The 72,089-nt window shown below is 32.3% G+C and overlaps 1 protein-coding gene across 3 annotated transcripts; it reads left to right on the top strand.

Annotated features, from left to right (window-relative positions):
• Positions 1 to 12,447: 12,447 nt before the first annotated feature.
• LOC123668939 (inhibitory POU protein) lies at positions 12,448 to 68,395 on the top strand. 3 transcript variants are annotated; one of them, XM_045602631.1, is made up of 4 exons: positions 12,448 to 12,552; positions 48,469 to 48,525; positions 57,843 to 58,025; positions 67,688 to 68,395. In XM_045602631.1, exons 1-4 carry the CDS (start codon positions 12,448 to 12,450, stop codon positions 68,393 to 68,395), a joined length of 1,053 nt encoding a protein of 350 aa, XP_045458587.1. The 3 variants fall into 3 exon arrangements, with proteins under 3 accessions (XP_045458587.1, XP_045458586.1, XP_045458588.1); XM_045602630.1 differs by having other exon boundaries at positions 67,673 to 68,395; XM_045602632.1 differs by lacking the exon at positions 48,469 to 48,525 and having other exon boundaries at positions 67,673 to 68,395.
• The last annotated feature ends 3,694 nt before the right edge of the window (positions 68,396 to 72,089 follow it).

Raw genomic sequence — 72,089 nt, 5'->3', positions numbered from 1 at the left:
ATATAAATAATTTAAAAAAAGTTTAATAGTAATATTTTAGTTTTACAAACGTCATATTATACAGTCGTGTGACTGATATTACGTCACTTCCGTTATATATTTTTCTACGGTTCTAGTATCACATTTTTTTCAGTTCGGTCGCCCAGCCAAATGTCAAGCCTGCCATAAGGAACTTTGTTCCAAAATATAGGATTTAAAATGCATCCTGTTAGAAAAAAAAGTGCACATACGTGTGCAGTTTAAGCATATTTTCTTCTCACTTGAGTCGCGTCGTAAAAGTGTACGATAGTTGCTAGCCACGTCTCTAAGCCATTTGTCAGGAGTCAGATGGACACTGCAATATATAAAGCTTAAGAGTGAAACTATCTTAAATTTGAATAAGGCTCTTAGAAAATTGGAGATACCAGTTATGAACTATACAAATATTTAAACGTGGTCAAATTTAATACGTCCTTTGAAATAAGAAACATCATTGTTTAAACAAGATGATATGTTTAAATAACTATCATTATTTTTAGGTAACTGCTATTTTAATTTTATTGAAGCGTGAAATATTTTTTATTGAATTTCAAAAAAGAATATTTGGAATAAACACCAATTAAAAAGGAACTTTTTTATTCTATTTTGTAATTCAGGTAATGTTGATAACGAGCCGCCCGACATATTTCGCGCATTACTTATTATTTATTATCAAACTTGTTGGACCCTTATTTGTAAAAAACAATTTCGCAACTTCTCGCGAACCGACGTGGGACTGTCAACAATTTTATTCGCCTGTGGAAGTTGCCGTGCGAAATAGTATCATAAAGTGGCGTAATGGACAAAAGAGGCTCTAACGATGCGCCGGCTGTGAGACCGGCTTAATCTCGTAAATAAAATATTAAGAAGAAATCACTGGAACCGAGAGAGGGGAAATGGAGCAAGTTTACGGCATGGAAATTTCACAATATCTTGCGATCTGTACTACTATTTTCAAGATTTCCCTGAGACGTTTTCATACTTTATTATTTGTTTCTTTAAATAAGTTCGTACCTAGTTCTTGCATTCGAATTATTTAATTAGAATATCTATTCATTTTCTTGATAACTTTGAACAAATAACTAGTTATAAAGTTATAAATTTTTCATTCATTTTGCTCAAATTTATGCGAAGGAAGGGTACCTACTGTTCTTAATACGCGTGATGCTTTCAACATCGCCTTATCAATTCTACGTAGTTCTTCCAAGGCCTCCCTTAGGTTTTTTCCATGAATAATTCTGTATCCTTCCTTTACAAAGACATAATTAAACCCTACGGATAACAATTCGGTTAAACTGGGCTCTTATACCGTATTCCCTTTGGACTCCATTCGGTTTGAATTTTAATGCGCACGAGTCGTTGGCGAGTATTCTGTCATATTAAGGTGATTACACTTGTTATGTGCTTCACTTAATTGGTACTTTAGCAAAAGGATAAAAGTGTAGTGGCTTTGTAACTTTTGATTAGTTAAGGGTAACTCTATAAATTAACTGAGGCTTCAGGCTGAGGATTTCCATCGCCTTAGGTTACCTCGAAAATTACAGCTTATGGGTCATTATAGGTAATTTCCACATTTTCTATAAACGGTAACTGTGTAAGGAAGACAAATGTAAGTCATAAGTTCAACCAAAGATCTTTTTTAATTCGTCTGATCTAGTTCATTAATCAAATGAAAATTAATTACAGGTATAACCGTTTATTTTTAAATAAAAACTTTCCGTTTTCTTAACTACATCAAAATAAGATTACACTTTTTAATATAGGTACTGATTTAATATAAATCAACTATTTTTTATTGCAAAAATTAAATTACGTATAAACCCAAAATATATTATGAACATAATTTTTTAGTAATTTTACTTTAGTTTAACTTAAATTGCAATACTACGTACACTTGTCGGCGCCAGATATATGTATGTATAAAAAACAAGAAAAAGTCATCCGTACAAATGTCACTGATAACTCTTAAGGAAATCAATAAAATAACGACTACTTCTGCTAACGAAAGTTATAGAGAATATTTTAAATGCAACAACATTAAAAAGTACCAAAACAATTCTGACCCAAGTAAAAATTTACGACCGTTGAAATATACTGCAGCAATGTTAATATCTGTATTTTGTTAATTACTACCACTCAATTTCATTCATGTATCTTTTATGATAAAAGCTCATCATAAAAAACAACGTTTAAAACAGTACCTATGACTCCGCACGAGTATTTGTTGTAATTAGATGATAATGCAGAGTCACTTGTGCATTTATGGAAATAGTCAATAGTGGAAACGAGAACGTGTAGACCGACATTGTAAGTCACCATAGTCTGTAACTTCAAAAAATAATTTCTTTACTAAACATGGAGTAAAAGTGTAATCTCAGTGTGTAGATATTAGTTGCTCGCTGTCTTAGCTTGGTTGATCAATTTCTTTCAGCCGCTTCGCTTTTTCATAAAACTCGCTCACAACCAAGAAACATTAGAGAGCTTTGGGTTAGCCACGAGTATATGAAGCCAGCATTTTAATTTTGGGTGTAGGTCTTTTCATAAATGACTGAATATGAAATTATTACAAACGCGTAAACTTTATATACTTACATATCTAAGTTTGACAACGCGTTAGCGCAGCAGTCACAGCACTAGCTTATGGCCGTTGCGCTGGCGGTTGCGGGTCCAATTGCCGCACACGGCTTACATTTGTATTGGCCGTACAGATGTTTGTCGTGGGCTGGGCGTTTGTGTCTGAGTATTGTTTGTGTTTCCGGACCTCCGACACAGAAGTAAATCCTAGTGCGGTCCGTCGAGTGTGAGGTGTTTATTATAAGTAGTGGTTGCCCAACGGTCGAAATTTGACCATTATTTATTTAAATTATAAGATTGAACACATATATGTATACTAGTTATTAGATATTATGTATTACATTTAGTAAAGACAATATTAATCTATAGTCTATAATCTATTTTCAATTTGATTGACGCGTGTGTATCAAATACATGGTAATGTGTGTAATTTTTTTATTGATTTATATTTTTATCATTTTTTGTAAAAAGGGTTACAAAGTTTTTGCTTAACGTATAAATATATAGATTACTATTATTATCTGCACAATTTTCTTCATTCTTGTTTCTGTTAAAATTTTCTACAATGTATTCGAAAACAAAATAGTTAGCTGAATTGATCCAATCATTCTCGAGTCTTACGCTTAGATGCAAATTTAGCAGTTCATTTTTATTTAAGTACATAGAAATGTTTTAAAGTATAAAAAATAAAAATAAGCAAAAAGAGTTATCTAGCATGCTACTAATGGTTTCTGAATTGCCTAATCAGTATAACAAAAACGAAAAGGTCAGTATTGAGTGAAACAGACTTAAAAGGGAAATGTCTAGTAACGTGAAATTCACGTTCCTTCGAATTGAGCCTATCAAGTGAAGAAAACCTGACATCTATGTATCAGGCCGTTAATTGTTGACAAAGGTATAGCGAGCCCTTCGGAGTTAAATGCAATTAAATATTATTCTCGAGGTTATATTGAGAAGTTATGTCGTGATAAGTTTGTCAAAACTTTCTTTTAATTATGTCAATGATTAATTTAGAATTTATCATAATACAATTTTCAGTTCATCTGTTCTAAAAACTGTAAAAAAAAAGCAGTAGCACTTACATCAGCTCTATAGAGATTAGGTGTCAATTTAAAACGTCTATTCTTTACATTTTGGCAATTATTCAGTTACATGTAATTAATAATTATAATAATTGCATATAGTAATAAGCGTATAGCAAGGGGCTTAGAGTTAATCGATACAATTTGTCTGTCTGAATAGAGTGCATAAACTAATCTATTTGCGATAGGTCCGACGTGCGACGTGCACGCGCCTGCTCTCTCGAGACCGGCTGACATTCATTTCACGTTTTATTTGATACATTCTAGACGTAAACCCGACGATCTTAGTAACCCTATAAAATTCTATTGCCTTATATTTATTTTTTTAGATTAAACATGTTTTGTATAAATAGGTACTCATAAAAAGCAACTTCAAAGACTTTAAAAGAATATTTAAACAATTAAAGATAATATAAAATATATTATGGTCTCTATTACTTTAAATTTATTTTAATATACAATCATTCATTAAGTAATATGAAGATAAATTTAAAAATCGATTTGAGTTTCTCTGTAATTCGCACGAACGGCCTTTCCGTTCGAAAGAAAGTTTGATATTGAAGATCCCTCCACATTCTATATCCTTTTATTCTAAATCTTTTACTGTGGAAGCTTGTCGTCTTTGGAACTCATTACCACTGTCTATTAAGAATGCTCAAACATTAGAGACATTTAAAAAACTCACAAAAGAAATGTATTTATCGTCTTAATGTATGTCAAGCAATTTTTATATCTGTACTTTATGCTATGATTTTTTGTCTTTCATTTAAAACTTATCAAGTTTTTTATGGATTTATATAATTATATATGTATATGTGTATGTATACGTATATGTGTATGTATACGTATATGTGTATGTGTATGTATATGGGTATATCTATATGTATGTGTATGTATATGAGTATAATATGTTCATGTGTATGTTACATAATATTTTTACGCTTCATCCCACAATCCTTATTTAGTCCTCTGCCAAAGGTTGCCTGGAAGAGATCGCTATCGTATATCGTATCGTATATATATATCGTATTAGCGATAAGGTCGCCAGTTGCAACTGATGCAAATTCTATTTTTATATATTGTAAAAACCTTGTATTAGTGTGCGAAAGTGTTAATAAATAAATAAATAACTTTAGTAAGTTTTATGTTTTTAATGTTTTTCTAAATTTATTCATTTATACTATATTTTTAGTAAATCTAACCAATTTATATCAACATTTTTGAGCACTCTTATTCTCATTCACCCCACTGACTGTGACACTCAAATTTCTTTAAGCTACAAGTAAATAAATACGTTACAAATGTCCCAATCGTGTAGTAAAATAATTTGAACCCCTTGTTCGTAGCAGACACGTGACCAGTAATCATACAAATTGAGACATGCTCGCTTGAACTCGATCCAGAGCAACATAATTAAAATATTACGTATGAAAGAAACTGACACAACGAAAATATATACAGTAAAATGTAGTTGTATAAATTAAACAAAATATAAAGGAGTTAAGTTAAGAATACTAATATATTTGATCAGATAAAAAATTAATATCATAATTTTAAATATTAAGGACCAACTGTTCAGATTGTTAGAATAAAGTCAAGTAGTAAATATTAGCAGAGATGTAACAGAATACCGTTATAGAAAATAAAAATTTCAGGCATTTTTTTAATTTTTTATTATCTCACTCTACATTTATACATTTGAAGTTATTTCGAACGTAAGTTATTGATAAGCTATAAAATACTTTATCAGCAACCGGTAAAACTGACCCTAAGAAAACGATTATAATTGAGATAGTAAAAAAATGACATTTGATTGCTTGATATGTTATAATTATAAATATTCTTATACGTGTATACTTATTGCACGATCGAAATGAATTAAATCACTGTTAATACGTAAAATAATTTATTATTAATTTGTTGCTCAAAATACGTCCGGTTGTAGTCAGTCGGCACGTGTCGACCGGTATCGCCGCCGATCGCATGTCCGCTCTTTACTCAACCTAAATGACACTACGGAAGCATTTTGTCCAAAAATAAGTTATCGGTCATTTAATAAATTACAATTGCGATGAACACTGAGATTTAAATATAGTCAAGAGGAGGTAAGGCCGAACTTACGTAAAGAATATAAATAATGTTTTTATTACAAACACAGCATGTATTGATTTAGATATAGTCTACAAGATAGAGCTAGAATCAGACATCTGTAGGTTCAGTTATTACCGGTGACCTAAGTGCAACTTTATTTTTTTACACAAAGCATGGAGAATGGTCACAAGACATCCTCGTACAAATTCATTAGCTTCATACACTAGTAAAAAAAAGATTTTAACAAAAAAAAAATAGATATACTCGTACCTATATAAAAGTCGATTCAAGTTTCATAAGGTATAAATTAGTAGTAAAATAGTTAAGAAAACGATTTCTTTTAAAAATATGTATAATAATCAGTTGAATAGTTTTTGAAATATTTATTTTTGTATATTACTTTTTTTTTGTTTTTATGATTACTAGGTATACTATACACATTTTAATTGTCATTATAAGAAGTTTTAACATTCATCTTAAAAATTCAACATTTAACTTAGATATCAAGCACCTAGCACTACATGCATATACATAAGTATAGCACTGGTTTTACTCAAAATAAATCCTTACATATGATAAAATTTTATTTATGAAATTAATAAAAAATTCTTTTGAATACTGACTGAATACTGCCATATCGTTCAATTTTCGGAGTTCACCTCTTAAGAAACGATATAAAAGCCATGTTATGAATAAACTCGTTTATATATACAATAAGTAAGTTTTTGTTTGGAAACGAAAAAAAAAACGACTTCAATTACGTCGACCAGCATTCAACGTTGGTAGACGAAAAAATACTCAAGTAAATACGCGTTAAAAGATTACTCAAAAAGTATTTATCAGATTTCGACTACATTTAAATTGAGAACCTCCTCCGTTTTTGGGAGTTGGTGAATGTACTGAGGCTGACACATAGTGACGCTGACGCTTATGATGCTGAGAGTGACGTTTAAAATAGCTTTTAGTCATTTTGTAAGATATTCGTATAATAGTATACCAGTATTTTCTGTACCAAAACGAATAGCAAGTGTCAATTTATATTTTGATTTTAAAGGTTTGTCTACTCGTCTGCTATCGTTATTTTTGACCATTAATAAAAAATAAAAAATAAATAATTAAAAAAGTTAATGTTATTTATCAATATATCCAAATTTCACACATTATCATCAAACATATATCTGTTTATCTAACTAACTAAATTACTGAGTAAACAAAGAGAAATACGGCAACACAATACGAAAGAGAGTTATAATTGAGATTAGCGCTCGCTTTTAATTCAACGTTAATTATGGTTTTAATTGAGGGTACGCGAATACATATTTTCCCGTTTTCACGAGCGTTCTCTGTAGCGACAGCAAGTAAAGTTACAATAAAATAGCGCAGTTGTTTTTATACACGTTACGTTACGAAAATTTTATTTATGGATATGTATTTTTAACACAATTGTTTTGTTTAATTCTTCGTTTACACAAATCACAAAAATTCTATTCAGGTACTTTGTTTGAGTAGACATTTTGATGCAGCAATATAAAATTATTTGATTTTGCTATTTGTTAGTAAAACATAATACGGCTGATTTTATTAAAACAATAACTCGTTGATTACAGTGTAGGTATGTGTCAATCAACCAGTTTATGTAACTTATTTTGTTATATGGTAAACAATTATCTACCTAATAATATAAACTTATGAATATTGGTATAAAATTAAACAATAGATTTTATTGCAGATTGTATCAATGCGTTGGAAAGGCTCGGGCGCTTCCGAGAGAAGGGCGGGGAGACCACATCCTCCGGAAGCTTTGGCCCTCTCTATGTACACATTCTACTATTACTCGTTATTCTCTATATATATTGGTATCGCGTTGGATTCTTTTATGTAGTATTCTTATCCTGAATTTTCTGCTTTTGTATGCGTTTGGATATGACAAACTTGTCTCACTTCACTTCAGCCTAATACAGTCCACTGCTGGATATAGGCTCCCACAAGTCCAAACTGATGTGTTTTGCCTATAGTAACCACGCTGGGCAGGTGGGTTAGTGACCGCAGGGCTGGCTTTGTCGCTCCGAAGAGGTTGCTGCCCGTCTTTGGCCTACGTGTATTTCAAAGCCAGCCGTTGGATGGTTATCCCGCCATCGATCGGATTTTTAAGTTACTAGGTGGTAGTGGAACTGTGTTATCCCTTAGTCACCTCTTACGACACACACGGGAAGAGAGGGGGTGGCTATATTCTTACTGCCCACACAGCGAAACACCACACACAAACTTGTACATTTTCTAAAAAATGTATTATCTCTTGTATTATTCATTTATTATTATTACTTTTAAAATTTAATTAGTTATAAATATTAAATAATCTTGGGTAAAGTTTATATTAGTGCTTTATAAATAAAGACTGTAAAGATAGTAATATTTTATTTTAAGTTTAAGTTACATTTGTGGTGACAATATTCTGTCAATGTGAAGCCTGCTTACTATGAAAGTTTTTATGGAATTGGACATTGATTCCTTAAAAAAGTGTAAAGTTCGTTAAATATGAATTGAATTAGGTATATATATTTAAATATAGAAAGATAACTGTTTGTAGTATGTTTTTCGATATTTTTGCAATCAATTTATAAATCAAACGTGATTCTTAGTCATTAGAAAAAGCTGCGGAAAGGTGTTTCTATGTTATTATATTCAATGATAGTTAAATGTTAACATAAAAACTGCAAATAATTATAATTAATTAGAATAAAAGGGTTGCACCTTGATCTATAGTGCCTACAGTAAGAGTTTCTAAACGAACAAATGCAGAGCAACAGCCTTTTCCTCACATAAACCACTACACTGATGCATTTCAAATTGACAGATGTTACAGATTGGCACATGACTCAGAATTTCTCTTGAAATATACAGGTTCCTTCACGATTTCTTTAATATCAAGCATATAACGGTGATGAGATATAGTACTAGACGATTTGTATTAAGTAAGTAAATGAGGGCTATTATAATGGCTCATTAAAAAAGTTATTTAGAAAGTTTGAGAGGCGTTTTCGATTTTCAAGCTTAGTTGTATTGTACATTTTGCACATAGTCCATAGCGCCGATATGCGAGACCCTAAAAACGGTACACGATTGTGATGTAGTTTATATTACAAGATTCGAGCGGATTTTACATTTGGAGTTAATAATATATTATTTAAAAAGGTGTGAACTCGTTATATTTAGAACTTCTACTATTTCCTTTTTTTTTGTTCTTACAAACATAGTTAACTCAGGTAAATTATTGAGAATGATTTCTATTAAAATTTATTTCAACATTAAACAAAAATTGAGAATTTAACACCATTACGTTGTCATAAATAGCAGTATTGTATGTAAGTTGTTTTTATATTTTTAAAAATATAAATACGCTTCTACGTGTAACTTAAATAACGAACAATAAACTCCCGAAGGAACCACAGCGAGCGATAAAAGCGTCATGCATAATGTACGGGCGTCCGAAATCGAAAAATTAAACTCCCGCCATCTGCCGGTCGGGCCTAGTAATTACGCGAAGGGTTGTTCTTGTTTTGACATGTATCCATCGGTTTGCCGGGTTATGATCTTCGCTAATAACGCATCGCGTATCATCACGACTCACGCTTCACCGCCCGTTCCCCGCGGAGTTGATGCTAAAAACCCTTTTAGACTCTACTTTTGTTTCGATCACTAATTGAGTGTATGAATAGTAATGGCCAGTAATTTGGTTCGTGATTTAGTTAACGCACAGTCGTAATATACATATATTGGAAGTTGGAAGCGGGTGTAAAAATTTCGGTTAGTTATAAAATAATATTTGACTTTCATGATAATAGAAACATAAAGATATTAGAAACATAAACATAAAATTTTCCACTTTAATGTTTAAATTAGTTTTTCTTCAAGTTTTATGATAGGGTAATACATGATGTTACCATGAGTGGATGCCGCATTGGCGCAACGGTTACAGCCATGGATTGTGCCTGTTGCACTGACGGTTGCGGGTTCGATCCCCGCACACGACAAACATTTGTATTGGCCATGCAGGTGTTTGCCGTGGTCTGGGTGTTTGTGCAGTCCTTGTGGGTCTCCCCACCGTGCCTCAGAGAGCACGTTAAGCCGTCGGTCCCGATTGTTATCATGTACACCTGATAGCGATCGTTACTCATAGTAGGGAATATATCCGCCAACCCGCATTGGAGCAGCGTGGTGGATTAAGCTCTGATCCTTCTCCTACATGGGGAAAGAGGCCTATGCCCAGTAGTGGGATATTACAGGCTGAAGCGAACGCATTAGTGTACCTAATGTTTTTGACGTTGACACTTATATTCATTTTAATATTGAACACTAGGTATAATTTTAAGACCTTAAAGTTTTATAATTTTCTGGTATATTAACATAAAACAGGTATTCCTCTATAGAATTCTTTCGCAAAATTATTATTGATTGATTCGATTGACTCAAGCGGTTGCATGCCACTGCTGGGCCTTTCTTTCCGTGTAGGAGTAGCGGAGCTTAATCCACAACTCAGTTGGTTGTAAAATATTACTCTTCGTATAAAAGCACCTTTGGCACAGTTAAGTTATAGGAAAAAAGACAAATATAGTCAAATTATTCATGTACTAGCTGGCCCCCACGGTTTCATCCGCGTGAAGAAAAAACTAGCCTGAAATTGAATAAAAAATTTACCGACCGTCAATCATATTGCCGTTGTTTAAAACTTAAAGCCGTCATATATATAATTTTAATAACTAATTAATTTACAAAAACAAAAGGAAAAATATTTTTTCTTATTGTGGTAGAGCAAGCGATTATTTATAAAATGATACCTATATAATTTATGTGGAGTAATTGTGAGGTTTTTTTTAAAAGGCAGGAAACATCTTAACCTTAGCGTATGTGATAGTAAGAAAAAATTTTTGGGTACAAATCTATATGGTCAATTTATTCTTTTTTCACATAGAATCTATGTGTACTTATGTATGTGTGTGTACTTATGTACGCACGTAAGAAGTTATACTTCTTTGGCTAGCTAACTTCACGTTGCTAACTTCTTCTTCGTTGACTGGCTAACTTCAAGGTGTCGGATTTTTTGTGACGGTGTGTGCGCGCATCGTAAAAATGTACTCTTATTATTTTTCCATAACGCGCCAAAAAAAGTATAACTTAAAAAAACCTTTTTCTTATAGTGAATGACAACCATTAATAAATATGAAGAAATAAATTAACTTTTTAAAGCACACTTCATAATAAGTAACAAAGATAATGCGCCTTTTACTTTCAGATCAAATCACTATAATATTTCAGTCAAAATTGTTCACTCATATTAGTGATTAAAAATATTCTTATGTATCAAAATCAACGTTTAATTATATTTGACCAATTTATATTGTCCCATTTTTATTTTTGCAGTAGGTAAAATTGAGTCTTCCTTCAAAATTGAGTCTTTCTTCTTTAAAGTAAGTGATATTTAAATAAATTTGGTCATTATTTTTCATTGTTATGGACAACTCACGCTCGGAAACAAAAATATCGATTATTTCATAAAATTCAACCCAAACATTGTTGAATCAATATCACTTTGTCCGTCTTTTCATAGTATATAAATCTACATACAAATACAAGTTTTTGTTCTATAATTTACCAGCAAAACTTTATTTACACTTTTATTTTTTACATAATTCTATTTCAGTCCACAGCTGGTCAGGGACTCTTTTATTATGAACAGGGATGAAGTTTTATTCGCCACATAACAGCCGTGCAAGTTGGCGATTAACTTTCACTAACAAGAGTACCTATTGATGACAACGATTGCTGTCATTTATCGTGTTAATGATAACAACCGGAAGGAATCACTATATCTTCGGAAATTTTTTTTCTATTGCTTGATAAAAAGTTACATAATTAAATACACCACCTGCTGGATCTTTTCTATAAGCTTCAGTTTCCCAAGAATTTTATTAGAATAACGTTTATTTCACATAATATGTTATAGGCAAATAATAAAATCCGCCAACCCGCATTGGAGCAGCATGGTGGATTAAGCTCTGATCCTTCTCCTACATGGGGAAAGAGGCCTATGCCCAGTAGTGGGATATTACAGGCTGAAACGACATAATAAAATATGTATTGAAAACTTGTATACAATTTCTGGAAGTTGCTACATTTTTCTATTATGAAACCTAATGATATTAGTTCTTTATAATCGTACTTTGTTAGAATTTGTAAAGACTTTGTTTTCGAAGTTGAATTTAGTAGAATTCAGCATAGATTGAGGGTTAATTAGGATTGTGCTAGTCGCTTCACGGGCAATCCGTCAACCTTTCCGAGTTAGAAGCGTGAAAAGGTAACAGACACGAGAAGTGAATGGACCAATTAAATAATTCAGTTAATCGTGGAGCCGCCGGCGGCGACGTAAACATGCGTGCGAGGGACGAGGTGTTGTCGTAGGAGGGATCAGTGGAGGGGAGAGGGCGTGGCCCATGACGTCACATAGCGCCCGCTTCAGTCGGTTATCATCCGGCGCACGGAGCGGTCGCGGCGACGCGTCGCCTTTTTAACCCCGAAGTACGATAAAGTCGCCAAAATTTTCGACCGGCAGTATCACTCACCCTCCAAGGTGTTGAAGTTGGAGGACGACCCGTGGGGGTCATGTGCCATGTACTCCCCGGACAAGATGAAGTCCGGTGGAGGACTGATGGCACCTCCCGGCTGTTTTCCCGGCCGATACAGTCCCACGTATCGCAGCACCGATCCGCGGCGCTGCGTGCCCAATCCATCAGTGAGTGTTTTGTTATCTATCATTACAAACGATATTTTTGGTGAACTTATTATTTACACGGAATAACAAGAAAATTTCGAAAATAGGGTTTTTTTTTACTTTTCGAATAGTTCGTAGTTTAAAAAAACACTAATCGTGATATTCGTAGAATTTTAACCAATCTGTTTTTCAGGATATTGTTTTGCTGTGCGTTACTTATGTTGTTTTCCTGCTAGCTTGCTATAGCGATTTACACATGGAGCTCCATTAACCTGTTATCTGTCACAGCGAATTCCATTTTTCCTAAAACTTTGCTCTCAATGTCGAAAAACTTCTCGTAAAAAAAAAAACAAAAATATGGCGTATTTTTTTAAATTCATAGAACGATAAAATTAACACAATTAACCTCGGACCGTAATAAAGGTTAGGTTGCAATTAATATGCCGACGGCGGCCTATCTTAAATTATTAAGTAAACCGTTTTATGATATTTAATTGTTTATACATTTTAAACGTCTTAAATTGTAGTAACATAACACATAACCATTTCAACATTAACCATTTTTAAATATTTAATCACAACAATATTATAAATACAGAACAATAAAAACAATAAATCATGGATATTAAATTTATAAATAATGTAATATTTTTGTTGAATTAGTAAAATTTAATATTTATGTGCGATTATGTGGGATTATATTATCATTATATTATATATTATACAATAAAATTACAATAAAGAAAATGATTAACATGCGGCCGTTGAAATCTTTTTCACGCTCGCTTACTACGCTGTAGACAAAATGCCGGCGGTGCGGTATGCGACGGCTACATGCGACGGCTACACGCCGCTACGTTCGGTAGCGTAGGTATTTGTAGGTCGTAAAGCATTTTGGTTGTTATTTTCATAAAAAAAACTAATTTTTAATCTTATTCAGCCATATTTTTATAAAACAATTCAAAACATTGAGAGCTCAGTTAACGGAGTGTGTTTTTAACTTTTATTACAGAAGTTTTTAGCGGCGACTGGGGAGGTTCGAGCTGATTACGGATTATTTTCGTTTTAATTTACTTATTTTCATTAAACAAATCAAATAAACTAGCCTAGACGGTATGGGTTCGTCGAATATTAATTTGAAGAATAGGTTGCAATGCTAACTCGTTATTATTTTGATGTGAGCATTTGTCATCGATTTAATCGTTAATCGATTTAATACATAGAAATTTATACATGAAAATTAAACAAAATTATAGATTACGTAAAGGTATGATTAGGTTATGTATGAATATAACAATCGTATTGACTATTATGGAAGACATCAGCTTAATGGGACGTTATCATCATGTTACACCTGTAACATGATGATAACGTTTAACTTTGAAATTATAATATAACAGAAAACTTAAGGATCGGTAAATTTTCTAATTTTTTATGCAATATGTTTTTCTAGTACAGTAATAACGTTATTTTGTAGGACTTTGTGTTTAAAATAACATTAAATCTTTATGAAATAATTATAATTAGGTTGACAAAACTTATTAAAAAAATACATTTAACTGTGAGTAGACTTTAAATTGTTATATCTGATAAAATTAATATCGCGTATATTTTTACACCACGTGTATTCAATTTCGTAAACAAATTAACTTTAGCTATATACGAAATGAATAAAATTTTGATAAAACCTAATATAATTTCTAAGTGGTGCTTACATTGTTACTTTAGAGCCTTTAAAATTTTTATTGGGCGATAGACGGTGACTTTTGTCAACTTTATATCTAACTTTATTTTGTTTGCGGTTTAATGTTACAATTTAAGTTATATTAAACCTTTCGTTGTAAAATATAGTATATTAAACCTTTCATTTTTATTAAATTTTCATTAAATGATGGTGCAACTAAATGAAATATTTATAGTTACAGGTAGTATTAGAAAAATAATACACTATTATACAAATAGTTAACTTCATAGTAGATGTATAAACACTATTTTTGCTAAAATCATTTCATTAAAGCATTTTCTTCAAACTCAACAAGAAACAAGTAATTTATAATTATAATATATCTATGTATTTATATGTATATATGCATGTAAATGGGTATGTGTGTATTGTTTGTATATATGTATGTATGTATGTATGTATGTTTATCTTTAATTCTTTGATTATTGACTATCAATTTGTTGTAGCTTGTACACCTATTACTGACGCTAGACCATTTCCTTTGCCCTAAGAGAAGAAGAGTTGCCTGGAAGAGATCGCTTTTTAGCGATAAGGCTGCCCTTTGTACCTAATGAATATATTGTAAAAAAAAATTATTTCATTGCTACGTATTATTTCTGTTTTTGGTGTACAATAAAGTGTATTATTATTATGTGACTGGATGTCACTCCACTGGCTTAATATATAATAGATACATATATTATTATTATTACTAAACCATTTTCATAGATATTGACAAAAGAGATTTTATTGTAGTTTGAAAAACAATTAACATCAAAATAAAGTAGTATCTACTCATTGTATTCAATATTGTCAACACAGAAATAAAATTATTAAACTGTCTCTACTTTTTTTACTATTGATGAACGTTATATCTGCAGAAAATACTACTGCACGTACTGATAGAAATCGTCAATTACTAAAACTCATACCTAACCTTCTTAAAGGACAAACAGTCAGACTATTAATTTTTGTCTTATAACTCTAGCTGACCGCGCAAACGTTGTTTTGCTATATATGTTTTTAAATCTCTTTATCTCCCCCCCCCCCTTATAATTTCGGGGTATGAAAAATAGATGTTGGCCGATTCTCAGACCTACCCGATATGCACACAAAATTACATAAAAATCTGTACAGCCGTTTCGGAGGAGTATATTAAGTAACATTGTGGCACGAGAATTTTATACATAAGATATACATATATATAATAGGAATAAATTAGGAAATATTAAAGTAAAACTAGAATATTTTAAAAGAGATGTTGGATTACGTACATAGACACTTCCGACTTCTGGCTGCTTATGATTTAAATATTTCTTCTTATTTCTTTCTAGCATTTTATCTGTTTCTACTTTTAACGGATACCTCTTTAACTCGCATACTTAACCTTAAGAATCTAATCCTAGATTCAAAATTTTTATTCTAGTGCAAATTTGAAAGAATTGAATGGTTATGATAACGTAACTTTCACGTTGCAGAACTATACTCAACTTCTTTATTTATAAACAGAAGAAAAGACTTTCTAACCACAAACAATAATGATGTATGTAAGTATAGTAAATTGTCAAATTCACATACACCAATTTTACAACATTTTAAAAAATACTTGATACATATAAAAATACAAAAATATATTATTATAATAAATAAACTGCGACAAAATTTACCTTAAATCATGTTACGCAAAAGCCAGTAATTTATTAAACTAATTGGGTTCGTTTCATACGGAATATAGTTGTTTGAGGAAGGTAATATTAAAACACTTTAATAGCGCGTGTGAATTTCCGTACATTGGTCAATTTTATTGACATTGTTGCTTTCTTTGATTCTTCAATGTGTCGTTTTGTATAGATGAAGTGAAGTATTATAATTAAAAATAATTTAAAAAAATGTTTAGTTTTTACATATTAGCTCTTATTTTTTTTTTACATTTTATATTTATGCATTGTATTTATTTATCAGTAAATTGAGGTGGTTTTATTTTTTTGTATCACTAGTTGTGCTCGCGCCTTCGTCCGCGTGTAATGAAAAAAAATATTTTTCAGTTCACAGAGTTATAAAATAAATAAATTTTTTAAATAGAAGTAGCTTAAGTTACTCCGTATTACATCACCTATCTGTCAGTGACAGTACCGTCAAAATGGATCCAGCGCTTCAGAGAGTAGCCGGAACAAACAGACAGACAGACAAAAATTGTAAAAAATGTTATTTTGGTATGTGTACCGTGTATACATTCATATGCATTTAGTAAAAGGTGGTTTTTTTAATATTACAAACAGACAATCCAATTTTATTTATTTTTTATAGATGAAATGTACGATTATTTATGATGTATGGTAATTATTTAACTGAAGTTATTTTCGGTGATGAAATGAAAAATAATTATTATTTAGTTATTTTGTATAAATAATTGGGTAATGTGCGAGTACAGAGAGAGAGAGAGAGAGAGAGAGTAAGTTTTTGGGCTCAACTTTTAACAACTAGTGCGTATAATGGACACAAATAAAAAGTAAATGAGTAAAAAGAGAACAATTATCCAAGACGAAGTATAGATAGACTTCGGAGTTATAAAAACGTTTTATCTGTTGTAACTTAGACTTATTTCAATAATGACTAAAAAAACGTATATAAATTTAAAACAAAAGTTAAAACTATTTGTTTATTTTAATGATACTCGCTTGAAAACAGACTTCGTCACGCATGAAGTATTTCATTATAAAATGTGTGTTATGCTATTGTGAGATAACAGTTTTAGTTTTCTTTGGCCCGGAAATAATATAATGTGCCTTTATACGAAAAAGTCATTTAGCAATTCTTTTTAACAATTATAATTTTATTTTGTTTTCAGCGTCCGTTTATCTAATCTCCTGTTTTTTACTTAAAATTTTTATTGTCAACACGTAGGATTTTATCACAATGATACACTACGAATAAAAGTAAACCGTGTTTTAAAATTATCTTTTTACTCGTCATCATCTCATGTCAACTCTATTTCTGTACAACTCGATCACACTGTGGAATTCCTTATCTGATGAAGGAAGATGTTTGTAGTGTCTTGAATAATTTATCATAATCATATATGTCTAGCTAGCGTTGTAGAATATCATTGAAAGAAGCGTTATATCACAAGATTGTTATAAATCGATATATTCACCAATACTATTCATTTTAATACGATTAATTAATCTTAGTCCTATGATTGAGTTTTTGTTCTAAGTCTATTTTTTTTTAACAGAAGAGTACTGAATATATCTTTCGCACATTTTCGATATTGATAGAGTGAGATGGGTCATTGCTATGGGTGGAGCCAATGCCTTTGTTCTGGTGAAATTGTAAAGGCCCATTCATGTTGAATACTTCTAAAATTTACTGTAGAAAAAAATAAGTTATTTTTTATATAATATAAATAATTTTACAAATAACAATTATATAATATTAAATATATTCGTCACTTCCTTCTAATGTAGTTTCTGCAAATACGTGAATAATGGACTGCCCTAACATAATTTTCGACTTCGTACATTTTTGTTTCGATATTGGCTATCCCATGATTGGATACATAACGACTATTTTTAGCTATCCACTTCAGCTACTGTTTGTAACAAAAGAGTTCGTTCGAACTTCATCAGTTTTATAATTTTTCTTATTTGGTGCCACGTAGCACTTCACTTGAGCCCAAACAAGCTCAATTAGGTTGAGATCATAATGATATGGTGGCAAGCATATTTTATGACGCGAAGATTTGTGGACTAAGCCATCTCGGCAACGACAAATTTTTTAAAGCGATTTTTGTTTCACTTAACAACATCCAAAAGCTGCATCCATATATGCTGCAGTTGTAGTCACCTGTATTATTAGATTTAAAATATTACCATTCTCCTTCTTCAAATCCATGTATTATAATCCTGCAATAATAATAATAAAGTAGCCATCAGTGAAATAACGTTAATTATATTAGTAGTTAAAGGATACCTATGTGCAGAATACAGAAAAAACAAAATTAAACACAATATATTACCTGATGGATTATTGAATCCTGTTAATACCCCACCTAAGTTTGCAGATCTCGATGTAGTCTCTATATATTCTCAACCCAGAGTTTTGATTTTGTATGACCGGCATTTACCCACGTATTATCTAAATAATATATACTAGTTCCGTTTTGTTTGATGTTCTCTACTTCGTCTAAATATGTTCGTCGCCGTAAAACTATATCCGGCCTTTCTACTAAAATACTGTTTCTACGTCTTTTATTATAGAATAAAAAAACAAATTTTCTTAGTGTATTGTACAATTTCGATCTTGACAAAGACGGGAAATCAGAATCTTTCTATATGATGTTGAGGATTTTATCTAATGTAGGCATTTCATTTTGAAATAAAGTTTGTGGACCACATTTCGAAGAGCGTTTTTCATAAAATCATTATATTTGTAAATTAAAGTGATTTCTTTTCTTTTCGGTGATTTTGGTGGTTCAACCGATTTCGTGTTTTTAACAACTTAAAAAAAAAAACTAAACACTTCTATTAATATTTATATTATAATGATTTACTTATAATTTAGTTTGACCATATTGTTAATTTGTAATTTACTTTTGTATATTTAATTAATTTATCTACTTATAATAAACAATGTATAATATAAAAAAAATTCAACTAATTAAAAACGTTTACCCCCGTAGCGGGCATTTCATATAGGAAGAAAGGCACTGCCTACCCTGGCATGTTACTAAAAATGATATATAAAACATGAACATTACAATTATTTTTGAACACATATTTGTGAAAAAGACAAATAATAATTCAATTTAAATCCGCTTCAAAAAACCCGCCGTTATATATGCGATATCAGCGCTTCGTGCGCATCGACGATGGGCCTTTTATGAAACTTCTGCCTATAATCGCCAAATGTTAGCAATGACAGTAAGACATTATGTAATCCTACAATTTTATAATGTCGCGCGCGTCATATGGAATACGAACAAAGTATTGTGTTTTTAAAAGTTGTAACCTGTCAAATTAAATTGTCTTGAATTCGATACCGTTTGTACTAATAATTATGATTTTTGACACGGTCGCGTAATCGCAACATTCCACAGAGTGATATTATGACAATTCACTTTTAATTTTTCGTTTGTGCGTTCTTGTTATTAGTGAAAATATTAATATATTAGTGATGAATAAGTTTACTTGTGAAATATGTAACGGAGACGTGTGTTTGATGGAAGTAAATAGTGCATCGAAATTCAACACATTCGATTTTACAGATAAATTAAAAATTGTTCAGGCGTATCGATTTAACGCATAAGTAACAATAACGTTATAATTCTTCATTTATTAATAAATAAACAAGTACTTTTATTAAGAATACAAATTCGTAACTAATTAATAGTGTTATCAATGATTTCCTATGTTTGACACAAACGAAATTATCAGAGTGCTGGCCTTATGAGGTCACAGTCTATCCAGTAACTGATTTGTTTGATAAATATCAGTTGGTTGCTGTACGTGTATTTGTATGCCTGCGTTATTATAAGTATAAATGCACTTTACATGTCCAATAATTTACTTGTCTGTTCTTGAAATTATCTAAAAGCGTCTATTCCCAACAAAATTAAAATAAATTAAGAAAAAATTGCGAGAAATTAAGTGCAGTGTGGCTGTTCAAATTTTCTTTTGTCCGCCTACCATGTCTAAAAACTTTATGCACACCACTGGTTTACCCTGTACACTGTAGAGACGTGTATTCCTATCGAACTTGATATAGTCTGGGCAATTTCATTATGTGACATATTACAATTAGAATCTTTCAAAGATTTAAACGAATTGTATATAATTTGTTTTATTTAGATTTCAAAAGGTGCCTAAGATGCTTAACAACAAGAAACATGTCCGCCATGACTCATGCACAAACAATATCGTCTGGTACACTTACTAAAACACGTGATACGCGCAGGCAGTCGTTGAGTCAACTGATTGTGCATGTAACTACAACGTTTGTGTGAAACGGACTCTACGTTGATTAGGTGGACCAATAACAATGCAGCCAAAATTTTTGATACTCGTTTGTTGAAAAAAGCAGACTATATAAATATATCCTTTGTCTGCTTATTATGGGAAAAAAGGTAATGATAGAAATTGTAAGTATTTAACCTGAACTTACTAATAATTGTGTTTCCAGGCAAACGAAGAAAAACCGACTTCAGTTATATCGACAAGTAATACAACGTAGGTAGACGAAAAAATAGTCAAGTAAATACGCATTATCAAAGATTACTCCAAAAGTTGTAATCAGATCTCGATGAAATTTAAATGTGACCACATGATAAACATCGGCTTTCAATTAAATTAAAAATCATTAAAAGTTAAAAGTAAGTCATTAATGACTCAGAGTAAATAGTGAATAAAGTTTTTTTTGAATAGACAATATGACACACATGCATTTTGTTTCTGTTTTGTCAAACAATAATAGTTTTATAAAAAAAGTATTGTAAAAAATAAGTATAAGTATTGTCAAGTATATCAGCACACTTTGTGCGCTTATAAATTAGCATACTTGTCTGGGACGACAGGCTGCGCAGGATCTACGTGGAGAAAAGGAAGATCCTGCAGCAGGCCATATGCCGAGCCAAGGAGGAGGCCTGGCTGGAGTTAGTTGGGGGTCTAGAGAGAGACCCCTGGGGCCGACCGTATAATTGGGCGCGGAACAAGCTCCGCGCCCAGTCGGCCCCCATCAGCGAAACGCTCCAGCCGGAGCAACTGGGAAGGATCGTCGGGGAACTCTTTCCCGACGAACCCGAGGGTTTCATGCCCCCCAGGATGGCTCGGCAGACGCCGGACGAGGAGGAGAGTGTTCCGCCACCCGTCACAGAGGCTGAAATGGAGGCAGCTCTGTCCCACCTTCAGAGTAAGAAGAGGGCGCCGGGTCCAGACGGGGTGCACGGGAGAGTACTTGGGATCGCTCTCGGGCACCTCGGCGATAGCCTCCGGGAACTGTTTGACCGCTGCCTGCGATCTGGCCAGTTCCCGGGGGCCTGGAAGGAGGGTCGGCTTTGCCTACTTCCTAAGGCAGGGCGGACCCCGGACTCGGCTTCGTCGGTGCGACCGGTGGTGTTGCTGAACGAAGCTGGGAAACTCTTGGAGAGAATAGTGGCTTCCCGGCTCGTTCAGCACCTGGAGGAGGGCTCGGGACCCGGACTCTCGGAATCCCAATTCGGGTTTCGAGCGCGCCGGTCGACCATCGACGCCCTCAAACGCCTACGGGCGGTGACGGGTGAAGCGGAACACAAGAGGGAGGTGGTGCTCGCGGTGTCGTTGGACATCGCGAACGCCTTCAACAGCCTCCCGCATGCAGTGATTCGGGAGGCACTCAAATTCTTCGGAGTACCCCCGTATCTAGGGAGGCTGCTGGAGGCGTACCTCTCCGATCGCAAAGTAGGCCTCGAAAATCGGTCGGGGTCCGTGGAGTGGCGGCGGGTCGGCTGCGGTGTCCCACAGGGATCGGTGCTGGGCCCGATCCTGTGGGACATCGGATACGACTGGGTCCTGCGAGGCCGTCTCCTCCCCGGGATGGGTGTCATTTGCTACGCGGATGACACTCTCGTTTACTCCCGGGGACGAGACTATAAGGAGGCGGCGCGGCTGGCTGAGGTCGGACTCGACCTCGTGATCAGCCGCATAAAGAGTTTGGGGCTTCGTGTCAGAATTGAAAAGACCGAAGCCCTCCTCTTTCGCGGGACCGGACGCAAGGGATCCCCACCGGGGGCTACCCTGCAGATCGGAGAGGGGAGGGTCAGGATGAGCTCCCAAATGAAATATTTGGGGCTCATCCTTGACGGAGGGTGGACCTTCGGTCCACACTTCGCTATGGTGGGACCGAAGGTCGTGAAGGTGGCGAGTGCACTGGGCAGACTCCTCCCGAACCTCGGAGGACCCAGCGCCGCCTGCAGGCAGCTATATTCCGGAGTCTGCCGGAGTATGGCGACGTACGGTGCCCCGGTTTGGGCGGATCGCCTCACTGCGAAGAATAAGGCCGCACTGCGGTCGGCGCAGAAGATCATCGCAGTGAGGGTGATTCGGGGGTATCGTACGGTATCGTGGGCTGCAGCTACTGCTCTAGCTGGCGACCCCCCGTGGGAGCTCGTGGCGGAGGTCCTTGCCGAGACCTACTGTTACGTCTCGGGTAGGAGGGCTCTCGGTGAGAACCTCACGTTGGACGGGATCCTACGGGTGCGCCGGATGGGGCAAGAAGCATTAATGCGGAGGTGGGGGGAGGACCTGGTGGAGCAGCCGTATGGCACACGCGTAACGGCTGCCTTGCGCCCGGTCCTTGAGCGGTGGATGCGCCGTAAGCGCAAACCCCTCACCTTCCGTCTGACGCAGGTTCTCACCGGGCACGGCTGCTTTGGTGAATACTTGTGTCGGACGGCCCAAAGGGAGCCGACGACTGAATGTCACGATTGTGGCGCGGCGGTGGACTCTGCCCAGCACACCCTCGAGGTGTGCCCGAGATGGGCGGCGCTACGTCGCGATCTGACGACAGTCCTCGGAGGGGACTTGTCACTGCCGAGCGTTATCACCGCGATGCTCGGTGACGACGAATCCTGGAAGGCGATGGTCTCCTTCTGCGAGACAGTAATGTCCCAGAAGGAGAACGACGAGCGGATGAGAGAGGGGGCCGCCGACGAGGCCTCCGTCCGCAGGCGACGAACGGGGGTGCGTAGGAGGCGCTACTTAATGCGTCTCCAGTAACGCCCCTGTGCCCTTGTCGGGCCGGGATGGGAACCCGGTCCTGCTAGACATGGCGTCGTCGGGATTGTTCAGAGGTGAGCCGGACAGTCCCATGGAGGAGAAGTCTGGTCTTTTCGCCGAGGCCAGCCTGTCGCTGGAGGGATCCTGTTGCCTGCAGTTCCGGGACCCTCCAATTAAAGCGGCTGAAGGCTCCCGCAGGGGTTTTGGTCGGTAGTGCACCCCCAAGTGCTAAGCCGACATACGGTCTAGGAATGCCTACCCGGGCATCCTGGATATCACCCGTAAATGGGTTACCCTGCGATATCAAAAAAAAAAAAAAAAAAAAAAAGCATACTTGTCTGATTTTATAAATTTAAAAAAGGTTGGAAATTTAGGGTAAACAGAAATGGATTGAATCAATAAATATGTATTTTATAGCTTAATGAGCTATTTACAAAATTAAGCTTCAAACCATCATCGTTATTTATAAGGTTATAAATTCTCTTCTATAGTCGTATAGTTTTGTACTTGAAATAAAATTTAATATTATCTACACCTGTTTTAAATCAATGCTGTTTCTAAGGAAATTATAGGTAATATGTACAAATATTTAATTATCTCGAGAAGACGATATCTGTAAATAAATAAATAATAAATAAACGCTTCAATCTCTACAGCTCTGAGATGGATTTTCTCCCGTGTTATGGATTCCGGAAATATACAAAATACACAAGCACAAACACCCAGACCATGACAAACGTCTATATGACCAGTACAACAGCGCAAAAGCCAGTGCGGTGACCGCTGTGCCAACTCGTCTTCGAATTTTGAAATTCTGAAAATTTCGTAATAAAACCTTATCAAAATGCATCCATAAAACTGCAGCATTACATTGTATTTATCCTCTTCTGGTGTTGTCTATGGTGCTTTCTACTTTGCGAACCACGTATCCTTTATGTTTTTAATAAATGTTTCCAATATTTTATGAAGAGAAACTTTATCGTCATTTAATCGATCGGGTCGTATTCAATTCTGATCGAATACGGATAATCAAAGGGTTAAATACTGTGTACTAGTTTGTTATTCGATGTATTATGTGCTCTTAAGATATATCTTGGGATTTATGTGTGATTAAAAGATTATCCGCAATGCTTGTGGTAGGTAGTCCAAAATTCATTATAATGACTCCTTTTGGATATAGTGCGTGATGACATAACGTAAGGTGGTTTATTGTCTTCTCGTTTATTTTGTATCTTTACTAAATCCGTCAGTAATATCTTCTTTGGATCACATTTAGTCTTATATATATATATTGTACGTATTTCTTTTTTGTTTTTTTTTCTTGCATATTTTATGTTATATGTGTTGTTTGTTTCTGATTGTACAATAAAGTATACCTATTTGTATTTGTATATTCTTCAGAGTGACACGCACTGTACCGATGCACAAATACTACAACTATTTTTCATAATTAACAATTATTCCAGAAAAACCATATATTATTGTGAAGGGAAATACAAAATTTACTTCCCTTTTCTATGCACTCTTCTACTTTCTACATTAAGTTTAGCTTAACGATGTTATTCTTTATTTTTTTGATGTACTCAATCCATTTCAATTCGTGCCAATATAGTAAACAATTAAAATGCGCCGTTATAGGCTCTTTGAAAATTTATAGCAGATTGTGTTGTGTATAGATAGATAGATACACAGCATTGTTGTAATAATTGTTACTCTTTACTTAATTTGTTGCAACCTTTCAAAATGGTAAGTTTAGTAACGCTGTATCTGTGATTTGAAATTTGTAACTTCTTGTTCGCATATTATATTCTTTTCTAAATCGTAACTTATTAATCATTTGAAATCAAGTTAAATAATAAACCGATTATTATTTTGCTTACTGCACAAAATAATCCGAGTTTCTATTTTTATAAAATAATATTAATATTATATTAACGACCTATATTAAATACATTTTTATGCACTTTATGAATGTTCTTATTTTATGGCCTATCAGCTATTGTAGTTTAATACTTTTAATGTATAGAGTATATGGATTGGACTTGATAAATATTTTTAACAAGCGAAGATCAAGTCCATAAAAGCTAGCACAGCAGCCGGTACTGTACCGTGTGACGGTAGGGAATTGCTTTTTATCAAACAAAAAAGGACAGATTGCACTCAAATATTTCCAGGAATCAGCATGTTTTTGACGTGAAAACGACTAATAAATCGATGAACACCGCCTGCATGCACAAAAAAGGATGACTCGTTGTCCCGTTACGCTCATTGTACACTTGCGCTGCATCTACCTATCTTCCACTCGATTGGCCTGTGTCCGAGGAGATGTTTTGGTTTGACGTTGTCACGTTGAACTATTGTCCGTAAACCAACTTTACAAAAAACCAATTTTTTTTTTGTTTACAGTTTTAAACACTGCTGTCTATGAAGCTTAAATAATAAATTATTTATTAATTGAAAAACAAAGGTCAACAGTAAAATAAATTATGATTTGTTAGCTTCACGTGTCAAAATGAAATTAGATAAGTTTAGCGTTAAATCGACTTTAGTAACTCTTGAGATAATTGTTTCCTTTTTGTTTTTAGTTAATTTAGTTTACTGAATTACACTCGTCGTAAAGGACTTTATAGATGTTAATAGCGAACTCAAAGGTTTCCATTAGGGTGTTTATTCGTAAATGACACCAAACAGCTTAGAGGCGATGGCGTGACTGTCGATGGATTCCCGGGATATAATGAAGCGCGGACGCGATATTTATTACTATTGTTGATAACATTACAGAAATAATTGTTAAAATACTCCCTTTTTCTTACAAAACGATGTCATAAATTGTAATAAAAACAATTATAAAATATAATAATACAACATATTCAACTATTTATATAAAAAAGACATTCACGGACATACCAAATTCTAGTTTGAAAGAATATTTCATAAATTTTATATATAATTTTATATATATAATATTTTTGTATAGACTGTAAAGTAGTTCAGGAGATTGTCGCGGCACATTTTCATACATAGGATTTACATTATAAAGAGATACATCCAAATACAATACAAATCGTTATGCTGAATCAAACGCGAATTAGCACGTACGAAAACCGTCTGCTATAGAAATGAAACAACACATCTACTTAGATAGCTAAAAACTATAACCGAATATATAGGAACAAATCTCTCGTGTAGGCGCAGGGTTTCATTGCATTTCTGTTCTATGTTAACTATGACTTACTCGTTTTGTCGAATGGCGTAATTGGTGGTGTAAAGGGAGACAGGTAGAGTCTGCCCGTGCTATCTTATTTTATTCATGGAGGCGAGAAACATGCCGTGTGATGAGACAGGCTTATGCCAGGTGCTTCGAGAAAGGCAAGGACGACTATACTTTCCTGACCGACTCCGAACAAAACAACTTCGAGGGTGAGCGGCCACGGACGATTGTTATTCGACTTAAATAGTAACATCTATGTTCATAAAACAAGAAATGATAATAGTAATAAAAACGGAAAATGTATTCATTGAACCTTTCCGAATATGTAAACAACTTGGCATTTGTTTTTTTTTTTTTGTCTATAGAAAGGAACAAAACGAGATTGGGAGTGAACAAAATAATCAAGTTCTAACTTTTACGAAAAAATAAAAATGAGGTTCTGTATATAAGCGCGTACTTTTTCGGTATTTTTTTTTTAAATTTCATTTTGAGTTATTTTAAATTTTGTTAGTCTTTGACAAAAAAAAAAATCTTAGTAGGTACTTCGAAACAGATACACTCATACAGAAAATAAGTTGATATTTTTTTCTGATTTGCTTCTATGAACATTCATAGTTACAGTTCCACTACAGTATGTAGTGAGTCGTAACATGAAGTGTTATGCCAAGGTCGTTTACGTATTATAGTTAATTGTTCGCTTTTTAAGAACCCTTAATTATTAAAAGTCCTTTACTGAGTTGCAAGGTTCTCATTAAAATAAAAATATATACATTTATTAAACAGGTGCAAATATAAACACAAATAGTAAAATATATATAATTTTTATAAAAGCTCGTCGAAATAAAATTTCGTGCTTCTAAATTTCTAATTCTGCTATAACAGGAAAACGTTTAGGATATATTGGAGTGTTGTAACAGTTTTACATCAAGATTAAGAAAATTACATTAGACTAATTATTTATTTTTTATTACGACAACCACTCTGGCGTAAGTGGTGCGAGTAGTCGCCTAAAACACCGGCGATTTGCAGATTCGATTCCCGCTTGGGATGGATATTTGTATTTGTAATAATATTTCTTTCCGTTTTGGATGTTTATCCTTATGGGTCTCCGCACGGTGCCTCGGAGAGAACGTTAGCTGTCAGTCCCGGTTGTTATCATAAATACCTGATAGTGATAGTGAGAATGAGGCCTATGCCCAACAGTGGGATACTAAAGGCATGAATGCAATTATTTATTTATTTTTAACCAGTACGTAACCACGTCTAAGAATAAACGGTAAAGTTATATTTTTAGGTTAGAATTTTCATAAAAACTGAAACATATTCACTCATTTTTAATTTGTAGTCTAGAACTACAATTTGATATTTTCAGCTTCAAAAATGACGAACTTCGCATTTAAACTTTCAAACCCATTTGACCTCTTAATGGTATTGTAGATTGGCCACTAGTATCGAAATGCATATTTATTAATTTTTTTATCAGTAGTGCAAAAATTAAGAAACTTCTGATTTAAAAAAAAATGACGGATGGATAGCTTGTAAAACAATTACAAACTTTAAACTCCTACTACGTCTATTACAGTTATAATTCATACAAACTTTTTCGAGTCCTTGCACCACCTTATTCCAGGTTCTGCCACAAAATCCGTTCTTAGCGGACTTTCACAAACCTTAAACTATATCTGAGTCACATTTCAAGTTTATAAAACAAAAAAATGAGGCGCTTTTATAAAATCTTGTAAGAGCCCTTAGGCAACTTTAATCCATCTCTATCGAAAAAACTGTTCTTAGTGGAACTTCACCAACTATAAACAACATCTGAGTTAAATTCCAATTTGTAGCATCACAATTAAGGACATTTATAAATTTTGTGGTGCCCTGAGCCCTTTTAAATGTGGCTCGGTCGCAAAATTCGTTATTTTGTTTTATATATATATATATATATATATATATATATATATATATATATATATATATATATATATATAGGTATAGAAAGTAAGTGAAAATTGGTCACGGTCACAGCACTGGATTGTGACTGTTGCGCTGGTGGTTGCGGGTTCGCCTCCGCACATTACAAACATTTGTATTGACCATACAGATGTTTGCCGTGGTCTGGGTGTTTGTGAAGTCTTTGTGGGTGTCTTCCGCCATCCGTGCCTCGGAGAGCACATTAAGCCGTCGGTCCCGTTTGTTATCATGTACACGAGAGAGGCCTATGCCCAGCAGTGGGATATTATAGACAGAAGCGAGCGAGAAAATAATATACTTTGAATCGTGCGGATATCACTGGATTGACCTTCACATTTAACGAGATATTTATTTTTCAGTCATGAAACAAACAAAAAAAACTTGTTCTTGGAATACTGGGGCAGACACTTTTCTAGTAAATATGGTTTATTCGCAGTTTTGCTGCTTACAGTATGGCAGTAAAGTACGTATTTTGTGAATTTAGGGGTGGACAAATACAACCAAAATTCTAAAAAAAGTTTTTTTTTTAAATTATACTAAATACATCTTTTTATTTACATTGATGTAATATAATTTCTATTCATTATTAATATATCATTTTGAGGTATTGTTACGTTTTTGTAGTTCTTATTATTTGATTATTGATTCGATACCTATAATTACAAAACAAAAAAATATATATATATATATATATATATATATATATATATATATATATATATATATATATATATATATATATATATATATAAAATCTTAAAAGTATGAACTGGTTTATAAAAATACAGCGATATGAAGCTATTTATACAATCACGATAAACAAAAAGGAACTGTTTTCAGCTATTCTTAAAGTCTGTGTGCATGAATATAAATGTATTCGGTTTTCGGAAACATTTGAAATAACGTAAATGTAATTACACCCTTGTTTGGTTTAGGACCAAAGTAGAGCGATCAGAGTGTAATAAATTTGTCATCCTTATTAATTCGAGATTAATAAATTATATACTTTTTATAAATATAATAAAACTTAGCAGGGTATTTAGCTAAAAAATAAGAAATAGTAGAGAATCTTGTAGAAAAAACAAACTGTTGTTGGGTACCCAGCAAACTAACAATTCGGTTAACGTTGCACACTCAATTATGAGTTAACTGCACCACGAGTTAACTCTGAATGTGTCGCTAACTACAGGTTAAATATTCAACAAGCAACTGTATTGTGCGGCGTCGTGCAGTCGATGAACGAATGTGAGCCTAAATATTTTGTATTAGAGTCTATATTCTGTTACTAGAGTTGCTAGTGCAACTATTGGAGTTGGTTTTTTTATTTATTTATGTAAAATATAATTGATTTACTTATTATAAAGTAAAAGCTAGACGTAAAGGATTATACTTTCTTTTCTTTTTTTTAGTTTTTCAAACTCATTTTTTCATTGTCATTTCATACAATGTTATTTATTTATTTTGTTTATTTATTTATAAGATCACCAACATACTGTACACTGTTGCTACATAAAATATAATTAAAGTTAAAATAGAACAACATAGAATAGATCCAGTAGTGAGAATAGTTTTGAGTGTTCTCAAAAACAATAATTCATGATTACTCAAATGATATAAGAATTTTTCACAAAGTAATATAATATAACTATGAGTTAAAACAAGTAATGAATAAAATTAAAAAAAAAATGCATACAATTATTTATTCTTATATACTGTTACATTGTTATATATTGCACAATTGTTATATTACTGTCTTTATAACTAATTACGGTTGATTTGAACAAAAATTAAAATTTTCTTTGAAACTGAAGTATATAAAAATAAATGATTTTTATGTAAAATCAAAGCTACTATTTATATAAAAGCAACAATACGTTTTGTTTCAGTAGATCAAATAAGAAATACCGTTTTAGTTTTCACAAACACTTCTGATATTGATATGGAAAAATATTTTCAATCTGATTACCTGTATGTGCTAAATAAAGGAGACTCATAATCGCGAATACATTAATCGACTTTATAAAAGAGGAAAGGTTTTTATTTTACCGAGTTAAATTCTATAGTTTTGTGATATTTTAATGTCGCTTTCAAATTATAAACCGACTAGTGCCATAATTCAAATGTTTGCTTTTTATTTGCGAAGGAAATATTCCTTTATGCTGATTAGCGACAAGAGCGTGAATGCGTTTAAAGAGAGCTTTATTCCGAAATGAGCCCGTTACTTCATTAGCGATTCTCAGTGAGACTAGCGTGTCCGACTAACATCCGACCATTGGAAGGGGCTTAAACTACATTACGGTCTTAGTATTGTACTGGATTTAATCTAGGATTTAAGCCATTCCCGATCCCGCTCTCTGCTGTACCGCGCTCTGATGGGTTATACATATTTAAAACTGTCGGTAGGATTTTGATCAATTTTTTCCCATATTGATAAAACGTCGACATCCAAATACATTAGGATTAAGGTACGGTTTAAAAAACACCATGATTTAAGTTTAACTGTGCAGTGGAAGTAAGAATTAAATTATGTTGTTAAAAGTAATAAAGTAATCTACAATGATATTAGTTATAGCATTTATTGTTAAAGTTAACGTAGACTGGGCAAGAGGAGTAAATTTACCACACGAATAGAACTTTAGATATAATATTGTATATGAAGATACTGTTCTTTCCACAGAGCGTAATTTAACAGTGGCAAACAGGCGTAGAACAAGCTACGTAGCGTTCAAATTTTCCTCAACAGAGTAGTTCCCAAAACCTATTAAGCTCCAAGATGTTAGTATTTTAATAACTGAGCGCACGTCGGCGGTGCTTCGTAAACTTGAAATTAACTTGGTGCCCACGGGAGGGATATGCACTCTGCCATGAATACGGCTCCTACTTCTATTGTTACTCGCTATAATAAGGTTCTACGAACCTACTTTACACTACATTTACGTGCAGTCCTTCCCTCTGGTATACGCTACACCGATAACTGCTATAATTAAATTCTATTCGGACGAAACCGTCACTGAATATTATTTGTTAAAGTAATAAAACATTATTAAATCAAATAGACTTGTTTCTTTTTCAAAATAATATTTTGTATTCAGCTGAAAATATTATTTGATATTACAAGTAATTAATATAATTATAGCTAGCTCTGACCCTCGGTTTCACTGTTCGTTTGAGGAAAAAATATCCTAAAATATCATAGAGCCTATTACAATTGTTTGCTCATGGAAGGAAAAAAATGATCTGTTTCATCTATCATAGAGCCTATTGCCTTCCTCAGTAAATAAACTATCCAGCAAAGAATTTATTATTTCGAACCAGTAGCTTTAATACATACATTATCATTAAATAATTTTATATAGACCATTATTATGAATTTTATTAAAGTTTCAGTCAATGCCACTGAACAGAGAACGAATAGATAGATATAGATAGTTTAACAAATGTTCGACGTGATTCTGTAAATTGGCATGACTTTTATATTTATGACATGAAACAAACATTAAATTTTAAATGAAGTAATGAAGAAGATTACCACAATATATTTGTGAAAACCACGCCTAAATCGTTGGCAAAGGTCCCAAAATTTTTTTTTTCATATACCTTCCATGTACAGACAGCGAAAAGTAATTTTTTTATTATATGTGATGATGATATAATTTATATAAATAAAAATGAATGTGCACGAAGCGCATAACTCGAGAATGGCTCGACCAATTCGGCTAATTTATTTTTTGTATGTTTCTTAAGTTCCACGGAAAGTTAAAAAATAATAATTTTACTATTAACTTTTAACAGAATGAAGTCTGTCCGGGCAGTTCGTAAATTATAAATATTTCTATACATGGGAGAGAGAGTATTCGAGCGTTAAAAACGAAAAAAAACCGACTTCAATTACATCGACAAGTAATACAACGTAAGTAGACGAAAAAAAAAAAATAACAAACGCACTAGTCGTCACTACGATTTTCGAGAGTTCCCCTCGATTTCTCTAGGGTTCATATATAATTATATATGGATATATATACGGTCGAATTGAGTAACCTCCTCCTTTTTTGAAGTCGGTTAAAAAACAAAGTGTTCGCTAATAAAAACAATGAAAGCTCAAGTGTAGTATACGAACAATAAACACTACAAAGAATGCCATAAACCTGATTTAATAATTAAAGAATAATGTTTTTTTTTCGACTTAATTCTCACAATATTAAAAAATAAAATGCGAACAGAATACGATCCAAGGATATGAGGCTCGACAGTTTTCTCTCATAACTTGAAATTATATCGATTATTTGAGTAACTTGACATTGATAGACACATTAATAGTATGACAATAGGTATAGGTACGAAAAGTGAAGGTATTAACCTTCACTTTTACCTGTCGCTTTGTGAATTTCAAAATTCTTTCTTTTTATTTAAGGCAAATGATATTGTGAATTCTGACAACTCGACTGAGCGATTGGTAGTTATGTACTTGTAGTTTTTTTTATAAGTGGTTTATTTTTCCTAAAAATTATGTAGAAATATTAAAGTATAATAAACTATTTAAGATGAAAAATTACATTTGGGGTTTTTATAGGTTTTTTCCTTTTCCGACTTCACTATTACAACTTTTTCTTTACTAACAAACACTACTAAAATACACTGACTGACTGATGATGATGACTAATGAATAATTATAATGAAATAAGCTATTATAACTTTATTCCTAACTTACTTTCTAATTTGTTTGACTTACACATTGGCGCAGTTCATAGTGATTGTGTTTTCGCTGTTGCTGCAAAGTTTGTGGGTTTGATTCTAGACTCAGTTATATTAACAACATTATCTAGTAATTTTACAATATTACAAATATTTACAATTCAGGACTTAACAACTAATTATATACAGATAATTACGGTGTAAATCATGTATGATATTGAATGTTCATAGGACGATGTGTGTTTGTACAAATTTATTTGTTTATTTTTCTTAACTACATTAATAAAATTATAGATAAAGGTGAAAGGAGATGTCAAATGTACAATAGATAAATGCTTACCGTTTTTTGTCTAAGATTACTTTCCGGATTTAATCAGAGTTTTGTAGAGCCAGAACAGTCCTAGAAGAAAAAAGTAATATGATGAAGAAAAAAAACCTTTCGAATTATTTATTGCGTATTTGAATCACGCCTTCAGATCAGATGCATATAATCATGTTTACGTTTTACGGTTGAATTTATGTGTTATTATTTTTACGAGCGACCCAAAAACATCGTAACCTGTCAGCTCCTTTCTACTACGAGGGTTCAATATATAGTTCTTCAGCCATCATATTTATTTACTTATGCACTTCAGTTAAAATAAACAACATTTGCGAAGAAAGCCTCCGAAATTTCAAATTATGCCTACAAAAACAATTTTGAATATTCTTTTTTTGCTACAATACTAAATATAACATTTTTGTATTAAAAATATACTTTGTAAAGTTGTAACACTCGTTGTTACTTATAATACATAAAACGTATATTCGTTTTCATTATTTAAAGTTTGAAATGTTTCAAACTCTTTATTAAAGTGATATCGACTATTATAATTCGGCTTTATTAAGTATTGTCACTTAAATGTCGTTATTCGTCATAGTAATTTTTTTTAATCCTTTACTCGTAGTTGCTTGTTAAAACAAATTGGCCGTATTATTTGGGTTATTATTATTTTCCTTTTTTGTTTTACATCCTCGAGCCACCTGCTGACTCTCACGCTTGGCCACGTATTCCGATAAAACGGTCATAATGTAGGTGTAATGTTCTGGTGTAGTAGTTTTATATTTGCTTATATTCATTTGTATATTTACGTTCACTACATTTGATATGTTCATGTGTAACACTTTTTAAACAAAAGATTCGGCTCAATTTTAATGCTCTAACTAACACTATGTAGGTTGTGAAGATGCATGTAAAGACTTCTGAACTGGTTGTAATGAAAATTTGCACGTAGATAGCTTAGGATCTAGAATTAAAATTACGCGAATGAAACGGCGAGGTCCAGCTACTAGTGTACAAAACGTTTAAAATATACCTACTTATTCAGAATTTTAATACATAAATAGGTTGATGAAATAATATTGTTTTAGTGGTAACCGAAACTTATTCCATCCCTCCGCTGTATGGATTGTGTGTACGAGTCAACGTCATGGAACCGCACCGCGTCCCCCGGGCTGTTTGTTGCGAGGGGCCGAGAAAGCCTTCTTTACCTTAGATTTCAACCCTTTAATCTTATTTTGATCGATTCGTCTTGCATTTATGTAAAGTATATTTTAAGTAGTTTGAAATGTAAATGAACAAATGATTTCACAAATAACTCGTTTTTTGAAAACTTCGGCATCAAGAGCATCGCATTGCCAATAAACACTGCCAAATATAAGATGGATAAATTTAAGTTAAACATTTAATAAATAATAGTTAATTTTATATGTCTTTGTATTTGAATTAATTTAAGGTTAAATGTACATTAAAATATTTAGTATGCTTATTATAATATGCCAAAAGCAAAAAAAACAATAACGTAGTCAGGAAAAATTAATTTTATGAAAACTAATATTACGATATATTTCAACGATTGGGGAAGGTAGGTAGGATCGATTATAAAAGAATACGCGCGTTTTTTTTTTCTTCTACATATTTTTACATTACGAAAATGTCACCCTATTATTTGCTTAATTTTAGACAAAATTACTTAGCCATGTCTTTTGTCATATCGTTTATACTATTTATCCTCTACCTTTATAAGTTGAAAAGTTTGAAATGAGTCAGTGACCACAAGTAATACTTTGTCTCGGTGTAAGCTTGTCAGTTGTTTCGAAGTCCCCTTACTATTGGTAGTTAACAGTTTCAAACTAAAAGTATATATTTATATATATAAATAATCAAATTGTAACTTTCACAATTCCATTAATGTAACTAATTATTTTGTAAATAAAAATGTCATGAAAATTTTATATATTTTGTAAGTCGCTACGCTATTCATTACTTAATTATATTTGAGTCAGCTTAAAAATTGTTTATAAAAGTCTCGCAGCGTCGTTGAATGAATTGACATAAAAACAATATTCGTTATCATAGACCACAAAATAAGATTCATTAGCAATGATGACATTAAAATGGTAATTGTTATTTCTTCTAAACAACCTTTCAGGTTATGAAATAATTATTTTAAAGGTAATTAATTATAATAAATATATAAAGTACTGTATATTTGATATCAGTACTTTTTAATACCTACTACACGTACGAAATAATCCATTGTCAAATAAATGTTAGAAAAGATTCTTAAAACAGCATAGTTATTTTTTTATATATAAATAAAAGATAAAAGTTTAATATCTATATGCTCTTAGATACTTTTGTGGAGGCACATATAATAAAGCATATTTGAAAAGTAAAATATTTGACGAAATTAAAATTATAATCGTTTTTATACAATCAAGAATTCAAAAAAAAAATATGATTTATTAAATTTGAATGTCAGTTAAGTTTTTTTGCTTGTTTTTTCTGCAAAACACTGCTATTACTTCTTGTGTAATGATATGCAAATAAAATACGAATAGAGGGGATATTAGAAGATTTAAGATACATATATGATACATTTGCTAGGATATTCAAACTTATTTTTAAATAACCAGATTATTTGGCATTACGGGTAAATAGCACACACAATATACAAATGATAAAATATGTAGCAGACAACAAAAATTTGCTGTGTGGTTACGGCAGTAACAATATAGCCACGCCCTCTCTTCCCGTGGGTGTCGTAAGAGGCGACTAATGGATAACACTGTTCCACTACCACCTTGGAACTTAAAAGCCGACCGATGGCGGGATAACCAGCCAACTGCTGGCTTTAAAATACACAGGCTGAAGATGGGAAGCAGTGTCTTCGGTGCGACAAAGCCAGCTCTGCGGTCACCAACCCGCCTGCCCAGCGTGGTGACTATGGGCAAAACGCATGAGTTCACGCCATTTTTGCCGCGAACTTGTGGAGGCCTATCTCCAGCAGTGGACTGTATTAGGCTGAAGTAATGATGATGAACAAAAATAAATAGGTTAACACTTGAGCTAATATTAAAAACAAGATACTTACATATAGAGATGCTCATAATTTCTAAAACTAAATGTGAAATGGATGGCGCTAGTTTTAAAGTCTCTTAATATTAGTAAATTAATCCTTACTTAAATCCACGCAGTTAGTATCAACATAATTTTGATAAGAATAAGAAGAGAGTAGTGTTGCCTGATTTTCTCCTCCAGGTAAGGACTAATAACATATAGGACTATAATAACGACATGACATTTAGGACTTTAATAACATATAGGACTATAACATACTCCTCCGAAACAGCTGGACAGATTTTTATGAAATTTTGTATGCATATCGGGTAGTCTTAAAATGGGCCCACATTTGTTTTTCATACCCCTAAGTTATAAGGGGGGATTATGGAGGTTAATAATATATATGGAAAAACAACGTTTGCGGGATAGGCTTAGTGTATATATTAAATTCGACATTGTAGCATAGACTTACTTTCAGCGATAAGCGTTATTACATACACCACATACGTACAAATTCCATTCAAATGCGTCTGATGCGAAATTACATAGTACAAGAAACAGCTACTGTAACGTTAAATAGTTATTTAGCGTGAGAATTAAAAGCATATGTTTCACGTGTCACTGGTTTATTTCCCTTGTCGGTTATACTCTATATCAACCAAATATATGTCGTATTTATTGGTAATAGGGTTTATTGGAAACTTACAACCAACTTATATTTAAGTTTTTTAATATCTATATATATAGATAAATATATAAGTTTCGTATCACGATGTATGTTCCAGATAAACTCCGAAACTAATGAACCAATTTTTATCAAATTTTCTGTAATTTGGTCCAACTTGGCAGATAGGATAGTTTTATTCAAACTGGACCCGGTAGGTGGCGCTACTATCGTTATGTAAGCAATCAAATTTGGTTGCTGTTTTCCGGCCAGGACAACGTCTGCCGGGTTCGCTAGTACACAAATATTTCATGAAAATAAAGTCGTTTACTTTCAAATTAAAAATGAATAGTGGTACATTTTAGTTTAGATATTATTAGCATCAGCGTGTTTCACGCGAAGTTCTAAGACGTATACACCGTCTATGTTCAGTGAAGCAGGGTAAGACATAAAGTTCATCATCTATAACTCATCCTTAACGTGAGAATAGTGGATATATTTTGCAGTACGACAAGCTGTGGTAGAACAGGTACTTCGTATGTTGAAATAATTTTGTTGTAATGGAGGTATGATATTTGACGATTTTAAATTTAAGTTACATGAACATTACTTTTATGTAATCACTAAGCTATTTCTCAAAGGCTATTCCGTACACCCGCTAAGAAGGTATGACCTTTCCAATTTGCGCCGCCAATATTTAATAATATTTTAAACTAGATAAAAGATTGATATTAATATTGAGTTTCGTAATAGATATATTTGTAAGATAAAATAAGATACATAAAATCTTAAGCATATAACGCAAGATAAACGTGAAATGTTGATTCAACGATTCTTATAAATTTTATACTCGCAATTACTCGATAATATTTACACAATTTTTGTGAAAGTGGATATAATGTTTTTATTGAAGGTGCGATTAAAAATCATAGGGAGACAGTAATTAGTCGCACGTGTACTACAGTGGTCGCCACTTGGGAACGATTTGGGGACAGTACTGTTTCCGGGCACCCTCACGCGATTTTCACCGATTCTTCCAGCAGAGATCGTAAACTTTTGGTTTTAATATTAATAATGATATTTTTATTCAAATGATACACTTAATTTTATATGTAATACAAGTTTTTGACTATTCATTCTTATTAAGTACATTACTCATTAAATAATCTATATCTATACAAATAAATAAAATTGGAGTGTCTGTTTGTAATATTAGAATAACCGCTTTTTAAATAAACCTAACATTTCTTACAGTTTTTGTCTGTCTGTCTGTTTGTTCTGGATAATTCCTGATACATCTAGACCGATTTTCATGGGACTTTCACTGGCAGATAGCTGATGTAATAAGGAATACCTTGGGCTACTTTCATTTTAAAAATGTATTTATTTTATCACCGTGCGAACTGAACAATAATTAACTTTTTTGTAAATTCCATGCGTACAAAGTCACGGGCAGACAGCTAGTGAGATATATAAGAAGACAAAATTCAGCGTATAGAATAAGCGATTTCGAAGAAGACGTTCCAAACGTTTGCGTGTCAATAAAGTCAATAAACTTGTCTAAACTTGGTTAAGCACCAACCGAAAACAATTTATCGATTTGAAACGGCCTATGCTACCCTAAATGTCACTTTACAACCGATATTGATAGTCGGTGACAGCAGCCTTGCTGGCTTCCCCCATATCAGCTTAGTCGCTCCTACTTTAACTTTCCCATGTACACTTTTCTTACTGAATAGAGTCTTATTACCTTATACTAAGGCATAAATTTGGCGTCGCGTCAGTAAAGGAAAGTTTGTGAATACAAGCGAAACTTACGCGACATCTAAGGAAATATTTTCTTTGATAAAACGTGCTGAGGTTTTCCTCGGTTGCAGGCTTAGGCGGATTTTCTTTTCCTCTCTCTCAAATGCGGTCTTTTCATAACTGTCGGTGATCGATTCTACTAAAGGATTTCTAAATCTAGTTTCATACTTTTGCTAAAGCTCAGCAGTAAAGAGATGTGATAAAACTTTAAAGAAATAATTTTACTTAGTTTTCTCTCATATTAAAATACTTTACTAATAAAATCTACTTCATAGATATATATTTATAAAATAAAATAAACATAACTTATAGAAAGATAAAACTTCTTTTACAGTAGAAAATAAAATACTATATTAAAGTTCCAAATTTTAGTCTGGAATGGTCTCTTCGTCTTGAAAATTTGTTGCCTATACGAATGCGCTCTGCGCCTCGCAATAAAACTTTAATACAATTTGTCGACCGTTGACGACTGCTGAATTTTACGTGTGCCGTAGCGGAAGTGTATACTTAAACAAGATGGCGGCCGGCGGTCACGTGACCACGGATTCACCCCGGTTTCCGGGCGCTCATTCACAAACATGTCAAGTGTATTGGGGGTAGTTTGATAATTATCGGCGTCATTACATCAACCCCTAATGTTTTTATGAGTTGAATTTTATAGCGGTGCATCTGTTATGATTTCTACGTCAATCGTGAAATATTTTTATAATTTAGGATAAAAAATAATTGATTACAATCTCAATTACAATTTGAAAAAAATTGTAATAATGATATACACAAAAGTATCATCAATTCGTGGATCTATTTTAATTACTACGAAATACTTTTACAGATTACACATAACAAGAACCTAGTTCAAATTTTATTAATATCGTCACAGGAAATTAGACGACGTAAACGAAAAAATGCAAATAAAATCTTTAGTAGGTACTATTTTCATCTCATCTCTCTGGATGTTTGTTCGTATATATTTGGTATAGGTTTTATTTTAACAAACCGTGAGGACTGCAAATATTACGCTATAAACAATTGCAGTAGAAGTATAACTTAGTATTTACTGGAGAAATCTCAAGGATTAACTAAACATAAAATTCAAAATATGAATTTATTACAATTAATATATAATCAATAACACAATTGATCTTTGAAATATTATATAATATTTAAACGAACTTTTGGATTATTATTTGTAATAAAACGTTTTGATAAGAAATAATCAAAAAACTTATTTCTAGTTAGTCTTTTAAAATTCAGTTTAGAACAAAAGCCACGTCGTTGGTTTGTCTTGTGAGTGAATGAAGGGGCGAAAAAATCAATAGACAGCCTGTGCATGTCACAACTACTTAGACAGTTTCAACATTTCAGTAATTCGGGTCTGATGGCCTTTGTGGACAACAGAACGAAGTATGATTTATCAACGGAAAATATTATGTATACTCAACTCGTATTACTGCTATTTGGAAATAAATTGGAAAGATATATTTAGAGTTATGTAAGTTTATTTGCATTGACCTAGTTGAGCATTTTTGTTTTTAATATTTACTAATCGATGGTATATGACGGATGAATAGTCATTTATATTAGTAATTAGTAGATTATCAAATACGAATTATTTATTTGTCCTAAACATTGGGAAAATTTATTAACTTCTTTCAGTTATAATAGTTTTATAATAAAAAAATATAAATATACAAAAATTAAGTGCGAGAGATAGCCGGCGTTCAAATCAAAATAGCTCCATCTCTGACAAAAGCAGCAATGTAAATTTTAAAATACGGAATTTTACAAACTACACCGTTCAAAAGCCAATAATTGCACAAAATTAATCACCGTTACGTTCAACCAGTATCCCCCTGTCTCCCCTCAAAGGACACAATAAAAAGCCGCCAAAACGCTGTGCGTCTGGCTGTCAGACCGTCTGTGTCAATCAATTAGACATGCGTAGAGCGCAGAGCTCTACGCAGCGTCAAATCTCTAGCCACGCCCTATATTGATCAGTCCCGCCCCGTTGCGCTGAAATTCGTGGTGCGCGTTTTGCCCCAATCTACTCTTTCGTAAGTTCCCGTGTTCGAAGGTACCGCTGTTGTTTTGAATATGTTAAATTTTTCATGATACCCTTTAAAAGATTTCCTTTACGAATTGTTAATTAACATACACTACGCATAAAAATATTGTATGTGTAATGCTTCTCTGATACATTTTTATTTATACGTTACAAAAAAAAAAATGTAATTACATACAAAGAATGGCAACAACATAGTGTGCACATTTTTTTTATCATTCAATTGACCGTAATGTTACCGCCCGCAATTTAATGTGTCCATAATCTAATCTGTAAATAATTTAAATATTAGATTCTGGACACATTTTATTGACAATGTTACAGTCAAATGTTTTGTGGGTAAAATATAAGTATTTACCATGGTGACAGATGAAATTTATCGAAACGTTTCCTGAAACACAACACAATATTTATTTAACGCTTTTTTTTATTTCCTCAGTAATTTGTATTTGCGGTAGTGAAAAGGTAATGATGAAATTTTATTTTATTTTATAAGTTGTGTTTTGTTATCGCTAGCACATATCTTTGTTTTTGTAAATATACTATATAAATGTATAGATATTGATATATTTTTATATAGTACAGAATATCATTATATTTTTATAATTTTTCATACTTACTAACGTGTATACAAAATCATAAATTGATTATTTATGTATATATTTTTGTAAACAACAAGAAGATATTTTCAGTAGAAACGAAGCCATTCCATATTTAGTTTTTTTTATACGTTATGTAGCGATAAGGATTTCTTCACGACGAATATAATTGTTTATTTTTAACAGGCTCCAATTTAAAATTTACCAATAACCATTATAATGAGTAAATTAGTAATGAAAACAGTTATCTTAACACATAAAAGTCATCGTTGAATCAATATTTAAGCTGAGTAAATAGAAATGTATATACTTTCGAAGCTTTGGGTAATTTTCTTCGCTAAGTGAATAAGGAACTGACTCCACCTGCTGCGTTAAAATCTTGCCTTCCTAAGTAGCAAGCCCATTGGCAATAACAATTAAGACTTAACGGTTATTGTTCCAGCCAACCGCTAATGCAGCATGTTATTTGCTGTTGCCAGCATTTGGCCTCCCTTTTAAGCTCCACTTACCCTAATCGCGAACAAAGATTATACTGTCTTTATTTATTTTTTATAACTCATTAACAACTCTAATTGGTTTTGAATGTTTATATCTAATGATGATGTCGTTGTTCGATCAGGAATAATTTAGTTTCTACTTATATTGTAAAAGTGAAAATTTCAGGAGTAAGATCAATTAATTATAACGTATTAAAACATTATATATATATATATATATATATATATATATATATATATATATATATATTTTTATTAAGTTCCTGATGAGGCATATCTTACTATAAAGTATATGTTTCTAACTTTCTAATCTTGTCTTGTCGATCTATTATAGAGAATAAAAAACTTTACTCCTAGGTAAAACAAATGTAATTATTCAGCTTTACATAAAGCCTTCTTTGTACGAATGCATAACTGATGAGTTTCACCACTTTTACTCAGAACATTCACACTCAGACAGACTTTGTACATTAACACGGACAAATTGCAACATTGAACAACGAACACGAAACTCTATTATTTATTTCAAATTTCTAACCGCAATCTTGTAATTATTTTCATTGAAGATTCCGATTGTACAAGGACATTGTACAATTTCAGTGTACAGCGACGTGTTATTAGCGAGGTCTCACTTCACGTGTAATATTTTCGATATTTTAGTGCGATATTGGTACGAATTTTTTTTTAATTGTTCCTCAACTTAACCGTTACTTATTATATCAGTAATTATAACAGTAACTGGTTAAAGTTAATAATGATTTCGTTAATATCATTTACTGCTTTCTCCCAGATTATCCAGTTGGATAAGTGGGTATCTCTATAACCTTATACAACCTCCATAAAGTCCATTTCCGATGGGAATCCGCTGTTGCGATTTGAGATCGAATCGGATATTGGCGTCGGATTTATTTAGGCTTATTATAATTTAGTGAAACTTAATTATTATCATGAACTAATCCTATTAACAGTTTTGTGTATTTTAGTTTTTATTATTGTGATACTACTATGCACATAATTATAAATATTTTAATATTTTAAATGAATGTTCGGTAATGAGATACTACCTTGTGCTTTTTATTTTGACAGTGCATGAGTAGGTATTAAACTAAAATGGTAATTTAGTTTGTATTATTATTGCTTGGTAAAAATTTCAAAGTGCCGATAGAGTGCACCATAATTATCAATTCACAAATCGAGCTCGCATCCGAGTTATTTACAAGGCCCTCCAATCCCTCTAAGCCCCAATGACGCCCCCAAACAACTCCTCTCCGAACATTAAATACAATATCTTTAAATTGCTTCTAAGTACCGCCACCCTCATTGGGTATTTTTACCGTCATTACCATAATCTCTGATTAGTTGTCTCGTTCGCTCCTTTAACGATAGCATTTCGCTCTCCTTCCAACAAAGTCTTAAAATTCTACGGTAAATTTAAGGCCCATTCTCTTATGATTTAGGTAAGATTGTTCGCAGTTCTTAGATACTTCAGACACGATTATGCCGGTGTAATTGCGGGAATAGGCAGGAGGGTTTTCTACGTATAATTTTTACAGCTGAAACTTTTTACTTCGTGTGAACAGGTTCAGGTGTTATGGTTTCTGAGCTCTGTGCATATCAATTAAATTGTAAGCCATGTTAACAAATAATTATATTATTTTAAAGTCGCCGCAAATAACCTGTGAGGGTGATTGTGTGGGCCACTCAGCATTTATTATTTACTATGTAAATTGTATTTATTTGTATCACATACACACACACATATATATTAACTATTAATATTTAATTTATATTATACTAACTGTGCCTGCGACTTCGGCCGCGTAGAATTTAACAAAAAAGTTATTGTTCAGTTCGCAGAGTTATGATATAAATAAAAATGTTTTTTGTTTAATTAATGTTTCAGAGATTAACCGGAACGAACAGACAGACAGACAAAAATTGTAAAAAATGTTACTGTGGTATACGTACCGTGTATACATTCATATTCATTTAGTAAAAAGCGGTTATTTTAATATTACAAATAGACACTCAAACTTTATTTATTTGTATAGATATATTTATTTATTTAACAAGCATATTCGCACGATACTTTTCTTCGCGGCTTTGACATTAGTTCTTTCTCTCTTCGTATTTTATATCGAAATTCAAGGTGAGATTTTACAAAATTTATTTACATTGATTATAGTATATAATGTAACTTATTTTGTTGTCGCCATCACGTCGGTGTCACCTATTTAGCGATCAAACAATAATTTTTATTTGGGTTGTCACATATTTATGCGTGAGTAAAGAAATTTATTTTCTGTAAATTAAGGAAAATATATCAAGCTACTTAAATATACAACTAAAATGACAAAGTAACAAATGACTTAATAAAAAAAAAACGTAACATTGATTGATCTCACTGAATCATTCCAGATTTTTCTGTCATTCCAGTCAGAGCCAGTATATTATATAAATATTTACGTCGCAAAAGCGTAATAAACATGTTTTATATATCTTAATCTGTACTAATCTATACTAATATTATAAACCTGAAAAGTTGGTTAGTTTGTTTGTTTAAACGCGCTAATCTAGAGAAATCTAAGGAACTACTAGATCGAATTGAAAAATTACTCTGAGTTGGAGCCCATTTAGAGAGGAAGGTTAGGTATGCTTTAAGAAGAATGAAGGCTTTTTTCATCAAATCAACGCGGGTGAAGTCGTGGAGCGTAGCTAGTGTTATATTATTAATATCATATATTAATATGATATTAATAACAATCACTATTATGAAATTTAACTGAAATAAACACGCTATATATACGAAGATAACATATTATAAATTAAAAAACATGTACCAATGTGTTCTATATGTATGTAATTACACAAGGTATTTTCTGCATTACATTCGTCAAATCACTACGCAGCACATTGATTTTATTTACCTCACGTGCTTTAAAATAATACGAAAGTCGAGGTACAACGTAGGTCATAGAAAATTTCGAGTACGGAAGAAAAAAAATTTCAAAGTTCTTTTGTGGACGGTACGGTCTTTGCTATATTTTATATGATAATAATAGTTGATGTTTATCGCGTAACTAGCGACCCGCCCCGGCTTCGCAAGGATGCAATGCTGATACTAAATACAAAATAAATATTTGCAATCTAAAACTGTCAGTGTTCCTCTACTATATTACACATGTATTATACATATAAACCTTCCTCTGGTATCACTCTATTTACTAAAGAAAACCGCATCAAAATCCGTTCCGTAGTTTTAAAGGTCTAAGCATACAGACAGCGGGAAGCGACTTTGTTTCATACTATGTAATGTAAATTAAATTTAAAAAATGTAAATTACATGACAAAAGTGTTCCATATTTTGTGAAATTATATGTAAATGTGTTATATCAGTATTTTTGTTGTAAATTATTATTATTAGGCGAAAAGCAATCCCTTAAAAGACAAGCTGATGTTTTAGTAATTTCTTAACATTTGTCAATGACGTAAACATTTATGATTATCTATACAAATAAATAAAATTGCAGTGTCTGTTTGTAATATTAAAATAACCACTTTTTACTAAATTCATATGTATACACGGTACATATACCAAAATTACAATTTTTATAATTTTGTCTGTCTGTCTGTCTGTTTGTTCTGGCTAATCTCTGAAACGGCTCGACCGATTTTGACGGAACTTTCACTGGCAGGTAGCTGATGTAATAAGGAGTAACTTAGGCTACTTTAATTTTAGATTTTTTTTATAACTGCGAATTGAACATCAATTATTTTGCTAAATTAGTTTTAGAATATTTTTATTTCGAAAAAAACTGCTATGTGATCGAGAAGCTATTTAAGCTTTATTTGGCTATAACGTTAAAAAATATATTGCCACTTAAACTTGTTCTCAAGACGGTGAAGTTCCAAAAATTTCTTTACTTTATTTTTGTAGAAAATGGAACAAATAGGGAATTGTAGAATTTACAACAAAAAAATGTAAATAAATAATATGAGGAAAATATGTGAAAGAATTCAAGGCCCTAATCTGCGAGTTAACCTATGGGTTATCTGTCAATCAAACTTTAAAGTTCGTTAAGTATATATAATCCCCCGTATATATAGGCCCGCCCAGCTTCGCACGGGTATTTAACAAAAAATTCAAAATTAAAGCTTAAACCCTTTTTTGCATTAGGTTACTAAAGAAAGAAAATTATAAAGAAAGTTTTAATATTATTATTTTAATGAACTTTTGTTTTTATTGTAATTATTTTTTATAAAAAATTTTTTAGGTCATTTTTTACGCCTTGATTTCCATTATTGGAGTTTTAGTAGGGATTTCTAATTTTTTTTAAATATAATACAGCCTACGTCGCCCGAGGATGGTGTGGCTTCCCAACATTGAAAGAATTTTTCAAATCGGTCCAATACTTTCAGAGCCTATTCAATGCAGACAAATAATCAAATCTTGTCTCTTTATAATATTAGTATAGAGAAAGTATGCCCACTTACTCGTATGTCTTGATCATGTCTAATAATAGGTTGATGGATATAGGTTTAATACGGTCTCGAACACTCAAAATTATCCCAAACAAACGTACAGTATTAAAAGTTTTCAGGGTGGCAGAAGGTGGAGATTCGACCCTCCCTTATTTAGTCACGCCATTTAACAGGCGCGGCAAAGGGCTAAGAATTAATTATTTATGCGACGAGGCACGGAATCGCGCGGAAGATGTCACAGCTATCTCAGAATTCTCTCATATTTTCAGGGTTGCAAATTTGAATATTGATCTCCCCAGTTTTTCATATATAAATTATTGAAATAGTTGGTAATTTTGTTATAACTGCTTTAATACTTAGTAAAATAGCAACGAAATTCAAATATTTTGCCTCTAGTACTCTACATTCATACATCTATATTAATTTAAAACTGATATCAAAGCCTTAAAATCAAAAATCTATGACACTTTTTTTACTAATGCGTTAACTATTATAGTAGAAGATCGGAACTTAAGCCGATCTATCCTGAACTGATTTTTAATTATTTAAAAGAAAAAACAAAAAAATGTATATTTAATTGAAAGTGGTAGCCTGTTATTTACCTGGACGAAGTACTGGGTTACTAGGTATAAACAGGTATCTCGATGCTGGTTATCTTCTACATTTTATACGTTTTATACTATTAAGTCAGATTAAACTTTCCTTATTATTTTCATGTTGCAATTTTCAATTAAAAAATAAACACTTTTTTTTACAATAAAACAATATTACATAAATTATAAAGTATGTTTCATTCTATTATCAGGTCGGTGAAGATTGACTTAGGTTCGAATCTTAGACCATCACATATTATAATGTCTTGCTGACTTGATGTATTATTCTGTCAGTATTTCTGAAATAAACCTAGAAAAATTGTTACTACAATGGCATCAAATTGCAGTAAGTGTAATTTCAATAAGTTACTTGAAAGGAAAATTACAGCGCTTGTCGAAGATAAATTGGAGTGAAGAGAACTTAAATATTCCATTGAAATCGTAGTTGCTTCTATTTCAATACCACCGATCATAGGCTATGTAAATGTCTTCGTATTTTAAACGCCGTCATAAAGTTGGCGACCAGCCAAGTGCTTAATAAGAAACTATTTAATTGCGTCTGTTTAATACATAAGTTCTTGTGACCACTTTTTTAAAACCTTGAAAATAATTATTTTTTTACATCAAGGTCAGCAAATAAACGTAAGGCTGACCTCGTGGTATGCGATTTCCGTAGCCTAAAGACGCCTGTAACACCAAACGCATTGCAAGCGCGTTCCCAATCCCTCCAGGAGCTCTGGTGACCCTAATTATCACAGGAACACAACGCTGCTTGAAACCAGTATTATTTAGCTGTGATCTTCTGTAAGGTCAATCAATTCTCACCACCGTGCGTAGACTGGTAGAGAAGTTCGCCCTTGTCAACTTTCTTTGTAAATATGATTTTTATTTGTTTCTTTTTTAAGTGCAATAAAGAATATAATAAGGTCGAGTCTTCCCTAGTCGGGCTTCTCCAGTTCTTCTTCTTTTGATTCTGTTGTGCCCAACCTCAATTTATTATGTTGCAACTTCATCACTACTTCGTATTTTTTTAGTTTTAAAACTCTAGAGTGAAATAATATAATTAATTTATCGAGTTTAATTATTTTTACACAATTGTGTAACAATAATACAAATAAACAGACAAAAGGAAAACTAAAGCATGCTATGTACTGAAACTTTGTTTACTAATGTTTCAATTTTTTTTTTCTTCTTAGATCTTCTCTCTTGTAGTGAATTAGAGTGTGACGGAGTATTTAATAGTGGTAATAAATTAATCTTTCATTAATCTTTGTAGGCGTGTCAACGAAACACACAACGTCTAAGTTTATGAAGTGGCAATCAATTAATCAAATTGAATGGTATATTACGTTTCACTCAAATTTAAATGCGTAGTTTAACATATGACATGCATTTTACGAGTATATTTCGTTGTTAAGGTTTTTTTAAGTGCGAGCCAATGAATTTTAAATATGCATGCATTGAATATAATTATTTAAGCAAACTGAGCTTTCTATTTACAGAGTCGAATATTGGAGGATGCATCGTTGATGTGTAATTCGTGGTCACCAAGGCACAACGTAAGTTCTACCGCATGAAAAAAATGTAAAATAGAAAGTAATATATTATTTTCTTTTGGCCTTGCGATTGTCGCTTGCGAATATCTTTGGCCAAAGATAATTAAATACCTTTTATTTAATGTTTTTACTGTATGCGATGCGATTTTATTTGCACTTTCCAACATTTTTTATTTTAGATAAAATGCATGATTTTGATCAAATTTCTTTGTTTTAAAACTATTCATTAATATTTTGTATACTAGCTTCTGAAGTTCAATAACATTTAATAATAATGAAAGTTAGAGCAGATAGTTTAAAAAAAAAAACGGCCAAGTGCGAGTCGGACTCGCGCACGAAGGGTTTCTTGCCATTGAGGTTTGAGCTAAAATATTTAGACAAAATTTTTTGGTCTAAATATTTTTTATTTTAATTTCATTATTTATTATTATAGTAAATATACAATATAGTATTTTGTGAATATTTCAAGCGCATACCTTTGACCATTTATTGATATCGAGCAAAAATAGGCAAAATGTGGCATTTTTGTATGGAATCCCCCCTTAAATACTTATTTTATTTCAATTTTATTATTTATTATTAAAAATACAACTAAGTATTTTGTTAATATTTCAAGTGCCTTCCTGTTGCCTTTATTGATATCGAGCAAAACAGGGCAAAAAATCGCGTTTGTTGTATGGGAACCCCCTTAAATATTTATTATATTTTGTTTTTAGTATTTGTTGTTATAGCTGCAACATACATAATAATTTGTGGAAATTTCAACTGTCTAGCTATCGTGGTTCTTGAGGTACAGCCTGGTGTGACAGACAGACGGACAGACGGACGGACAGACAGATAGCGAAGTCTTAATAATAGGGTTCCCTATGGATACGGTACCATAAAAGCATAAATTTCTGTATGTTAATATATATATTTTTTAATATTTGTTTTTGTTCGCAAACGAAAAAAAAATGACTTCGATCACATCGACAAGTATTACAATGATCTACTCATATAAATACGCGTTATCAAAGATGTAAATGTGAAAAGAGAAATAAATAATCAAATATGAAGTAACATAATGTGCATAATTAAAAATTGACAATGTTTTTTAATTTATATCTTTGTTAGTTAGGGAATAACATTCCGTTACTTAATGCATACACAAACATGTTTTATATTTATGTACTTCATTCTTATTTAATATTCTAACCTATATCATTCAAAGTATAGGATTCCGTTAGGAATATTTTATGGGTTTCAAACCGTCTCGTCCGAGTGTAAAACAGCTAAGCAGTCATTATCTACGTTTAAATATTACTTATTGACCTGTTAAACGTAATGGCTTTACATATACGAACGTGTATTTATAATCCTATTCTTATATAATTTTATTTAGTTTCACGGTCTTTTAATTCAGTTTTAAAATGATACATTAATTTATTGCATTAACACATAAATATTAAATATGAAATATAAATTGAAAGATTTTGATACAAATTTAACTGAGGTAGGGCACAGCAGGAATTTCCTGCTCAAAATATGGAGCAGCCCGACTGGGGTAGTACCTCGACCTTACAGAAGATCACAGCAAAATAATACTGTTTTCAAGCAGTATTGTGTTCCTGTTGCTGAGTAAGGTGACCAGAGCTCTTGGGGGGGGGGGGGGGGGATTGGGTCGGCAACGCGCTTGCGATGCTTCTGGTGTTGCAGACGTCTATAAGCTACGGTAATCGCTTACCATCAGGTGAGCCGTACGCTTGTTTGCCGACCTAGTGACATAAAAAAAAAAAAAAAAAAAAAAAAAACAAATTTACAATTTATAAATAAAGAATCATTTTTTAAATTTGATATACAAAAATATATATTTGATTTTGTTTGCTCTAGAAAAAAGGAAAATGAAAGAAAGACACATAAATATAAAATAAGAAAAGTAAATTAACGGATTTGTTTTACAGTTTATATATCGAGAATTTTTTTTTATAGTTCGATATATTATTCATGCGTATTTGTTTCCTACACAAAAAGAAAAATGAAAGACATGCAATGACAACTTAATAGCTACTGTTTTTACAGTACCCTTCTAAATTTGTATATGATTTAAAATTAATTCAAATTATCAAGACCATTATCATTTTATATGTTCTTAATTCTAGAAAGTTTATTAGCGCATGCTCTCAACATAGGTAGGAGTACCCAATACACTTTTTTTTGTTATGTTCGTTTGTGCATTACTGTAATCAGGTGATCTAATTTTAATAATAAAATATTTTAAATTTAAAATAATGATTAAATTGTATTTATCAGCAAAGTGATCAGTTTTTAGTATTTTACAAATTATTTCTCTTTAATATTTTGATTTCTTTTTTTCAATCTTTTAATGTAGTTAATTTAACTGTATAACACTATCTTAAGTTCTTGTCATATGTATGTTATTTATGTGTGTTATTAGTGTATGTTACTCAAATTTAATGTATTTATCACCTATAATTAAAGTTACACTCAGACTCTACTGTTATTGTATATGTACTTGAAATTTAGGTGTATACTTTGTTGGTGTTCTATAAATAAATAAATAAATAAATACAGTTTCGCTGACGTTGAAATTCCAACTGATGTCTATACAATTTTTTTCATATATTTTATACAACGACGTAATTTAACGATACAGTCCCACTGATTAAGTTAAAGTAAGTGTGAAGTAAGTGTATGGCGCGACGTATGTTGGTTGCGTATTAATTAATAATAAAACAGGTATATTGGATTTGATAGGTTATCGTCGAAGAAATGACTATAATTAACTCCAATATAATCAAGGACGCATTTAATTTTTAATGTTGTGTACAAAATATTTGCTCACAATTTCTAATTCCTTTTTTATTGACCGACTTCTAAAAAAGCAGGAGGTTCTCAATTCGATTTTATTTTTTTTATTTTCTTTACCTCAGAACTTTTGACTGGGTTTATTGGTGGGACTTTGTTGATTTTTTAATCTAATAATGGAAATAATGGATATTTAGTTAACGACTTTTTCGCCGACCTAGGTTGTATTATTACGCATAGCTTTTCACTGGGTATACCGATTTTGATGATTCTTATTTTAATAGAAAACTAAAGCTTGTTTTGTAGTTTTGTTTAAATGTAATCAAGATCTGATTACTACTTTTTGACTAATCTTCGATAACACACATTTCCTTGACTATTTTTTCGTCTACTTAGGTAAGTTGTACAACTTGTCGATGTAATTAAAATCGTTTCTTTTCCTCGTTTGCGAGAAAACACAATTATTTTGTTTCTATATTGTTTTATTTATAATAGGCAACATTTAGGCTGAACTGAATGAGGGCTGATTTCGACAGTTGCGTAAAATATAATACTTTTACTTCTTCCAGTCCCAATAGATCTAGAATATGATAAAACAGCTGAGTTCAGAAAGGCGTACTATTGTTGTATAATTATTGTAAGTACAAATCAATCTTCGTTCTCTTGTACAAATCTCAAACACTAAGAAAAAAATTTGAACATAATAAGAACAACTTATATCCAGAAAATCCTTTCAATTAATACTTTGGTCAAAAAATAAATTTTTAGTTAGATTAAATTAATGAATACAAACTCAAAACAACTGTATTAAATTCAAGTATCATCAACTATAGGTGTAAAACAGTATGTAGGTACATGAGTCTACGTAATCGTACATAAAACAAAAGGATTTTTACTAACGATTGAAAATTTAACCAACATACATATAAGTAGTATAAATAGACACAGAATGAATAAATAGTATAAATAGAAAAATAGATCATGTTTTAGAGAGGTTATCGATACTAAACTTTTTTTTAATTTAAATTTATTTGCCATGAGTGTAAAATTATGTATAAAAATAGTGTAAAACAAATTTTTGTGATATGGATTTTTTATTTTGACTTTATTTGAGAATCTTAATCGAATGTAAACGACTTATTTTTATTGCTTTAGAAATGTTCGTATTAATACTTTAAATCTTTTAATTCCCTTCTCCTATATGGAGAAAGAGGACTTTGTCTAGCACTAGGAGGCTACAGGTTGCTTAAGTTCAAATATATTAATTATATAATAAATACAATAGAAACGTTACCTTATCTAACAGTCATACAGACTTATCAGTGTTTAAACATCAGTGTTTTAAAAATATAATATAAATTTGCGCTATTTTAAATCAATAATTAATCACAGAAACAATAAATAAAGATGTATGCTTACTATTTAATTTTTTTGATTATATACAAAATATTTATAGATTCCTTATTAGTGAAATTGAGGTACATAGTTCTTTAAAAGCTTTTTTGCCTTTGATTTTAATACTTACTAAGCACGAAGATCCGAGCGCACACACTAAAAATTTTTTAGAACTTAGAAGTCTCTAATTTATATGCACCAATAGTTGACAATCCATAAATTAATTTGACAGACGTTAACAAATTGAAGGGACAATATTTTAAAATTTATAAATACTCAAATCGCAATCGTTATACGTACAAAATTGAACATGTCAATAGACTTGAATGTCGAGTTGACATTTCGTTTGCGATCGATTGTTAAAAGTAATCGCCGTGAAAAAGTTAATTAATACTCAACTCGACAATATCGTGATATGTCAGACAGTACGTTTTTGGAACTGATTACAAAACCAACGAAAATACAATTGTACTAACTATTATTAATAAATTGTGTATTCGTAATTGGAAGCCTTTTTTATCTTTTCAATCCTTTTAATTTTACCGTGTTATATTGTTGTATATTAGTTTAACTACCCGGCCGTAATACTTTGTTTACAATTACCAATCTCAATTTCATTAAACTCTTAAAATAAAAAGTGTACGTCTGCTTATTATGAGACGTACATTTAAATGTTTCTTTATCTACATATATTTCGGTTTCAGATTATTTGGACCTAACATAGAGGTTAAATATTCATAGGATACAGATCAAAATATCTCTATTCTAATAAAAAAAATAACGATTGAAAACGAAATACTGGTTCATAATTCATGAATGTATAATGTATTCAGTATGTTTACTGAACAGATTTACATATGATAAACAAATAGACAGACAAACACGCCAAATAAATAACGTATTTTTGGGTTTAGTGGGTATTGGTTGTAAAATGCCCTAAAAAAATTCGAGAAACAATGTGTACATTGACGATATTATAAACATTTCAATTAAGCATTATAAAACATCACCTTGTGTCTCATATAAAGCGAGTAGAATCCATTAACTGCAACATTGGAAGACTATGAGGGTCTTAGCAGACCGGGATTATCCTACCTACACATTATAAATCGAAGTCACCCTACCGCGTTCGCCTGCCTATCTGTCTGCCCGTCTGAATGCTACCGAGAGGCCGATTTTCATACGATTTTACCAATACATGCCATGATTTAATTCACCATTTACAGATTGATAGAAATATCCGCTATGTGAGCTTTCGATATCTTTTTCAAAGTGAAAAAATAGTCATGTTGGTAATTAAACGGATACGATATTACGTAATAATAACATTGAACAATTATTTAAACGTAATAATTATTATTTATGTTAAATTTAAATTTCGATCCAATTTTTCGACACAGTGTCGCAACTGCCTTTGAGTTTCACTCCTAACTTTCGAAAAACAAAAATGTAAACGCTGTATGCTAGGCTGGTTCGCAAGTGTATTGTAAATATTTCGAGGATATTCGATTTTCACAAAGTTTTATTATTAGTTTTCAGTTTCATAATCGTGACGCGAAGGTTAGGTACATTAATTTTTCATAAAAGCCTTAATTATGATAAGATTTTAAGCTAAAGGGTATTTTTCATGATTTCGATTATTTTATTACAACAAAATAAGTGCTTAACATTATAGTTAAAATCGTCTATCGGCAAATAATCACATAAAATATTTTAATTCAATTAGAAGCACGCTTTGAATGCATTTACAAGCGTGTATCCCATAATAATCGTAAGTCCGTCTCCCGCTTTTAGTTCTCTATGACACTTGATACCACCATTACGCGGCAGAGATGTATCTGGGGATCAGAAGATGTCGCCAGTTAACCCTAAAATGAGAACGTTGATGAGTAATAATAGTAATGGATTATTTCAGTGCTTAAGGGATTGAGGGTATACCTTTGTTTCTAGTTTATGTGAACGCTGTTCGGGCTGAGTAACGCATTCTGAAGTCACTTTGTTAGGTACATTATGTGAGGTCGTTTAATGATAGAAACAATTGTTTATAAATGTTTACATAATATTTGATGGACACCGTTGAAAAAACACGTTGAGTTTTACTGTTTTTTTTTTTTATTAAATTTATTATTTAGGTTTTTTTATTGGTTTATATTTAATTAAAAGAATATTACAAATAGACAAACTTTTGATACATAATATTATGAAAATAATTTCAATTAAGTATTAACATTTAATTTAACACACAATTTCTTTATATTTGAAATTATGTTTCACGTGTCTACAATGTATGCTTGGATACATATGTACGAGTATATACTACATAGTATAAACTCAAGGTTACATTAATTTACTATCGATCCTACCTACTATTTAGCTGCGATAGCGTTACATGAGTACATGAGTACTACTGAGTACTTTGTAATGTTAGGACATCTGACACCTCAATCCTCCTGTGACCATGGTTGCTGTAAAGTATCCGAAATCGAGCATCTAAAGAACTTCGTAAACTGCGACAAAATCCGAAACAGTTGCATCATTATAATGAGTGAAATTAACGAAAACATAGAAAACAATAGATTACATAAGTATTTAGGTACGTAGAATCTATTTATAAGTAATTGATAAATAAATATCATTGAAGTTAATATTATAATGGTATTTATTATGAAATCATAAAGGGTTGATTTTTAAATAGTATTTTATCATTATTTTTTTTAATAAAAAAGGTATCTAATCTATCGCTTTATTAATAACGATTTACAAAGTTCATTTTTTTCTGGAAAGTAACAACAAAGAAAATAATAAAACTTACTTTTAGGTTAGCTTCTTTTTTCATTTTATATATAAAATTTTAGTGTCATGTTAGTTACAATACTCCTCCGAATCGGATTTTTTTGTGCATATCGGGTAGCTCTGAGAATCAATCAACGTCTATTTTTCATACCCCAAAGTTATAAGGGGGGGGGGGGGATATGGGGTCTAATAACATACATGGCAAAACAGCGTTTGCGGGGTTAGCTAGTAAAATTTAAAAAAAAATTATTAGTTGTCCCTCTCCTCTATTTCATAGAAAAGCCGGTCCGTCCGTTAATTAGGGTCCGTTTCCTTATAACAAATAAATAATTTCATTAAAGTCTTATGAAAAACTAAAACTTAAAATCGATTAAATAAACATAAGATATAAGATAAGAGAGAAAAAAAAGTAACGAAAAAAACAAATATTAATTGAATGTACTCACCCTGTGTTCTGATGATTCCGATCTTACTCCGAAAGCACTTCAAAGTAAATTATTTCATATTTCACACAGAGGCAGGGTCAATTTGTTTAGCAATTACAATTAGACGGGGGCTGGATGTGGAATCACTTCTGTAACTCGATGCTAATGACTCGTGAAGGGCGCAGGGACAAACTTTTGTTCCCACGGTCGATTGTTGCGTTTTTTGTTTCAGGATTAAGACGAGTGATGGGCTTTAATTCGTATTGAAGTTTAATTTTCCATTGAATAGGTAAATAGTTGAAGAATTTTCTAATTTGAATATGTATGTACTGTTGTAATTGCAGTAATTAGGTCTATACATATTTATACACTGTAGTATTTAAAAGTGAGTTTATATTGTTATTGAATCAATATAAGTAGGTAAACTCACTTAGGTACTATTTAAAAATCGCTTCACAATAAAAGCAAAGAGAAGGGGGATGAATAAAATAAAAGCAAAAAATTTAATAAGGGAAAGAAGCATGTGTAATTGATTTTTTCAATCCGAATCTTTGGATGGTAAATATTAATTTGTGCATAATATTTAAAAACGCATCGTTCCTTCTATTCCGAGAAATTATTATTCTACACTACTTTGTCATAGTTTTCATCTGTTTTAACTATAGGCTTTTAATAGTTAAATATTAAAATGATAAAATAGAAATGGATATTTAAAACTATATCTCTGTTCAAACTTGAGAGCACAATGTCAAATATTTCATTATTTGTTTTACCTATAACTAATTAAGATTACATGTGTTATATGCAGTACGAGTATAAGAGCATCTGTCTGTCTGGCTGATTCAAAATAAATTAAAACCAGGCATTGATAACAAAAATGGTCTTGTTTTATTTATTTAAAGTTTGGATTATAAAAGATCGATAATAAATATTTTTAATTAAGTTCTTACCGTAAATAATTAAATTTCACCCGGTAGATGATACACTGATACATAAAATCTAACCACGTTTTACATACACAAACAACTTCTATTAAACTTGAGGTATTGACTGTTGAAAAAAGAGACAAGTTACTCTAACTCAACAATTCAGTTGCAAGTCTCGTCTTTAGAAGGGGCTCAAAAATAAAAACAGCTAACATGTGTACCACCGGTAAATCGAAAAGAGAAACTATCACTTTAAAAGTGGTCCCTGGTTCTATAAAGTGCCTATTTGAAAGTCGGTTCGCGCGCCAGACATCTGTCTGAAAACCGAGGAAAAGGCGTGGAACCAAGTAACGAGTTACCAAGGAATACGAGGTCAGAGTCACTCATAAATAATTTAAAGTAATCCGGGAAAAACCCCTATCCGCGGGACGTCAGTTGAGCCGCCATGACTATTTGATGTAGCCAACGCATTGCGTCTCACGAATTAGTGTTGCCCTTTTGAACTACCAGCATTAGTGATGCTTAATTATTTTGTTTAATTTCAATTCTTTTCCTTTAGATTGTTATTTTACTGTACTAACGATAAATTGTAGAATCAAATAATTTGCATGTTATGATTATAATTATGCATGGTCTTGTTAATGTATAAGATTCGTACTTTTTTATTATGGTCTTATTTTTAACTTTGGAATCATAGTCTATAACAGAGTAAGTGTAAAACATCAGTATATAATATTATATAAAAAACAATGTAAATTATATATATATATATATATATATATATATTAATTAATAATATATTACTAAAACAAAGCTTTTGTTAGATAGTGCAATGATTATAAAATAGAGAATGAATATTTACGCAATATGTATCAAATTCAATTTCTGGAGTTGTAAATATTGAACTTAAGAAAGTTTTGGTGAAATACCAAACGTATTTGAATTTGACAAATGACTAATGATGTATATTTATCAGGGTGATCTGTTCGGCGGGCTCAATGATGGTTTGCTGAGCAGAGCGGAAGCCCTGGCAGCCGTCGACATCGGCAAACATCAGTCGGGTCCTCAGCCTGGGCCTCCACTACCACAACTCAAACATGACATGGTCTACCATCATGGCGTTGGAGGCCCCCCTCCACACAATGCCAGACCACATCAGGTACTATCGTTTTCTTTATTTAAGACAACAGTAAATGTGATTGTCTATTGTAGTATGACTACAGTTGCGCGCGGGCGCTTGTTATCGTTGGACGTGCGCGTCGATCGATCTCGAACCGGTTTCTAGTCGCTTAGTGCAAACGTGTTTATGATTCATCGACTAGCAATGTGTGTTGATAATGGATAATAGTGAACGCGAACAAATAAATACGAATGAAGATGAGAATAATTACGTAGAAGGGTGTTGTGAGAATACGAGTAATAGTGAGAATATTAGATGTGATGAGAATATGAGATGTAGTGAGAATATGGAGTGCACAGAACAGTTACCTGGAAATAGTACAAACAGTGGAACAATGAAATCTAACAAAAGAAATAGGCAGATAGATCAAGAAGAGATGTGGATGACAGTAACCAGACGAGGTAAACGTTTTGCCAGGACGAGTAATATACACGATAATATACGGATACCTGAAGATAAAATTGAAATAAGTTTAACGTCGACAAACAAATTACCTAAACAGTTTGGGTTGGCAAAATTATTAAAAACGGAAAATATCCAAGATATTACAAGTATCAAGTATATTAATGCATACAAAGTTCTTATCCAGTGTAATAATGAAATCAGTGCAGATAAAATTATTGAGTCTGAAACATTAAAAGAAAAAGGGTTTAGGTGCCAAAAAACGTTGGAGATAAGACAAACTTATGGTGTAATCAAGGATATCGATATAGAATGTACAGAGGAAGAAATACTTGAAAGTTTGAGCTGTGAGTTTGAAGTTATAGGAGTTAAAAGACTGAAACGTCGAAATACCATTAATGGAAATTGGGAACTTGGAGAGGCAATTAGAGTAAGTTTTAAAGGGTCTTCACTACCCTCCTATGTTAATATATTTGATACCAGAGCTACTGTTAGGCCTTACTTATACCCTGTAACACAGTGTTCACGATGCTGGAGATTTGGCCACATAGCTAAGATGTGTGCATCAGTAAAAGAAGTTTGTCCGAAATGTTGTAAGGCCCACCCTAATTGTGATACCACAGTTTTTAAATGTAATAACTGTTCTGGAAAACATATGTCGTTGTCACGTACGTGCCCCGTATATATTAAAGAAAGAAGAGTAAGAGAACTTATGGCAGAATTCAACTGCTCATATAAAAGAGCTTTGACTCTCTACGTTCCGCCAGAACAGGATACTTATCACAGACAACCTGAATTTTCAAGTGAAAAAGAAAATGATGGAGAAGAAAGAGATCATCCCGAAGAAGAAGGAAATGACAGTGAACACTTAAATGAAGAAAGAGATATAACTACGACAACTGTCCTCACGCCAGCCAGAGACACATACTCTAATATATTGCAGAGACCTGGAACAAGTAACTATCAATCGCAAAAGAAAAAACTACCCAAAGAGAAATCAAAGATTAAAAAAACAAAAGATACTCACATTACACATTCGGAAGAATTTATTTGTAGCGATGAAGGTACAACGAGTTCTTCAGAAGAAATAGAAACGAGAAAGAAGAGTAAAAAGAGAGCAAAAGTAGGAAGTTGGAAAATGATTTTCACGCAAGTCAAAAAAAAGATCTGCGATAGTAATACTAGCATTGAAAATAAAATAAAAGATTGCTCAAAAATAATCTTTGACTGGATATCATCCTTAGTGCTTCAATACTTAATGAGATTGCCTTTTTTTGCTCATATTAAACAATGGACAACAGTAACAGACACAAACATCTAACGGTAAATATTCTGCAATGGAATGCACAGAGCCTACGTCCGAAAATTACAGAATTCGAATCTTTATTAAACCAGGAAAAGGTACACATCGCTATTATTAGTGAAACATGGTTTGACCCAGAGAGCTTATTTAGACTTCATGGGTATAACACGTTTAGGGCAGACAGAGATGATGGGTATGGAGGCACAGCCATTTTGACCCACCAGTCTATCAAGGCAATACCATGCAGAATTAATATTTCAAATTCACAAATTCAAATTATCCATATAAAGCTTCAAAACTGTAATCATCTTGAAAATATAATTTCAATTTATTGTCCTTCTACTGTACATACATCCGGAAGTGATTGGGATGAAATATTTTCAATTTCACTACAAAAGACTCTCATAGCAGGCGATTTAAATGGGCATCACTCAAACTGGTCGTCTAAAACAGACATGAGGGGTAACCATATTTTGGATTCCATCATGGACAACAATCTATTTACTCTAAATGACAATTCACATACACGTATAAAGATGGTAAACGGAGTAATACAAAAAACTTCTCCAGATTTATCTATAGTAACAACAGATTTGGCCTTAAAAATGAAATGGGAGGTGATGAACGAGAACCTCGGAAGTGATCATTTGATTATTAAGATGACACTAAATACCAATTATCGACAGACTACAATATGTAATAATAAAAGAAATTATAAGAAAGCTAATTGGGAAGCCTATACTCAGAAGTTAGAACTGCAATTGGCAAATTTGGAGTTACCTGTGGATCATCAATCTGCTTATAATATGTTTATAAACACCTTAAACGGAGCAGCTGATGAGTATATACCAAGAATTAGAGTATGCGAAAACCCCATTCAATCGAAGAAGTTTACACCAAAGCCGTATTGGAATCAAAATTTATCTCATGCTGTTGCTCAAAGACGCCTTGCGTTAGCTATATTTAGGCGCAATCCGACCCCTTATAATCTTGAAATGTTACAGAAGAAAGTGAGAGAAGCACAGAAATTAATACGTCAAAGCAAGCATAAATCCTTCCAAGAGTTTTGCAATAGTATAGATAGTGTAACTTCTTCGAGTGAGATGTGGAAACGCATGAAATGGACCAAAGGATACAAAGTATCTACGACTAGTATTGATCATGGTAAAGCCGAAAAATTGTTAAGATCTCTGGCTCCAGATTATGTAACACCATTCACTCCCATATTTAGCTCTAATAATAGACAGTTATCTAACCCGATTTCGGTACAGGAAGTAGTTAATTCGATAAAAAAATCAGATACAGCCCCTGGTCCAGACGGTATATCATATTCTATGATAAAACACCTTCCGTATATTGGTATAACTTTGCTGTCTTCTATGTACAACAGATTTTTGCAATCCAGTTTCGTACCAGAACAATGGAGAAACGTAAAAATTATTCCTATACCGAAACCGGGAACTGATCCTACTTTTGATACAAGTGTAAGACCTATTGCACTAATATCTTGTCTTTGTAAAATATTTCATACGATTATAAGTCGTAGGCTTGAATGGTTGCTAGAAAAAAATAACTATTTATCATCTGACACTACGGGCTTCAGAAGATGTAAATCATGCTATGATGGTCTTTCTAAATTAGTAACACGCATTCAAATAGGGTTTTCTAAAGGTTTGCCTACTATTGGCTGTTTTATAGACATCGAGAGTGCCTACAATAATATTAATCTGACGTCTCTTCTAAGTAGTTTGGATAACCTCGGAGCAGGATCTGTTATATGTAATTATTTATGGCAATATTTACATCGGAGACATCTGTCTATCCATCTACAAGATAACAGTTTCATTTGTCGAACTACTGGTATAGGTATTGCTCAGGGAGACCCTTTGTCCCCTTTACTGTTTAATGTAGCTACAATTGGGATATGTAAAAATATTAATAATGTTTACATGTTACAATACGCGGATGACTTCATTTTATATAGTAGCCAGGAGAGATTGTCAGACTCTGAAGCCCGTATACAGAGTTCTCTAAATAAATTTCAATGTATGATGACAGAGTTAGGTTTAAGTGTATCTCATAATAAAACCAAAGTTTGCCTATTTAGCAGAGGTAGAAGAAGAAACAGGCTTCATCTGTCTGTTAATAACTACATGATAGAGCAAGTTCATTATGTCAAATACCTCGGCATGTGGCTGGATAGCTCTCTAACATGGGGGAAGCATATAAACGAGACCCGGGAGAGGGTTTGTCGGTTTTTAAATATTTTTAAAGTTCTAGCTGGTGCTGAATGGGGTGTTCACCCCAAACATCTTCGTAGGCTTTACATATCGATAGTTCGCAGTAGGATTGATTATGGTTGTTTTTTATATGGAAATAGTAGGACTAGTCACCTTGTTAAGCTAGAAAGAATACAAAACCAGGCAATGAGAATCATAGGAGGTTTTATCAAAAGCACCCCAATCCATGCGATGGAAAGTGAGCTGTGCTTACAGCCACTATGTATTCGGAGAACTTTTCTAACAGGTAAATTTTATTTAAGATCAAGAGCAATTCAAAACAATATCCTTACAGACATCTTAGAAGAGCTATCCAACCTTTGCCAGAATTTGTATTGGAGAAATAAAAAATTACCATTGCTTATACTTATCCATAGAACATATAGGGAGTCACTTATACACTCTAGTCCCATAATAGATATTTTCTCTTTAGACACATGGATAAGCAGTATTGATCTAAGTCAAACTATAAGTGCTAATATTGACGGAGTTAGTAAGGCAAAAAGATTGATTAATGTATCCGATCTCAAATCTAGTTGCATTAGAATGATAAACAAAAAGTTTAACCGTCATTATAAATTGTTTACTGATGGTTCTAAGGATGGTTTAAATATAGGAGCTTCTTTCTTTGATCCCCAGCTTGATGTTAAAGCTAAGTTTAAAATCAATGCCAACATCTCGATCATGAACTGTGAACTCGTAGCGATCTCCGAAGCCCTATCATACATAATGCACATAGATCAGGAAAACTTTGTGATTTTTTCGGATTCTAAAAGTAGTATTCAACATCTGGCTCGGATACCCTCGAGTCTTCGAGGGATACCGATAGCCGTAGTCATTATAGATACTATCTGCAAAATCCGTGCATTAAATAAAAATGTTGTGATCCAGTGGATACCCTCTCATGTTGGCATCATGGGTAACGAAGAGGCTGACTTATTAGCCCGACAAGCAGCTTACGAAGGGATTGAATATGCATGTTTGCCGTTACACTCAGATTGGCTTAATAGCTTAAAAACACTCTGTAGATCCAAATGGCGCGAGTACTTTGATGAGCGTTCGCGATTGAAAGGTATTTGGTATAAAACAGTACAGTCTGAGCCACTTCGTTACCCATGGTTCGAGGAGAATAAGATGGACAGAAAGCATATAGTGGCTATGTTGAGAATGCGTACTGGTCACATTCCATCCAACAAGTTCATACATTTAATGGGAAAAACTGATTCTCCAAATTGTCCAGTTTGTGATGTCATTGACGATGTTTATCATGTGTTGATGGAATGTGACCGGAACGTGTCGGAGAGACAAGTGCTAGGCTGGGGATCGGATGTAGGAGCTTGCAACAGCGCCTTGGCCTCTCCCTTTTCGGAGGATGCTATGGTGCTGTGCAGGATGTTATTTGCTATATATCAAAGATAATAATTAGGGTTAGATCAATCATATTGTAAGTGTCAAAAGTTAGGATATGCAGGGGACCAAGAACAAATCACACATAACTGTGGCTTTGTTCTTGGTCCGTGGCCTATTATTATTATTATTTTTTAACTAAGTATAATGTTACTTATTGTTATATGGCTATGTTTTTGTTGTTGTCATTTTGTATAATTTATGTTACGGGGGTGACATAATCACTAAGTGATTAAACTCCCATTAAATAAAAGATTAAAAAAAAAAAAAAAAATTGTAGTATGACTACCAGGCTACCCGCGTGTCCAAAAATAAAAACAAAATGCAATACTTATTTTTGATTTGGAATTAGTTACTTGCAAAACAAGTAATTGCCAATTTCTAACTTCTATTATAAGTACTATTTTGATAATAACATAGTTTTTTCAAAACATAAAAATACTAGATATAAATTTTAAGTATCACTCGGTGTTCAGATAGTTTTGCTCAATAAATTTAAAATTCATACATCGGTATTGACAAGGGGAAAAGGTCTATTCCAATCATTTGAATCGAATTCGTAGACGATAAAACTAAATCGCACTCGTAAAATTGTTGCTAAATTGGTACTCTCCGCGCCTCTTTTGGCATAAATAATAATAATAAAAGTAAATGCATCTCTCTATGTCCTATACACCTTGGAAAATCTTTTAGTCTTCATATGTCAGTAACCGGGCGAGGGTTATATCCTCTGGGAGTACACTACGTAGGGTAGCGCAGGGGCTGTAATGTGTAAGAAATATACCCGCTCCGCTATAAAAATGAGGTAATTTTATGCACTGTTCGATATTATGTTGTCGATTGTGTTCTTACCCCTAGATTTTTCATCTACTCATATGTTAGGGCGATAATAATTGTTGCAGGAAATTGCTACCAACAAAAATTTTGCTCTGTTCAAATTACATTTGCTTGATACATTATGTCGCTTGCATAACAGATATCGTAACACATTGAACATCTTTCTCTTTGACAGGAGAGGAGCTTTTTGTCCAGCGATCGTTTATTATAGTTGTGTTATATACTTTTTCCAGTTTTATAAGTGAAATAGTGTTTAAAATCACATACTTAAAACGCTAACGTAAAAAGTTATCTATTATACGACTATAGTGTAAACGAAACACATCATACTTTAAAATGTACTCCCTTCAAACTTTTTGCCTAAACCAATTTCATAAAAATTTGAAACGTTCAAAAGTTCAAAAATTCAAAAATTAGCAATATGAAAGATTACAAGTAAGAAACAAAAAAAATATAAAATAATTTGTTTAGGGAAACAACTCACCGCATGTTTGTTGCTAACAAATGTTAAATATTAATACGTTGTTGTTATATACAAAAGTTCGATCCACCCACGGTTGCTAGCAAACAAACGATAGGTAAAACTTAAACATAAACTGTAAACTACTTGAAGGGGACAACAGAAAAAAAATGTTTACTTATGGGAATACAGGACATATGAAAGTTTTTACTGTTACAAGCAATTGTCACTGCGGCCGCTGGGGACCGGACTCGTAGTTGAAAGTAATGTTCAAAACTCGTATTTAATACGTCACGGTAATAGAAAGTGATTGCAAAACAAAGTACATTATAAAAGCTTCATTTGAAAATTTTACTTAAAATAAAATAAAAATATTACTATATTATAATCTCTATTGTTAATTATTAAAGTATTTCTAATATAGACAACACAAACTGGATAGTCGGTCAAAACACATAATCACAGAGCATAATACTCATAGTAATCATAGCTCACACTAGGCTTTTTGGTCATCATAATCATTGGTTGGATTTTGGTCATTATTAAAGTTTTAGAAGTAAACCTTTTAGGCTTACAGGGACGAAAACATTGATCTTGCTACAAATGACTCGATATATTTATAATTATAACTTATAGTACATATTATAATTGTCAAAATACGTCATTGCCATCGTATTTAATATTTTTTTTAAATACACCAATTCATACAAACGCACAACACATTGCACTTTTGAGTACATTTAGAATAGGGTATAATTATTTTAAAAGGGCGTACGTGTAGAGCCACGAATACAGTGACCTAACTTTTGTTTCTATGTACATTATATAGATACTTCTTCATTTAATATTCTTTATGAAATCACATACATATAAGTTTCTAGCACTAGGCATACATAACGTGAAATTAAAATTTTTCGTTCTAAATATAAAATGATTACATCAATTAATATAAATATCGACTATAAAATCAAACAAATATTAAATAAAAGAAATCGACAGTTCTATACAATTTATTTAAATATATTGGACTATTATTGATACTAAATAATTAATATTTTTTGTTACTATAACTCAAATACTATGCCTCCTGTTTTTATGGCCCCTTACATCGCACCCCTTGTATTTTCGGCCACTTGTTCAAATCATAACTGTGCGATACAAATCATTATTAACACAGTATAATTTATTTAATATCCACTTGCACGAGTATTGTAAATGGTTAAAGTAACGGACTATTGAAATAGCATGAAAATCGATTCCAGAGTGGAAATAATCGTTTATGTTAATGCGAGGTAAATTCGAACTGCGACTTTATTTTCTTTCGTCCATAAGACAATTTGCAGTATTAATATGACTCGCAAGTATCACTAAATGCCACACAGGAATTATGTAAATTAACTTAAATGCGTATTGACATTTTTCTAATGCTTTGATTGTTGAGGCTATGTCGTAATGACTCCTATTTGAATACGAAACGAAGGCATTTGTCGATTTAACTTTAATCCTTATGTGCGTTTTGTTTTCCGGGTATTTATAACGTGCTTATAAAATATTATAAAAGTGTATAAAGTACACGAAAAATTGGAACGTTACGTTAACGTACTCACGGTTTAATTATTGTAGTATATTATTGAATTCAAAAAAACATATACACCAAGAAAGGGTTGTTTGATGTAATAACGTAATAAGGAAAATTAAAAATATTTATTTATTGAAATATTCCTTACTTTAAAGTAGTAAGATATTGCAGGTTTAACGCTAATACATTGTCAATCACATTAGGGTATGCAAGAAAATACGATTGTAGTTTTACAATGAAATAAAAAATAATATACCATATCATTAACATAATGCATGACAAATACATTAAAATATATGTTTGAATACATATATAATATATAAAAATGTAAAATATATAAGAAGACGAAAACCACGTAAAATGCGAGAAATACTAGAACAAAGAAAATACCTAACAGAAAGGCAAAATTGGCACACTTTCGCATTTATGTATGTATATTATTTTTAACTCAACTAACTAAAATGAGATCTTATAGGCTTATAAAATTTTAGTCGATCGAGATGAAGATTGGGGATGATTTAAATATTAGATTAAATAGATCTAATTTTTAGATATATCAACAGACGACAATTTCAAAAAAAGAACGCTGTGAGCCGTGTAGCATGTAACATTACGTGATACACGCGTACTTATACCGGATAATTGTGATCTACCGGTCCCCCGAGAGCTCGTGCCAAGATCCACTGCACCTACTGCGCCACCCCTAAGAAGCGCCATGGAAAAATTGTTAGCGAAAGACTTACGGCCTTTTCTTACACTGAGATAAATTGCCTCGTGAAGATCGTCCGTTGTTGCAGTTCTTGTCTACTTGATTCAATTTACCGAAAACATTGTTTGTGGTTTCTTATTTTCTAAAACAAAAGTACATAACATACTTTTATATAAATAAAATAGTCTTCAACATTCGATATTCATTTAAAGTAGCCATTTAATTTTTTAAATACAGACCTTTGTTGTATCGTTTAAACTAAAATGCATATGAATACATATGTTTGGACGTCTTCTAAACACTGCAAACATTCATTTTCGTTACAAAGCCGGTCAACGACATAAGCATATTGGTAAAACACTTGCAACCAATCAACGTCACAACGGATTCACCCTCGTATGAAAAAACAAGTGTTTGCACTCATAAAGAATGAGTGCAAATCTGCACAAAGATGATTGTTTATGTTTCCATATCGTCCCCGAGTAAGGCTATTGTTGCCGCCCCCTCTTTGTTTACAATAAAACGTACAATTTAACATGAATGCAGAAGTTAATTCGGCGAATGACAATAAAGATCACGCCACCCCATATCTGTAGTAATCCTCTTAATACGAGAATATTTGACAGTATGATAAAAACGAATTACAAAAGCCTTTTTTTCCACAGATGGGCCACCATGGCATGGAAGGCCTGGACATGCTTGACCCGCTTACGTCGTCATCCATGACTACATTAGCACCTATGGGTGAATCAGCGCCACCGCACCACCAGTTACATGGCTATGGGGCAATGAATCATGTTATGAACCACCACCACCATGCCGGAGGTTTAGCTCACGCTCCACCAGCTCACCTCGGTCATCCAGCTGCTGCTCTTCATCCTGATACAGATACAGACCCTAGAGAATTAGAAGCCTTCGCAGAGAGGTTTAAACAACGAAGAATAAAGCTTGGCGTTACTCAAGCAGATGTTGGTAAAGCTTTAGCTAATTTAAAACTACCAGGAGTTGGAGCTCTTTCTCAAAGTACTATCTGTAGATTTGAGAGCTTGACTTTGAGTCACAATAATATGATTGCTTTAAAACCTATATTACAAGCGTGGCTTGAGGAAGCCGAAGCTCAAGCAAAAAATAAAAGACGAGATCCAGATGCACCAAGTGTGCTCCCAGCGGGTGAAAAAAAGCGAAAGAGAACGTCTATAGCAGCGCCAGAAAAAAGAAGCCTTGAAGCCTATTTTGCAGTTCAGCCGCGACCCTCTGGTGAAAAGATAGCAGCAATTGCGGAAAAATTAGATTTAAAAAAGAATGTTGTCCGAGTTTGGTTTTGTAATCAGAGGCAAAAACAAAAGCGCATGAAATTTGCTGCGCAACACTGACCGGCGGGAGGCGGCGCGGCTCTGCTGTATCCAGGAGCTGGGTACGGGTACTGAGCCGCTGGCCGCACGGACATGGCCTTGGTCTAGGGCAAACGGCTACTCCAGTGACAAAGGCGGTCCACCGCGTACTTACATTCTTTCTCGTGAGCAATAATAAAGATCTCATTTATAACGCATTCACATTTTTGCATTTTACTTTTATTTGAAAATGTAATGCAACGTAGTGGAGTTACAAGTAACTCGTCTGATTTTCATTTCGTGAGAATTTACTTTTATATGTATATTTTTCGAGACACAGGGTATATAATTGATTATATACATATCATTAAAATTAATACAAGTCGCTTTATCATACAAAGTTAGGTTCAAACGCGCCGGTGTTTTGATGTTTTTTTGAACATCAAATTGTACATGAAAATGAAAATCAGGATTTTTAAGAAAATGTGCCTTGCAAATAATCAATATTCTGTGTTTAATGTTAGTAACTTCATCGCTGTGTTGCGAATTCGAATCAGACGTATTGGATTAGATGTCTGTCGAAAAACCATACATCGAAAACATATGATAAAAATTAATAATTATTGTATCAAGGACTGTTATAAGATTAGATGAGAAGGGTACGTCAAATCAGATTTGTAAATTGTAGTCTTAATTTAACATTTATTTTAAATAAGATTAGTACCTAACTCCTAATCTACATACAGTCTTTTAAACGAAATTTGTTTATTTGTTTTGTTGTATTTCCTTTTTTTGTATTATTAAAATTTGTACAAAGTAATGTTAAGAGTGCCCTTTTACAAGTGATGAATGTAAATAGAATATTTATTTGTTGTTATTTTGCAGAATTTAATTATTTATTTATTTATTTTCGATTTTTATTCTAAACTTTCACACAAAATGGCACAATTCTTAGAGTAAGCGGTTATTAGAGACATTTAGCCAAAATAGATTTATATTTCATTGTAAATAAGTCACGTTTCGATTTATATTTAGAAGTTAGTAAAACAGAGTTACTAAATCGAAAGGAATTAGTACAACGCTGATGAATCTAATCTTAATAATAACTAGTTGATACCAATAGTACTTACACACAATCCCTTTATAAGTTAACAAAATTACCAGACACTTAAGTTGCGTATCAACATAAATTTTTAATCAAATATTTTCTTCATATATCACAAATAAGAGTCTATTTTTTCGATAATTTCAATCCGCACCGAATACCTAGTAATCGTAGTAACACAAATAAAACCACAAAGCTTAAGAATAAAATAAAAAGTTTGCTAAGTATAAATAATATTTTTAAATAAAACTGTAAATATAGTTATAGTATTAAAATAAAAGAACGTGCAATCTAGTATTCGGTAATTATAATTAATTAATTAAAACTTAAATTTGCTCATAGGAATTTATTTAGTTTTACACTTACTGTAGTTTTTGAGAGCTTTAGTCTGGCTGATTCTAGTCATGAGCTTTTTACAGTGTTTTTGTATTTGTTTTTAAAGAGTTAATAATTATGTCTCTATTATATGAAATAAAAATCGTTATAATAAAAATAGTTTAATAATTTCAAATTGAAGCAATATTTTAATCTTTAAATGCATATGAATCCTCAAGCCTTTTCTGGACATTGAAAGCAATATTATGTGTAATGTTAGCGTTAAAATTCCGAAAATCAGGCTTGACAAAACTGGGTCACCCACTTGTACTTTATTTGAAAATTGTTTTATAATTGATGCCATAATGAAGCTTATTACTTAATAAAGAAAAACAATCGATATTTTACAAATATTATACGTTTTGAATATCATTCCTATACCTTAGCGTCGACATAACCATGGAGATATGCTAATCGACGTACTTCATTCACGAATAAAAATGTCCCAAAATAGTGTTTTTTAATATTTTATATACAGAAAAAAATTATTGTATTTACTACTACTTGAATTTTAAATTACAAATCTCAAGTTTTTTTTTTTGTAATATAATAAGTACGAGATAAAGATGATTTTGTTGTAACCAAAGAATTATTCTGTAGCGTGTATAGCATATAATACAATGGTTAATAATATTTTGCAACAAATTTATTTGAAGCTTTGACACTTGAGCATTTCGTGGTTTTCAAACATTTTCATAGAAGGATAACACGGGTGCATAGACTGTACCTATCGTTATATATATATACTTTTATAAGTATCGATATTTCGACTCTTTAAGCGTACCTGGTTCGAAATATCAATTATCTATAATTAGTGTATCATGATATTTACCGGTGTCATCATTCTAAAAAATATTTTATTATCTTTATAATTTTTATTTTGATCTTTTACAATACATAACTGAAACTTGCTAGGTTTCCCTGTCTCTGTATATAGTAGACAGGTACATATATTTAGTAAAAAGTGAAATATTTTCAAATTTATTGCAATAAAACCTATCATTCGCTAAACATAAGTATGACATAAAAAATCATGATAGTCTCGTGGCTACATCGATATTATGGGGGCCAATAAATACTTAATATAAAAATACACTTTCAGACAGATTAAAAATAAATTGGCTAGAGGTATAACAATAATAGCTGTATCTAACTTCAGTAACAGTCTTTAAAAGGTATTTAATACAACACAATTTTTTACCAGCGATCACAAAAGATGTTTATCTTGTTTTGGTAATAATTATATGTGAATACACGATTATGACCAATGCAAACCAATAAACAATTTGTTCTGAACTAAAGCTGCGCTAAGTTTAAGTAGACATTAGTAGATTCTCTTGCAATTTATTAATTCTTAATTACATTATTATTAATAATAATATTACTAAAAGAACAAAATCTTACTTGGAAGACGAATAAACAATAAAATAAAAAATAGAAATATTAGTAATAACTTGTCGTTTTATTATCCCTTTTATGTTACATTATAAAGACACAAAATACCCGAGAAAAAAAATTGTTTCCTGTCATTTCTATTATATGCACACAACATACAAATTAATACACACCATAAAACATAAATGCCGATTATACAGAGTTAAGAAGTAACGCAAAAATTGGTACGGAATAAAAGTTATAAGTTAAAAGTTATTTGATCGAAAACGAAATTGACCTAATATAGACATAATAGATGACCTAAGAAGACAAAATGACAGTATCATAGAAAAGATATTCATAAAACAACAACAAAGTGACTAGTATCTACGTAAATAGTGTTCTTATTTTGTGCAAATGTCAGTATTTGCCATTTAATCATTTCATTTAATGTTTAGTTATTATAGTGAGGATAAATATATTAATTTTATATTTAGAAAAGTTTGATAAGTAATCTATAAGCTTTTCGTCGTTAGATATACGACAATTTATAATGGTATTTTTAAAATGTTAGAGCAATTAAGAGCAGTCGTTTGTCAAGAGGAGCACCTGTGCTAAGCGTTAATTAGCGTGACCTCTGCTTAACACCTGAGCGTACAAAATAACAGACATTTTTATTAAACTATGTGTGTCATAAATATGCGTAAGAACTGTTTTTCTATAAGTATCGTTGTTTTTGTCATTTACCTATAGTTTTACAAATTTAATGATAAATAATTAATAATAATAATTAAATTTAATAATAATTTATTGGTCAATTGATTTATTCGACAAAAATTATTAAAACATTAGCCATAGCTTGCGGTAGATTTACTGTAGTGT

The sequence above is a fragment of the Melitaea cinxia genome, chromosome Z (genome assembly GCF_905220565.1).
Source record: "Melitaea cinxia chromosome Z, ilMelCinx1.1, whole genome shotgun sequence".
NCBI lineage: Eukaryota > Metazoa > Arthropoda > Insecta > Lepidoptera > Nymphalidae > Melitaea > Melitaea cinxia.
The sequence above is the reverse complement of the archived record's forward strand: the minus strand, read 5'-3'. Positions and strand labels throughout refer to the sequence as shown.

Coding starts and splice junctions, on each gene's coding strand:
- LOC123668939 (XM_045602630.1), top strand. CDS start 12,448: ATGAAGTCCGGTGGAGGACTGATGGCACCTCCCGGCTGTTTTCCCGGC. Junction 48,526..57,842: donor CGTGGTCACCAAGGCACAAC/GTAAGTTCTACC, acceptor TATATTTATCAG/GGTGATCTGTTCGGCGGGCT. Junction 58,026..67,672: donor ACAATGCCAGACCACATCAG/GTACTATCGTTT, acceptor GAATTACAAAAG/CCTTTTTTTCCACAGATGGG.